At 37.5% G+C, this 72,089-nt stretch overlaps 1 protein-coding gene across 2 annotated transcripts; it reads right to left on the bottom strand.

Annotated features, from left to right (window-relative positions):
* Positions 1-48,862: 48,862 nt before the first annotated feature.
* On the bottom strand, positions 48,863-51,274 carry LOC110939897 (growth-regulating factor 6). Of its 2 annotated transcripts, none has more exons than XM_022181476.2 (4): positions 50,765-51,274; positions 50,203-50,403; positions 49,797-50,109; positions 48,863-49,620 (listed from the first exon to the last, which is right to left on the bottom strand). In XM_022181476.2, the coding sequence occupies exons 1-4, from the start codon at positions 51,096-51,098 to the stop codon at positions 48,999-49,001; spliced, it is 1,470 nt and encodes a 489-aa protein (XP_022037168.1). In that variant the 5' UTR covers positions 51,099-51,274; the 3' UTR covers positions 48,863-48,998. The 2 variants fall into 2 exon arrangements, with proteins under 2 accessions (XP_022037168.1, XP_022037167.1); XM_022181475.2 differs by having other exon boundaries at positions 48,863-49,623; positions 50,765-51,271.
* Between the last annotated feature and the right edge of the window lie 20,815 nt (positions 51,275-72,089).

Below are 72,089 nucleotides of genomic sequence, written 5' to 3'. Positions count from 1 at the left end.
ACTAAGAATCGAGAATCATGTTTCAAAATGTGAATTATGATTACAAGTTTGCACATGAATATGATTAAAATAATTGTGTTTTCATTATGATCAATCGTCTCGGATTACAAGTTGGAACGAAAATATAATACAACAAGGGTACAAGTGTCTAAAACGGAAAGTACAACAGTTCTTGCTAAATTGGGAAGGTACAGATATGCGAAGCGTTACAGTCTCCCCTACTTTAGGAGATTTTTTCCTCAAAATCTAAGAGGAAGGCTGAACGAAGAGTTGTGGATGCATGGTCTTCATCTTGCTATCGAGTTCCCATGTGAATTTGGCACCACGATTTCCTTCCCAACGAAACTTGACTATGGGAATTCGGCTGCGCTTAAGTTGTTTGGTTCCCCGATCCTTGATTTTGACCGCTTTTTCCATAAAATGAAGAGTCTCGTTGATTTGCAAGTCATCAATAGGAACTTGAAATCCTTCTTCAGCTAAGCACTTCTTAAGGTTTGAGACGTGAAACGTCAGATGAATGTTGCTAAGTTCTTGAGGTAAAGCGAGTCGATATGCCACTTTACCGATCCTCTCGGGTATCTTGAAATGACCAATAAAGTGTGGAGCAAGTTTTCCCTTCTTACTAAAACGGATTACTCCTTTCCAAGGAGATACATTGAGTAACATGTGATCATCAACATTAAACTCTAACGGTTTGCGTCTCTTATCGGCATAGCTCTTTTGTCTGCTTCTAGCCTTGAGCAGGTTGTCGCGGATTTGAAGAATCTTATCCGTTGTTTCTTGTATGAGCTCAGGGCCAGTAAGTTGAGCATTACTAATTTCGTGCCAACAAATAGGAGATCGGCACTTGCGACCATATAATGCCTCGAAAGGAGCCATTTGAATGCTGGAGTGATAGCTGTTGTTGTACGAGAACTCAATCAAAGGTAAATGTACATCCCAATGACCACCAAAGTCGATAACACAAGAGCGAAGCATGTCCTCTAGGGTTTGGATAGTACGCTTAGTCTGTCCATCCGTTTGAGGATGAAAAGTTGTACTTAGATTCAAGTGAGTACCCATAGCGGTTTGAAATGTTTGCCAAAGATGTGAAGTGAAACGACCATCACGGTCAGAGATGATGTCAATGGGTATACCATGACGACATATGATTTCATCCGTGTAGACTCAAGCTAGTTTCTCAACTTTGAAATCCTCATGAATGGGGAGGAAGTGAGCGGATTTGGTCAAACGGTCAAGGATCACCCAAATGTTATCGTGACCAGAAGGTGTGCGAGGAAGTTTGGTTATGAAGTCCATAGCAATGCTATCCCACTTCCAAACTAGAATTTCTGGTTGCTTAAGTAAACCAGAAGGACGATGATGCTTAGCCTTAACTTTCAAGCAAGTGAGACATTTGGAAACGAAGGTGGCAATGTCTTTCTTCATAGCAGGCCACCAATAGGACGTACGAAGGCCAGGGTACATCTTATCAGCAACAGGATGAATAGAGTAGCAGGACTTGTGTTCCTCCTTCATTATGAGTTCACGAAGATTGTCGCGATTTGGCACCTAAACGCGATCAAGATAGTATTGGAGTCCATCTAATTTTGTCACAAGTTGATCTTCAGCGGCACCTCGTATCTCTACGAACAAACTTCCCTCATTGGCTGACGAATATTGAGCTTCACGAATGCAATTATGAATATCATAACGATTTGAGAACAACGAATGCTATTGACATGAGATTTACGACTAAGTACGTCGGCCACGACATTCGCCTTGCTAGGATGGTAGCGAATTTCACAGTCGTAGTCGTTAAGTAATTCCACCCAATGACGTTGACGCATGTTTAGCTCTTTTTGGTTGAAGATATGTTGTAGGCTCTTATGGTCAGTGAAGACCACACACTTGGTACCATACAGGCAGTGTTGGCAAATATTTAACGCAAAAACAACTGCTCCAAGCACGAGGTCGTGGGTAGTGTAGTTCTTCTCATGTATCTTCAGCTGTCTCGAAGCATACGCGATAACCTTGTCGCGTTGCATGAGAACACAACCAAGACCACAGTTCGATGCATCGCAATATACCACGAAATTATCGTTTCCATCAAGAAGAGAAAGAACATGAGCGTTGCAAAGCAAGTCCTTAGGCGTTTGAAATGATTCCTCTTGTTCAGGACCCCAAACAAAAGGTTTCTCTTTCTGAGTTAGCAACGTGAGTGGAACAATGATATTCGAAAAGTTCAAGATGAATCGACGGTAATAACCCATCAATCCTAGGAAGGAACGAATTTCAGATGGGGATTTAGGCGCGATCCAATTCTTCACTGCTTCGATCTTGGAAGGGTCAACATGAATTCCCTTTACACTCATGACATGTCCAAGGAATTGAACTTCTTTGATCCAGAATTCACACGTAGAAAATTTCATGTATAAGCGTTCACCACGTAAGAGTTTGAGTACGAGGCGTAAATGACGTTCATGGTCAGCTTGGGTTTTCAAATAGATGAGAATATCTTCGATAAGACGATTACAAAACGATCCAGGTAGGGTTTACATACACGATTCATCAAGTCCATGAAGACTGCTGGTGTGTTGGTCAAGCCAAAGGGCATAACCACGAACTCGTAGTGGCCATAGCGAGTGCGAAATGCGGTTTTGGGGATGTCCTCTTCAAGAACACGAAGTTGATGATAACACAATGAAGATCGATCTTAAAAAGGCATGTTGCGCCTTGGAGTTGATCAAAGAGGTCATCGATGCGAGGAAGAGGATAATGGTTTTGGACAGTGAGTTTGTTAAGCTCAAGATAATCAATGCACATGCAGAACGAACCATCCTTCTTTTTTACGAAAAGCACAGGAGCGCCCCAAGTGAAGTACTTGGGCGTATGAAACATTTATCGAGGAGCTCTTGAAGTTGACTTGACGATTCTTGCATCTCAGAGGGTGCAAGACGATAAGGAGCTTTAGTAACAAGAGTCGAACCAAGGATGAGATCAATACGAAAATCAATAGATCGAGATGGAGGAGGACCAGGTAAATCTTCAGGAAAGACCTCAGGGAAATCACACACAACTAGAACATCACTTAAGCTCTTTCCCTTGCCCTTTTCTTCCATAACGTGGGCTACAAAGGCAAAGTATTGTTTACGTAAGTACTTGTTTGCTTGTGTGCATCACATTAGCTTCAGTCCTCTTGAAGGCATGTCTCCATAGACGTGAAAAGTATCACCAAAAGGGAGACGTAAACGAACGTATTTCTCGTGACAAGCAATTTCAACATGGTTCTTACGAAGCTAATCCATGCCTACTATGATATCGAAGCTACCCAATTGCATGGGTATAAGGTCAATAGGGAAAACATGATCATTAAGAGTGACAAAACAGTCGCGAAGAACAGAATCGACAATGATAGATTTGCCATTGGCAACTTCGACTGTGAACAACTTAGGTAGTTTAGAGCGTGTACAATTTAACACAGATTCATATTCAACGGACACAAAGCTTTTGTCCGCGCCAGTATCAAATAGTATAGAAGCATAAAGGTTGTTAACAAGGAATGTACCATTAACGACTTCATTGTCGTTTTGTGCTTGATTGGCGTTAAATGTTGAAGGCTCGTCCTCGTGGATCTTGTTGCTGTTGTTGCTCTTGATTCAGTTGAGGACATTGGGGACGAAGATGAGTGGTATCACCACACTTGTAGCATGCTCTAGCGTTGTTGGCTGGCTTAGTGTTTTGGGGAGCTTGCTGAACTTGGTTAGCTTGTGGTGTACGGTTATTGCGACAATAAGGGGTTGTGTGACCAAAATGGCTGCACGTAGTGCAATGGCGACATGTAGAGTTGGCAGGGTGGTGATAATGGCAAATGTTACACTTAGGATGAACCCTAGTGTATAGCTTCTTGGTGTTTTCTGGTGTAACGGGGTTTGGGTTTGCAACAGGAACAATCGCGTGGCAGCTTGGATTTTGAAACTTGCGTTACTTACCCTTGCTACCACTTGATTGTGCGGTGATTTGGTTTGTTGGTTTGGTGGAGGTAGGTGTGGCGACTTGTTTATCACGAATACGATTGTTGTTCAGGCTGGCTGCGAGGCGATGTACTGCCTCGATGTTGTCAAGCTTTGTAGCTTCGATGGTGTCACACATGGCAGAGGGTAAGCATGGATATATTTTGTGATCATGCGATCAGTAGTGGACACTAGGTGTGGTACGATAAAGTTGAGTTGTTTGAAACCGGTGGTGTAGGCTAGGTTGTCATCACCAATTTGCTTAAGTGCCCAAAACTCTTCTTCAAGTTTCTACTGCTCTTGAGCAGGACAAAACTCGTCCATCATTAGTTGCTTGACTTTGGCCCAAGGTAGTGCATAAGCTTCTTCATTAGAGCGGATGTTCCTTTCATTGGTCCACTATTCCAAGGCTCTGGCTTGGAAGACCCCGGTAGCGCTACGAGTTTTGAGATTCTCGGGACATTCACTGTTGATGAAAGTGACCTCAATGTTATCGAACCATTCAAGCATTGTTGTCACCCCATCATCAGGGTTGCATGCTGAAAAGTGCTTGAAGTTGAAAGAGACTGGTTTGGGTTGGTCAACCTTCGAGTCAACAGAGGAATTCGGGGTAGAAGTGGTGTTGATCTTGCTGACGATCTTGGGAATAACACGTGCCATCTATTTAGCCATAAATGCCATCATCTTCTTTTGTGAGCTGGTCTTAGGCCTCTTGATTGAGTTTGATTGATGGCTTGAAGACATCTAAAGATTCAAAACAAGGAATGGATGAGACTTGATGATAATGTTTTGTTTAAAGAAATTTGTTTTCATGAATGCATCACATAGCATATAATGTTCATATAATTTCACATAGTATAACATGAGGTTTCACATAATGACAGCATCATAAATTTAATTTGTTCACGAGAGATTATTAGTTTTAGATTGCGAAGATAGTGTGATTCGTGTCTCCAAAGTTGAAATGATATAACGTACAAATGTAAAACACATTAAAATTTGAGGTAACATAAAATAGATTTAACGAAAAATTGGATTGTCACGGAATGTAACTAAGACTATTCCAAAGTAAATCGAAGTCCTTTAGAGTTAGGGAAATGATCATAACACTAATTGTGACAATATAATTAAATCAAAATTTCATAAATGACTAAAGTAAATACATTGTTATGACTTTGATACCAATCTGTCACACCCCAACCGATAGCGGAAACATTGGAGTGAGACGAAAACAAATCGCTAAAAGCATCATAACACTAATTGTGACAATATAATTAAATCAAAATTTCATAAATGACTAAAGTAAATACATTGTTCCAAACAAAGACAAATTGTAGCAAACCATGATAAATGTTTATTATTAAAGCGAGTTTCTAAGTTCATCCTAACTTGATTTCTTCACCACTTCATCTAACCACCCTCCAACATGTATTAAAATAATGATTAACAAAATGTTGGCGAGTATACAAGTTTGAATACATAGCATAATAATAAAATGTTTAAACGTGCTCATATACAACATGAATAACACATACAAGTTACTAATATGCTGAACTAGTGTAACTATATGTCAAACCCAAGTTTCCAACGCAATCTTGATTACCCAACATCGTCGAAACGAAGAGGGTGTAACATGTTTTACTTAACAATACCCCAAGAATCAAGGGACGTGCATTAATCCTATAGCGCTATAATTGTTAACGTATGCTAGCAAAGTTAATGAGCATATAGACACAATGTATACATAACATATGAGATTAACAAGTATCACATGTTTTCATGTTTAAAATGTGGATAGAGTGTAATTTTGAATAAACAAGTCTCAAGTGTTGCGTGTTTTTGTATAATGTACATGTTGCACCCAAAGTGTTTAAAATGAAAAAGGGATCGAGTATACTCACAGTTTGCAAGTGGTTTTCACAAACGTGAGATGATCGTCTTGAAAGGTTGAAGCACCAAATTATCCTAACAAGGATGAACAAGGTGTGTAAGTACAAGGATTTAGAAGTTGGAATGTAAATGGGATTTGAATAAGAAATGAATGATGATGATGATGATGATAATAGTAGTAGTAGTAATAATAATAATAATATAATAATAATAATAATATATGAAAATACATAAAAACATTATCTTGACTAAACACTCACTTTGGACACTATTAATTTATGTGTATGAAATAAGTAAAGAGATAATTGATTATTAGTTTAGAGATGTAAATGAGAAATAAAGAATAATTTATTAAGTAAAATGTATATGTATAGAGATAATGATATTTATATAAACTTGTTATATAACTATATGTAATATCACCTATAATGCATAAGTAAGTCTAGTTATATAAAAAAAGTCCATAATCTTATAATTAGGTAATTAGTAGGTTGTTTATGGTAAATAGATAGAAAAAGGAATGATGGATCAAGATCATTTCAGAACCAAAAAAAATTTACAGAACCTGCAGAATTCTTTACAGCCACTCATTTTATTTCATGTTATTTTTTTCATTATTTTTTTATGAGGGGCATTAAAGTAATTTTACACCTATAAATTATCACATTTTTAATTTAACCTTCCACTATTTTCTCACATTCAAATCTAAAGAAAATTAAATACGTATATTCAATCACACTAGTTTGAATTAGTTCCTTTTTTTCTCACATGACTCCGTATGGATTAAATTTGAATTACACCTAACCGATTACAATATGCAAATTTAAAAGATAAAGAACCATGTTAAAAAAGAATCTTGAAGTGATCATGCTATATGGCTTGAAAAAGTAGCGATGTTCTTTTTCATAGTTTTGTTTTTATTTTAGGGATAGTTTTTAGGCAACTTCAACTTTTACATTACGTAAGATTTTTATATATATGCTTGAAGACTACTGGTATGATTATATATATTGAGATACAACATGCATTTCTTGATGTATAACTCATTTGATGTACTTGTGTCGTTACTTTTTATCCATATATGTACTACTTACATATATGTATTTGAGTAGTTTACATATAAGTAAACTATTGATGTTTTACACATATGTAAATTATAATATATTTATGTAATTCTTTTTTCAACATGTACAATTAAACAAGTTACATATGTACAAGATTCTTATCTAATTTATATATATAACATTTACACATGTAATTATTTTATTTACATACATTTAGTTCTCTTATTTACATATAATTTGTAATTTACATATATGTAATTTCATAAATGTTAAACTGACATACATTACATTACTTGTTTTAATGTGTACATATAAATAATAAATCATTGGCTATAGAAAGTTTGTGGATATAGGAGATTCAGGAGAGTGATAAGAAGTTTAAGGGTGAAGGGGGTGCTCACCTAATAGGTGAGTCCCCTCTCTTACGCCAAACCAATCCCCGTGTGCCACGTCAACTCCCCTCTTAAACTCCCCTAACACCCCAATTTGATGGCGCCACTCCCCTCTTAGGTGAATTGGTTTTTTTTTTTTTTTAAAAAAAAAAAAAAAAAAGGAAAGTTGTGATTGGACAAGGCCTCTCTCTCTCCTCCCTCTCTCCTCTCCTCTCTTCGGTGAGCCGCCACCCATTTCACTCCCCTCACCCACTCACCTAAGGGATGGCGGCGGTGTTCCCCTTAGGTGAATGGGGTCACCGATTTGAGTCCCCGCTTACACCCCGTATACCCTAAGGAGGAAAATCGGGATGTATTGGTTTTTACCGAATTCAAGTGATGTTTTTTTACTATTATGTCCTTGCACCGTCTAAAACAATCTCTTTAATTTCCTTTTAATTACATTTATAACCTCATTTAATTTCAACCATTAATTAATAGATTAAGGGCTCTAAAGAGTTCTTAAAGTTCTGTATAAAATGTGAGTTCTTCATTGAACCTAACCAAAGGAATGATTAGACTAATTAAATTTAGAAAATTAAATTAGTAGAATTACTAAATATATATATATATATATATATATATATATATATATATATATATATATATATATAGGGAGGTTCATTTGAGAAGAAAATTTAATTGAGAATAAAAAGAATAAAGGGTGCAATTGTAAAATATCAAGTAGTTATTCTTTAATCTCATTTATTACAATCTTTAAGTAATTAATTACTTATAAAGACTATTATTCTCTACACTAATTTTCATTGCCTACACACATAAAAAGTTATCCTACACATTTCGAAAATTATCCTATACATACGTAAATTTATCCTACACAACTCGTAATTTATCCTACATATATAGTAGTTTGTCCTACACTCTAAACTAATTTTTTTATTTTTTTTAAAAATATATATTTTGAAAATAAGTTACAAATCTAATGTAGTTAGCTATTAAAAAGGAAGACTAGAAATTAATGATCTATGTAAGTTTACAAATATACCATTACATTAAAATTAAATGCAAATATTAAATGATGTAAAATGAAACCTTCTTATTGGTTGAAACTTATTCTTTTTTTCTTCTTACACAAAATTTCTTCTCATTTGAACCTTCCACTATATATATATATATATATATAGGGTAAGGTTCATGCGAGAACCACCTTTATTGCGAGAACCGCGAGAACCAATGTGAATACAACCTAAAATAGCTAAAAAAACCCTAAAAAAAACCTAACCCCCATCCCCCACCCCCCAAAAACCTAAACCCCCACACCCCCCCAAAAAAAAAAAAAAAACCTAACCCCCCCAAGCTAAATGCTAAAAACTAAAACCCTCAAAAAACCTAAAAAAAACCTAACCCCCCCCCACCCCCCCCCCAAAAAAAAAACCTAAACCCCCCTCCCCCACCCCCAAAAACCTAAACCCCCCCCCACCCCCCCCCCCCCAAGCTAAAATGCTAAAAACTAAACCCCCAAAAAACCTAAAAAATCTAAAAAAATAAAAAAAAAATAAAAAAAAATCTAAATTTTTTTTTTATTTTTTTACTATTTTTTATGTTCAAATCGCTAGTTTTAGTAGCCAAAAAAAATTTTTTTTTTTAAAAAAAAAAATTTAAAAATTTTTTTTTTGATACTAAAAGTAGCGATTTTTATATAAAAAATAGTAAAAAAAATAAAAAAAAAAATTTTGGGTGTTTTTTAGATTTTTTTAGGTATTACTGTTTGCGTTCACACTGGTTCTCGCGGTTCTCGCAATAAAGGGTGGTTCCTAACGGATCTTTGTCCTATATATATATATATATATATATATATATATATATATATATATATATATATAGGGTAGGGTTCCAGCATGAACAACCTCCCAAGAGTGAATTGCGTGAACATATCTGGACCCTTGATTTCCTTTTTAGTTGTTAAGGGTAGGATTGTAATTATATAAAAAATTAGATTTAAATCATTATTTTAATAATTGAATTAAGTTACATTTTTCCTGATTTAAATTCATTATCCACATTATGTTTTATTTATTAATACACATGTGTACATCGCATTAAAAACATAGCAAAATCAGAATGCAAATGTGTACATAGCATTAAAAACAGAGCAAAATCAAATAGAGAAAGATACGTGTTTACCTTTTCCTTTGTCTGTCAATCGCATTAAAAACAGAGCACCAGCCTTGATACCTATTTGGATTAATCTATTTACTTTTTCCTTTTGCCTGTCAATGCATCACAATATAAAAAAGAGATTGGTGTGACTAATAAATAAATAGTTAGAACAAAAATTAACAGAAAAGGTTATAGGATCATTTGATTGTCAAAAAGTATTAATGTACTCACCATTTTATTGATCACAGGGCCGACGTCTGTATCAGGGTCGGTTCCAACATTTACTTTAAGTGCTTTGGCACGCTCCACTAGTTTTTCTTCCCTGCAGAAGATCAAAACAGTAATTAATTTAAAAATAAATAAGAAGGAGTATAATACTACAAATATGAGTGAAACAAATCAAACAGAGAAAAGAATACCATGATTTAAAACCTCCAACATACACAACCGTATTCAGCGTTGTACACCTTTGTCCGACACCACCAAATCCGGCAGCAGCAAGAGCGTCCAATGTGGCCTCCATATCCTCTGCCGTCGCCGATGAAGAATGGAGAAAAAGGGGGGGGTTTGATTTGATAAAGGTGATATCAAAACAAATAATAAACAAATGAATAGATTAATCTAGAATTTCATCTATTATTATGGAAATAATATTGTTTCCTGATTTTAAATAAGTAATTAATATAATTACACTTTTACCCTTTTGATTTTAATAAAACAATAAAAGTTAACCTATTAATTACAATCATGTCAACCCATCAACAAATCAAGATCATATTAATCGACGGTCAGGATATGTTCACGCAGTTCACTCTTGGGATTTTGTTCACGTTTGAACCTAATCCTATATATATATATATATAGGGAGGGGCTCATGCGAGAACCACCCTTATTGTGAGAACCTTGAGAACCAATGTGAACACAACCTAAAATAGCTAAAAAGAACCTAAAAAAAACCTAACCCCCCCCCCCAAAAAAAAAAAAAACTAACCCCCCCAAGCTAACCCCCCCCCAAAGCTAAATGCTAAAAACTAAAACCTAAAAAAAACCTAACCCCCCCCCCTCAAAAAAAAAAACCTAAACCCCCCTCCCCCACCCCCCAAAAACCTAACCCTCTCCCCCAAGCTAAAATGCTAAAAACTAAACCCCCAAAAAACCTAAAAAAAATCTATAATTTTTTTTTAATATTTTTTATGCTCAAATCGCTACTTTTAGTGGCCAAAAAAAAAATTAAAAAAAAAAATTTTTTTTTTGGCTTCAAAAAGTAGTGATTTTTATACAAAAAATATTTAAAAAAAATTGTGTGATTTTTAGCTATTTTTAGACATTTTTGGTTGTGTTCACATTGGTTCTCGCGGTTCTCTCAGTAAGAGGTGGTTCTCGCATGATCTTCTCCATATATATATATATATATAGGGTGGGGTTCGGCTACAAAGTCCATTTTTCCTACAAAGTGTACAAAGTCATAAAACACCACAATTTCAACAATAAAACACACTCAAAACCCACAAATAACAGAGTAGAGATCACTAAAACACAATATCCAAACTTTAACAATCAATAAAAACTTCAAACACACCATCATAGAACTATGAATATAAAACACAACATGATAATCAACATAAAACACACTAATATTAGTCATTCGATAATCAAAGCCCTATCATCCAAAACACAACACAAAACCCATAAATATGGCGTTTTAGTAATCTATAATTTGTTATTTGTGGGTTTTGAGTGTGTTTTATGAGTGAAATTGTGGTGTTTTATGACTTTTTACACTTTGTAGGAAAAATGGACTTTGTAGCCAACTCTCACCGTATATATATATATATATGCATTATTTATTCTATGTCTAATTATATTTACTATAATATTACATGTTCTAAGGTGAAAAGTGGAATTTTGGTTTGGTTTTTGAAAATTATGTAAAATAGATGCAAAATGTTCACGCAAGTAGGTAAATAGTTGAATTTGCATCCTAACCATTACAAGTGCTTACCTTAACACAAGATCACTCAAACATTTGGTTAGTTTGGTGTCTTGGTTTGGTTTTGGCGAATTAGCCCAAACGGGTCAAACAAATGCATGACATGAACTAGAAGTAAAAGACATGAATGTAAAATCATAATGTAAATGTTAGAAGTTAGGTACAACGTGAATGTAAATTGTTAGACGTTAGACAAGACATGAATGTAAAAGTATAATGTAAATGTTAGAAGTTAGGTACGACATGAATGTAAATTGTTCGCGTTAATGTATTAGTTTAGTCATATAATAAAGAGTTAGACGATATTAAGTTAGGCATTTTAATAATTTATCATGGTTAGTAATGTAAGATGGACATGACACAATTAAATATAAAAAAAACATGTAAAAGAAAAAACCGAAGATTGGTCCTTATTTTGGTGATGCATACCATGGTAAACATTTGGTGCCATTCCATAAGTATTTATCCAATATGGGAAAGTATGAAAACATAACAAAAACAAGAAGAAGAGAAGAAGGTGAAAGGAGATGGAACTCACTTTCAAAAGGAATGAAGAATTCTTTGAGAAATGGCAAAGAAAAGTGGTGGAATGAGTGTGCTATTTATAAGTGAGAGATTAGGGTTTAAGGTGGTAAAAGAAATATGGAAAGTTGAAAATTGGCCCATTTGTATAATTTTTTTTGGGCGTTATGTTATTTGTTTTATACATTTCTTTTTAGTTTCTAACATAATTTATAGATTGCTTGAGTCTCGAATATCGTATTTACACAATATAAGTCGGTTTTCGAATGCTTTAAACGTGTTTTAATTGGTTTTTCAAGTATCAAGCATCAATGTGTAACTAAGAATCGAGAATCGTGTTTCAAAATGTGAATTATGATTACAATTTTGCACATGAATATGATTAAAATAATTGTGTTTTCATTATGATCAATCGTCTAGGATTACAAGTTGGAACGAAAATAGAATACAACAAGGGTACAAGTGTCTAAAATGGAAAGTACAACAATTCTTGCTAAATTGGGAAGGTACAAATATGTGAAACGTTACACTTGTGTTATTTATCCACTCGATCTCAATACTTCCTCTTGCCATTATCTCTCTTAAGCTGCTTTCAGATAATAATGGAGAGATTTAATGAATCTTCATAGAAAAGTTAATCGATAGAATTTTAGAGAGAGTGAGAGAGATTTCTAAAAATAGTTGGAAAACAAAGATTTTCCTCCAAAAAAAGTGAACAAACGTGTGTGGTGATAAACAAGGTGAACCGGCGGACGACAAGATCTGAGGTGAACCGCGGTAGTTGTAGTCGCGACAAAGAAAGTGAACCATGATTTTTAGACCTGGTTGTTTTTGGGGAGAATTGTCCTTTCCAGGTTTGGTTCTAGGAGAAATCGAATTTTAGACTTGCGAAGAGGAGGTGGTGATGGCGGTGGTCGACAGGTGGCGATGGTCCAGGGGAGGAGCTTAGTGGGAACCGGGGGGTGCACCCGCCCACCCCAGTGTTTCGGTTAGAAGTGTAAAATTTATGATTTTTCGTCCAAAAAATTTGATCCCATGACTTTCCGTCCCCAGAAATTTGTGGTCAAGCTCCGCCAGTGTGGTGGTCAATAGGTGGCGGTGGTTGACAGGTGACAATGGTCGACAACTGGTGGTAGCAGTGGTGGCTGGTTGTAGAGAAGGTAGAGAGAGAAGGTGGGGTGAATGCGATGGAGATAAGTTTTTTTTTTTAATTTTAAATGTCAATAAAAGCAAAAAATGGATTTTAGAAATTAATAGTGATTAACAAAAATACCATTACTTTTATCCTTAAAATTACGAAAATACCCTTCTAGTTAACATACAATATAGAAGGAGTTAGAGCCGTGGAGGAAACTGGCTACAAAATCGAAACATCAAGGAGGAAAATAGCATTTTTAAACTATTGGGACAAAACTTTTAAAATGACCAAACCACAGGGAGCAAAATGGAAGTTAACTCTAACTTCAAATTAGAGAGCACACTGAGATTTCACCGGAAATTTAATAACTTCCAATGTTTATGCAATTTGGCAGCGGGTGAAATGGGTGTTCACAGTTCGGTTTGTGTAGGTCCCCTTGATGTCTGGATCTTTCACAGAATTGTCAATCCAATCAAGAGTGCGGAATCCTCTTGATCAGAATATAGCAGAAAACGTGTAGGAACAACAATTCACAATCAACCGGGTTTCTATTGATTATCAAACCGAAGTATTACAATCAATCAAACCCTAATTCGTCTAAGCTATAGCTCTCACGAAAATCCTTCTCTCTCAACAATTGTTTTGGCTGATTAACCTAAACCCTAAAGCCTAACCTTGTTTATATAACACAAGGTTTACAAGTTGGACTAGGGTTTCCTACATGGGCAAAGCCCAATTCGCCCCCCTAGACCCAATGTGGGTTTTGTTTAGCCCAAACTCTATTATTTCACTAATACAAAGCTAAACCCGTTAACCGTTTATCGTTTAACTAATTACAAGATATCCAAAGACCAAATCTAAGCCGTTGTCACAAATATGCACCAACAGTTTGGTCGGTTCAGCCAAGATTTTGGGTGGACCGACGGTATGGCGGTATTGTCTAAAAGTAAACGAACCCGACAAAAAGTTTAGCAGCCTAAGTGGTTGGTTTTAACGGTTTCTGACAAAGATACCAAACAATGTATTCCAAGGACATTCTTAAACGTTGGCTAGACTGATTTAGAAAGATAACTACTCAAGACAAAGATTTGACTCCAAAACATAAATCAGGAACTGAATTCTGAATTCATAATGTTTTTACTATTCAAAATCAAGTTACATACTAATAAAGAGGATTGGCAAGAAAGTAGAAAACTCCTTAATCTTGAAGCTGTAACAAAACACTTAATAGGCATCTGAATCTACTTGATGATTTATAATGAAAAGAGGGTTTAATTTATAGGCATTACAAAAGTTTAAATAAGGAAAAGAATTACTATGGTGAGCTCCTCAAGAGACGGATAATTGATCCCTAATTTTTTAACATATAATCACAATGAAAACATTATTAGTGAGTAATGACTAACGGTTATAGCTTCAACATTTCTATCATCATCATTCATCATCATACCCAAATATACGACAACCACGTTTCATTAGCTAAATGTCACGATCCGCCTAAATACACAACTTTCTTCGTGAGTTCTGGAAGGTTCCGGAACACTAAAGATGCGTCTAGGGCTGCCCGGAAGTTTCCAGAACAGCCTCCAAGTTGCTGGAACATCTTGGCACCATCGGAAGACTCTAGGTCAGCCAAGAACACTCTAGAATGACCATGAAAACACTTAGAAGTCATGGATATTTTGAAGGAACTCTCTAGAATTCAGCTCATAAATATCCAAGATATTTTTATGGAATTCTCTAGTTAAGAATTCTCTAGAACTAGTATAAATAGGTGATGAAGGTCTCATTTTGAGATCACCCCACATAACCCCTCACAACTCATTCATAACCCAACTTCTTGTAAACACTTTGTACTTGTAACTTTGTTCATGTAATACATAACCATCTTTGTTGTAGTATTGCACTACAAAATCATACTTGTGATCCTCACAAACAAAGACTTCCGCTGCTATACATAACCAAACCCATCCAAAAGGCTGAACTTAGAAGTATTCTAAGTGCCACACGAGAGTTCAAGAATAACTCAGTGATAAGTGGTATCAGAGCCGCGTCGGTTCACTGGGATGGCAAACAAGAAAAGCAAGAAAGGAGCTATGAGTAAGAAAATCATCTCTAGCAAAGAAGAGACACATAATCATAACCATAATCAGCAAGCAGTTGAAGGCATGCCTATGGATTTGGCCGGATCCTTAGACAAAATGAAGACTAATGTCGAAGCTTTGGTCACACGACTTGGAAATCTTGTCAATCGTTCCTTGGAAAAGCTAGATGCTTTGGGAACATTGCGAGATGAGTCAAGAGGACTCAAAGAGGACTTCAAAACTGTTATCGACATCATACGCCTTGAGATGCAAGCCATGATCCAGGAGGAAATCACAAGGCTGCGGAGTGAGGTAGAAAAATTGAACGACACCAACAAGGCACAACCAGAAGCATGTCCGGGGTCCATGCAACTAAGGCATCTCAATACTTTAAACACACAAGAAACTCCCAAAACACAAGAAAAACATAACATAAAAAAGCTCCCGAACAAGGGAAAGAAAAGATCCACAACCGCAAAACCAGAAAAGAAGTCGGACGACGGACTTCAACTCGTCAACTTGGTGGTAAACGGGAGATCCGTTAAGGCACTAGTTGACACAGGAGCAAGCCGTAACTTCGTCTCAATAGATGAAGCAATAAGACTCGGTGTTCGAGTAACAAAACAAAACGCAACAAAGAAGACCACTAACGGACCCATCCAACCAACACTAGGGATGGCCTACGGGGTCAAAACCATGATAGGCAAATGGAAAGATAAGATTGACCTTTCCGTGGTGCCAATGAAAGAACACAACTTCGTGCTTGGCCAGGATTTCTACGAAAAGGAATAGGCCATTCTCATTCCGTTTGCAAAAAAAATTTGCACCATAGACGGAAACCAAGTTCACAAAATGAAGACAGAGATAGACACTGGTCGTCAAGGTATGTCAATAACATCAATACAACTAGAGGTTGCTTCTAAGACAAGATCAACCAGTCATTCATCACAACGAAGCATAACCCAAAATTGCAACGAGGACGTTGCGAATTTAGGTGGGGGAGAATGTCACGATCCGCCTAAACACACAAATTTCTTCGCGATTTCTGGAAGGTTCTGGAACACTACAATCCTAAAGAGATCTACAGCATAACCACCAAAATCCAAAAGAGATCATACTTCTTCTTCTAGCACCAAACTGAGGCCCCTTGCCCCTGCCCCTTTTGCATCTTGGATTATAAAAAACTTGGCCTTTTGCATTCTTACCAGCAGGCTTTGTGACCTTTCTTTTGGGCCTCAGCGGAACGCTCTTAGCAGATTCCCCGAGCCGGGCCGGCACCTCTTTGGCTTCAAGATTGAAATACCTTTCGACTCCTCTCTCATTTCTTTCGCTTTCATTCGATGATGATTCATTGGGCATGGAGGGGCCCGTGCGTGACTCAGGGTCCACGAGCCGGGCGGGCACCTCTTCGGCTTCAAGCTCGAAATACCTTTCGACTCCTCCCTCATTTCCTTCACTTTCATCCGATGATGATTCATCGGGCGTGGAGGGGCCCGCGCGTGGCTCAAGGTCCAAAAACCCTTCAACAACTTTTTTTGCACTCTTTTTATCCATAACACTCAAATTTTTGAAAACTTTTTATTGATTTTTTTATCTATGCTTCAATCCACCCTGCATTTCATAATTATTACAGATGAAAGATAATCAAAGAATACCCAAAAATCAAAAAGAAAATATATATAGAATACCCACATGAACTAAATCCCAGATGCAAAATAATTACAAGAACAATAAATTTACAATCTTTATCTCTAAATAATCAAGATATTTAACAGATCCTGAAAATACAATTTCTTAATAAACATTACAAACAAACAGAGAATACCCACTTGATAATCTATGCAACAAACAATGTGTATTCAATAAACTTAACTGGAGATAAAGATGAGGCTAGGATTATAGGTGCAAATATAGCAGAAAAATGGCAAAGATGATGAGGTTTAAATTAGTGGTAGTTTTTGTTTAGTAACTATTTTAGTTTTATACAAAAATGGTGCAACAAACAGTCTGATAAAAACAACAATATAAATCAAAGATATATAACAGTAGATAAAGATGATGAAGTTTTTACCTAATGAGCAATCGCGGACGACTGAAAGAAACTGAGATCTCAGATGAAATCCTGAATTTAGAAAGAAACGTTGATCTCCAATTTATTCAGATGAAATCTTGATGCTTAGTAGTACTATCAATCAATATGAACTTGATTTAAAAGGTTTTCAAATGTGAAACAATGGTGAAAATCGGTTGCAAGTTTGTTGATTGAAGTGATGCTGTTGTATCTAAAAAACGGTTAGTATGCGAGGCGGGAATGAAATTATACATGTGGAGTATACACGTTGTCAAAAATCGCTAATTAATTATTCCACCATTTGAGATTCTTCTATTTCTTCTTTAATAATGTGTTGTTTACAACCATATAAAGGGGTTAGCATTTTTTTAAACTAGGCGGTAACATGGTCGGTGTGTTACGGTATTGGTATTTGTACCGACACTCAGTTTAAAGTCATGATATGTTCAAAAGAAGTTCTTTTTATTGAAAACCAATAAAGAATAAGATGTGTACCCGGTCCAATAATATGATACCAATAGCAGTGTCGGTATCGGTTTTCACAGTACTATTTGAATAAAACTTTTTTTTTCAACAAAGTTTATACAAGAACGTCGAGAAATAAAAAACACTAACATAGTCGCGTACTCAACTTTCTTTTAAACAAATACATATACTCTGTTTTGATACAAAAAGATAATGGGCAGGAGTATTGAAGAAAGTCAATTTAAATAAAAACTACAGTGAATTGCAAGTTGTCATTTATGTTTATACCCAATTTCAGGCTGTGTCCGTTGTGTTTAAATTTGATAAATTTTATACAAGAACGTCGAGAAATAAAAAAAACACTAACATAGTCGCGTACTCAACTTTTTTTATTAAATATACATACTCTGTTTTGATACAAAAAGATAATGGACACGAGTTATTGAAGAAAATGAATTTAAATAAAAACTAGGTTAAAAACGTATATAATTTTAAATATAAGGGTGAAATCAGAATATAGGACTTTTTAATACAATGTCATAAAGAATTTGGTGTTGGAAAAATCGTGATCAATCGGCGACTAGTCGGTGATTAATTGTTAGTCGGCCGGCCACGGATTAATTTTTAGGTAATCGCTGAATTTATCGTTAGTCAGCCGTAAATTGGCCCTAGTCAGCCGGGTATCGGCTCTAATCGACAGGAAATTTTGTCCAAAACCTGTAAATTATGACGATTAATCTTGTATACTTAAAAGAATGGATAGAGGAAGGGTTCTACTTAAATAATTACATATAAAAATGTGTATATGTATATGTATATGTATAAAACTAAAAATCACATATTAAAAACGCAATCCGATTAATCTTGATTAATCACGACTAATCCCGATTAATCACTAGTGGATACTGCACTGGCTGACTAGCGTATAATGATTCTTACAAACATGAAAAAAGTTATCTTCTAAGCTGATACATATTCCCATAATATAATAAATTGATCATTGTTATAACTATGTACTTTTCAAGATAATAAACATTCATATATAGGTTACTCTTTCTAGATAATAAACATTCATATATAGGATACTATAATGGATGGTGAGTTTGAAATGGGGTAATGGGTATGAGGCATAACCACTTAATACTTTATTACTATAAGGGTAGAGGGGCACCCGTTTTGTGTACTCAACACCCACTAATCTTGAAGTGCCATCTTATTTTTACTTTTTACACACAACTACACTAAACCCAAAAAAATATTGGCAACACTCCTTTCATCTACCCCAAAACCAAAGAGTCCATCATTTTACTCTACCCACCAATCACACATGCACACCCCTAAGAGTGGACCCCACCTCTTTCACCTTCTGTAACACCTCAGAAAATTGTGTCGAATTATTTGATAACACGTGTCTGATTAACTCTCAATTATGCCACGTTTTTTTGGCGAGAGGGACTAAATGTGTAAAATATACGGAAGAATCTTGTAGAGGGACCATTTATATCAACATGCTGAATTATTGTCCTCTGAGTGGCGCTTATGGATCGTAAGCCATTAGTGCTTACGGACCGTAAGGAAGGAATTTTATTGTATCTGTGAAGCAGTTACGGACCGCAAGGCCATGGTCCTTACGGTCTGTAAGGAAACAAAAACAGTGGGTGCTTTGAAGGCTTACGGACCATAAGCCATCACCACTTACGATCCGTAAGGACTGCCACTGGCAGTTTTTGTTTGGAGGCCAAGGCTTTTTGCCCTTGTGCCACCTATCTCGCGAACCTGAGCTCTTTTGCAGCTCTTGACACCTCAACAAACACCTGGAGACATCTTAGATCATGTCCTAACACCTGGAATGATCTTTTAACACTCCCACTAGTATAAATAGTAAGCTCCACTTCCTCATTTCTTGCTATTTTCATTTCTTCTCTTCTATCACTCTCATCTGGAGTTGCTTCTTCCAAGAGGCCTCCCAACTGAGTTATCTTTTCTCCTTAGATCACTAGTAAGTGTTCCATCCCTGCTCATTTCATTTTATAGGCTAGTATTTAGCCGAAAGTCAAGCAAATTGACTTTTGCTTTGACTTTTGGTTAAGACCATTATGGTCCAGCCATTGTTCGAATCGAACATGGCTACTTGATCGTAATAAGATAGGTGATTATCCCTCAAAAGGGTACCTCCTGGAAATCACGTTAAGTTGATCGAATGACGGGTCAAAGTTAAGATAAATAAAAAGTCAAAAAACAGTTTTCGGAAAACTTATAAACTGAACTTATAAATGTTTAAACACATGTTTTTTTACACCATATCAGTTGGTAAATAATATTAGAACATGTCTAAGCATGTTAAGCCCGTCATTTCCATTTTATACCCCGGTTCACAACCGAAAGTCAAGCAGTTTGACTTCTGCTTTGACTTTCGATTCTGACCCGAATTAGCCATGTTAGATGCTGATTTGAAGTTGCATTACGATCATATTATGTGTAGGATAACCCTCTGTGGTTATACTACTTGATCATAATCAGTTGTCGGGTTTTTATACAAGTTCATACATTATGCATATTATTGACCAAAGTGCCCTTTTTGAGCATAAAATGATTTTTAATCATAATGAACTTTTGAAATGGATAACCTACTGATGTTGTAACATAGTTATAATGTTTCGGCATATTGAACTGGTTTATGACTCTTCACATTTATTTTATATTCCAGAATGTAATTATGTTTACCCATATTATACAAGTCTTAGTACTTGTGAGGGTTTAACTACATTCTATCCGGTCATCGCTTAATCTAGCGTATCATACCGTTTTTCATTATTTATAAGTTAACCGGTCCAAGTCTATGACTTGAATAGGACCCGTTAACATTCTAATTGGTTATTATACCATTCATTTCAGACTAGGGCATCCAAAAGATTGCAACCTTGCTAAGTTGTTTGTTATATCGGTTGTGCTTATTATTATACCTTGGATTGTAATATATTAAGCCAGGTAAATACTCTTAACATATTTTCCCGATACGAGCTTGGAATACGGTAAATTATTACCGCTTGGTCGGGTATGGGATCAATGTCGGATTGTGCCTAAAAATCTGCAGAACCCGTTTTAGTCTGTTTTGCTTGATAACTTAAACATTGAGGGTTAATGTGACCGTGTCCTGGATATCCTCGGCTCATTTTATTGCAAATGGCCATGACTTAAGCACGAGGTGTAGGCATACACCCAACAGATGCTAATGCTATCATAAAATATTTTCTTACCCATATTGGGATACTCTTTATGGGTTAAAGTGGCGTGTCGGTTAATCATGTTATCATTGTTTAGTACCGAGCCCCATATGTATTGACAAGCATGTAAAATTATATAGAAGATATAATTATATTTTCCCAAGTTATTTATGAAAATACATGTGCCTAGTGCACTTAAAACAATTTTGAAATATTTTAAAAATGTGTCGGTTATTTGTATTTACCATTGAAAACTGACGTATCTTCAAAAGACCAAGTGCAGGTTGCAAGGATACGTAAATAGGCTGGGGAAGTTGCCCGGTAAATGCTTAAGTTGAATTTGCAACTCCATGCATTGAAGCCTAGTAGTCTGCTTACATAGTCATTTTGTTATTTTCGATCCGCCTGTGGATCTTTTGATACAGTTCTGTCTGTATATTATTTTGAACATTCGGACATTATAATTTGTGATAGTATTTTAATCCCCAAGACTTGTGTTATGTCATTTGCGTATCTTGATATCAACTCGTCATGTACCCCAAGTCCGGGCCCACCGAGAAATACAGGGTGTGATTGGTTGGTATCAGAGCCAGCGTTTGAGTGAATTAAACACTAGCCTTTTGTGTTTAATCTCAAACATCATAATAAAATAATCCTTAGACTTTCTGAGTTTAGGCATTGACCTAGGATTTACTCATATCTTTATTAAGTTATATTTTTGTTTTTGATATTTAACAGGTTCTATTATGCCGCCAAAAAGAATCAGAGGACGCGAAAAAGGTCCAATGAGAGGAGGACCATCTGGACACATATCCTCTCGATCTCATAGCTCGGACCATCCACAGTACTCAAGCGAGTCACATTCGTCCCAGTCTGCAAGACACTCTTTTTCAAACCATTCATCTCATTCTCACCATTCTCACCACTCACATCAATCTCACCATTCCAACTTACATTCTTTTCACGGGTCATTCGACCCTAACCAGTTAATTAACAGCCCACTTGCTAGCCAGAACCAACTAAGGCAGCATAATCAACCGGATGACGATTCTGATCCGGAGATGCCACCGTCTGGGTCTCATATGCACCCATTTGAACTATCCAGTGATACTGCATCTTATTCAAGTTCACCATACTAGGGTCCTGATGAATGGGACCAATACTTTAACCAGTTTATATTTGTTTATACACCTCCTTATCAACCTCCAACGCCACAGCCGCCTCCACCAAAGGACGAGCCGCTGGAGCCTGCAGAGCCACCACAACCGCCACCACAACCGAGGAAGCCTCGTGTTGCGCGTGATGGAGACGGTGAAACCCGAGCTTTAAAGTGCTTATATCATGAGTTTTATATGTGTTACATGCATTGAATAGGTTAACTACGAGTGTTTGTTGATTTGCAGGTTAAGCACGTAATTCGGTGAAGTTACAATGGTTAAAGGCAAAGTGGAATGTTTAGGGATGGTACTTGCAGCTCACGGTGGTGATTTGGGACTTGTTCGGTTGAGAAAGTAACTTGTAGTTATTAGAAACAAAAAAATAAAATACAAGAACAAAGTCTAAGGGGCATTTGGTACTTAATTGAAAGATGGTTGTGGCTGGAATGTTGAAGGAACGAAGAGTTATGAAGTATAGGGGGTGAAATCGACAATTGATGAAAGTTCTAGGATGGTTGTACGTGGAGTTGAGAAACACGCCGTAGACTACGGTAGTTAGACCATAGGTTACGGTTTACAGATGTTGAAATCAAAACAAACAGAACCTTTATACCGTAACTGGCGCTCAAAACCGTAAGCTGGTTTCCCATACGATCCGTAAATGTGTGGCGAGGGCTGAAATTATCGATGCAGCTGAATTAATTGACAGATTTAAGAGGTTTTTAACCCTAATCTCGAACACACATCAGACACGGACGATTTTGGCAGTAAGGGAACTATTCTTTGGGCTCTCAATTCAAACCACATCATCATCATTCGCATCAAAATCAAGCTCAAGATCATGAATTCATCTGTTCATCAAGCTTTTGAAGATCACGTGACCGAGATGAGTGGCTAATTCTCTATGGTTTCCTCCGGGTGGAGGATTCTTGTAATTGAACTAGGTTATGTGTTTGAAACTTTGTTAAATCCGGTAATCTAAGCATTTGATGCTTGTTACCCTTTTTAGAACATTCTTTTATGACACTTTTTTTATTCATGCATGTAACAATCTTTCAAGAATTATGTCAATCAAGAATCATTCAACAAAAATCAAAACACAACTATATACGTACCCACACACACCCTACATACATACATACATACATACATACGTACATACGTACGTACATACATACATACATACATACATACATACATACATACATACATACATACATACATACATACATACATACATACATACATACATACATACATACATACATACATACATACATACATACATACATACATACATACATACATACATACATACATACATACATACATACATACATACATACATACATACATACATACATACATACATACATACATACGTACGTACGTACGTACGTACGTACGTACGTACGTACGTACGTACGTACGTACGTACGTACGTACGTACGTACGTACGTACGTACGTACGTACGTACGTACGTACGTACGTACGTACGTACGTACGTACGTACGTACGTACGTACGTACATACATACATACATACATACATACATACATACATACATACATACATACATACATACATACATACATACATACATACGTACATACATACATACATACATACATACGTACATACATACATACATACGTACATACATACATACATACGTACATACATACATACATACATACATACATACATACATACATACATACATACATACATACATACATACATACATACATACATACATACATACATACATACATACATACATACATACATACATACATACATACATACGTACATACATACATACATACATACATACATACATACATACATACATACATACATACATACATACATACATACATACATACATACATACATACATACATACATACATACATACGTACGTACGTACGTACGTACATACGTACATACATACATACATACATACATACATACATACATACATACATACATACATACATACATACATACATACATACATACATACATACATACATACATACATACATACATACATACATACATACATACATACATACATACATACATACATACATACATACATACATACATACATACATACATACATACATACATACATACATACATACATACATACATACATACATACATACATACATACATACATACATACATACATACATACATACATACATACATACATACATACATACATACATACATACATACATACATACATAAATACATACATGCATGCATGCATGCATGCATACATACATACATGCATGCATGCATGCATGCATGCATACATACATACATACATACATACATACATACATACATACATACATACATACATACATACATACATACATACATACATACATACATACATACATACATACATACATACATACATACATACATACATACATACATACATACATACATACATACATACATACATACATACATACATACATACATACATACATACATACATACATACATACATACATACATACATACATACATACATACATACATACATACATACATACATACATACATACATACATACATACATACATACATACATACATACATACATACATACATACATACATACATACATACATACATACATACATACATACATACATACATACATACATACATACATACATACATACATACATACATACATACATACATACATACATACATACATACATACATAGATATACACACCCATTTTTACTTTGTTTAGAATCTCATTCATTATCAGTTTCAAGTTTGTGATTAATTCCAAGTTCAAGAGAAACCTTCCAACATCACTATCATCACTAAAAATCAAGAATATGATTTTGAAAATAAGTTTATACCTTTCAAGATTTTAGTGGGTTTTGACAAGATTTTTGATGTTTGGAGCTTGTTTCACCTTGAAAACACCTTTGGATCTTCAAATCACCTTGAAACCTTCTTGGAATGGACTTGAATTCTCAAAGAAACTTCAAAAATTTTGAATTGGATGTGTGTGTGTGTTCAGCCGTGAGGTAGAGAGAGAGTGTGTGAGTTTGTGTGTTTGATTTCCTTTTCTTGGTTTATGCAAGATATTGGTAAGATTTGAAAAGCTTAATCATCACCTTGAGTTTCCAAGGCCAACAAGTGTAGGAGAGAGAGTGTGTCTTGCCTCCCCTAGCCGCCACCTCTCACACATCACACACATATATCATATTTTCGTATATATATGCATATATATAATTTAGGCCAAATACTGGTATTTTACTGGATACTGGGTATTTTATCTAGAGTTTTAATCCCGTTTTAGTACGTTTTAAATTATTTTTATCATTCTATAAAATTAATCTCACTAAAACATTACTGAAATAATTACCAGTTGCCTTGATTGGTTGCATTGATAGTATTTTGTCAGATACACGTAGTACCGCACGGTATGTGCTCAAACTCGAAAAATAGAGTTTCTTAGCGTTTTAATTTATTTTTCCTTCCGAACATGATTAAAATTACCATTCTAATCATAACAGACTATTTTTAGGATTTTAACATTGATCGGGTGGTCACCGACGTTCGTTTCGCATTTTGTTCATTACGCGATAAGCGTTTATCTTATTGTTGCCAACATAACTTTTATCAACGTTTGGATTTACCAACACATCAAATATCACATATAAACATCATGTAAAACCCCGTGTTACGGAAGTCAAAGTCAAAGTCAAGATTGAAGTCAAAGGAAGAAAAGATTGCTAATTGCGATCTGTCACTCCTTGCTCAACTACTGTTTTGACTTCTTTGACTTGTAACCGAATCTTTTATTTTATTTGCTTTAGTTGTATTATGTGGAGTATCTATTAATAATCGAGGTTTAATCGACGTTTATCGCATGTTTTATCGCTTTATCGCTAATCGCATCGTAATCGCAGCACAGAACCTATCAGTCTGTATGTTGTTCTGTATATTGTTTTACGTGTGTGTGTTACCTGTGCATGTTTACTTTATGTTTGTGGTGATTAATCTAAACGCAATCGCAACTCTATTGCAACGCAACCTAATCGCAAACGCTAAACGCAAGTCACTTATAGTGATTATATGTTAGATACAGTAGTTAGGTTATTTGTGTAACTAATGGGTAATTCTATTGCATCGCTCGCTCGAAACGCATCTCAACGCTCAACACGCGAATCGAAACGACAAAACTCAACACGTCGGACACTTGGATCGAATGGCCAACCGATCGAGTGGCCATCCGATCGAGGCGCCATCCGATTAGTGGCCAATCCGACCCTTGTGCACTTTCCTCTTTTGGAAACCCTATAAATACCCTCCTGTCACATCATTTGTGATGTGACAGCTCCTCCACTCGACCAGCCGCACTCAAGCCTTCTTTCTCTCGATTTCTCGCGATTCTTGTAAGTTTTCAACCTAAATCATGTACTTCTATGATCTACACACACTTCTTCATCATTTTCTCTTTTGAATCTCAACTTTTAAGCGTGAAATCAGTGGTTTTGAGGTGTTCTAGGATGATGTCATCATGGAGTTCTTATGAACTTCAAGTCTTGACCTCATTCCACCAAGAACAACTCAGATCTGAAGAATTTCCATAAGATTAAACAATGTTTTCACATAGATCTACACATTTTCATGGTTAAAAGGATTGAAAGATGGTTTTCTAGCTTTCTTTCAACTCTTTTACACTTAATGCACTCAAAACCGACAGAATCGGAGCTCGTTCTGATCTTCTACTCCTTCTTAGTGATGTGTTGGTTCAAGATTTGGTTTCTATCAAAGAGGCTACCGATTTCAGGTTAAACACGAACAACCGTCTTGAACAGTTAACTAATCGGACTAGGGTGATTCCTGTTCGATCGGATCACTTGGGTCATGATGGGGTTTCTAGTTGTTTAGCACGTTATCATACCGTCTCGATCAAAACTGCAAAACTTTTCAAAATAATCAAGTACCGAGACGATCAGGTCGTTGGGACGGATTGCCGTCCGATCGGATTGCCATTCGATCGAACAGATATCCGATCAGGATGTACTTGAGGTTCAACACTTAAACTTTTATTCAACTTTTCAAAGGTCTGAACGTCAAACGGATTGCCGTCCGATCGGATAACCATCCGGTCGAACGACCATCCAACCATGTGACATTTAGAACTTCGACACTTAATCATTTCTCATAAATTTTCATCATCAGTAGCTAACGGATTGCCAATCGATCGGATAGCTATCCGATCGAGTGACCATCCTGCTGTGAACTTGTTCTCACTAAGTGTGCTGCCAATCGGATCGCTATCCGATCGAACGATCGTTCGATCGATCGACCTCAAAGGTAGAGATACTTTTCTATTTTCAAAGTGCTACAACAAAAACTTCAAAGCCATCATGCACAAACACATCCTCACCAAACAAATGTCAGTCATATCGAATGGTCATCCGATCGGATGACCATCCAAACAGATGGACATCTATCGAATGGTCAACCGATCGGATAGCCATCCGACCGGGTTGCCACTCGACACTTAGTCATTTTTCACCGTTTAACACGCCGCTCATCATTATGCTATCGTTAACTGTTCAGGCTAATCTCTCAATGGTCCCTTCAATCCAAGACAATGTTTACTTGTTAAACGCTATCTTTGAGTATACTCGAACCCTTTTTGCTTTACGCACTTTTGGGTGTTACATACGTTACCTATTCTAAATCACAATCGACACACAATGCAAATACTATTTATACGCTGATCGTTATTGCATGCTACGTGTTATTCGATGAATGCTTGTATGTTATGTTAACACAGTGATTGTTGCCTGACACCTTAGCAACGATAGTACTCTAGTTTGGACTCAGCACCTGTCGTGGACAGGGGTTGTAAAGGGCTTTACTTCATGTGTCCCAGTGGGGATATGTGTTGTGCATTCTACAACTCGCAGTCACGTCTGTGCATATTTCTCTATCGATAACCTACTTGTCTTCACTTTATACATGTTACATGCTGGTTATGCGTAAACGATTTCGAACTCTATTACTATTATCAAACTTGTATGTTCACCTTTACACTATGTGTGTTGACCTCTATTTTAACGTATGTGACAGGTGCCTAGGATGTTGTGCTTGCTTGCTTTTCATGGAATCAAGTAGGATTGAGAGTCTAGAAACAAAGACAATTTATTTTATTTAAATCTGAGTTGTCGGAACATGTTATTCGTCTTTGAGATATCGTTGTCTGTAATAAATTACTTGCTTAATAGGTTTTGGTATGTAACATATTATTAACTATTCGGTAAAGTAGTTGTTATGGAATTTCTCTTGGACAATCTGTTTCGCTCAGTGCCATGCCCCGATGTTTCCGTCATCGGTTGGGGTGTGACAGATTGGTATCAGAGCCATAACTATAGGGAATTAGGCAAGACTCGACCTAGTCCGGGTCGATGTCTTAGGAACGACCTAGTCTATAGTCTAAGTACCAACAGACCGCCTTGTACGAACCCGTTAGGGGTTACGTACGAGCTTATTGCCATTTCTCGATCGACTCGTACTCACACTATACTATCACACTACCTTTCCTAAGGTAGTCGCACTGCACTATTTTCGAAAATGAACAAGTGATTAGATCGAGATTAGGTGTGAAAACCGCAAACTCTTGATTAAATCGCTTTTTCGACCCACATTTTACTATAAACACGAGAATTTGCGTTGAATCAGGAGTGAAATCCGTACTTCGACGCAGATTTCTCCTTCAATCTCGTGATTTCATCACACAAACAGGAATGTAGTCGCTAAGTTAGGGGTGAAACCCGAACCTTGGTGACTTATTCCGCTCTCTATTTTGGTTTTACAACACTCTCACCAAGGTCTCGATGGATTCCAACGACTCGAGTTGCGTAAATAACCGAAAGGATGCGTGCCATTCACCGTATTCCGGTGATGGAGCACAGTCTATTAGGCCAAAGCGTATACTTGAAGTCATTGAGAATAGTCGAATCACTTTGGGTAGTCGATGTCTATCAAGCCTTAGACAATCTATTTTCGATTTCAATCTCGCAATCGGTGATTTTATGTGTTTCGATTCTGAGCCCGCAACAGCTGACTCTGATATCAGTTGCTTTTACGTGGAATTTCATGATATGTTTTGATTTTGGTGATTTATGCTCTTTTCGCTTTGATCGACACACACAATTCACACTGAAATCGTTGCTACTTGTGGATAATCGTGTACTATGTTACTCGCCTATGCCATACTACTTGCGGTGTACTCGCTAATCGCAATTGCTATTCTCGAACGCGCGAACTTTGAATGATAGGTGAATACGTGCAAAATATGGTATGGTTTCCGTGTTCTGACTACCTCATGTGCTTCTGTGCCTTACGTGCTTACGTGCTTCTATATGCCTTATGTGCTTCCGTGTTTCTGTGATTATGTGCCTATGTGTTTATGTAATTATTCGTGTTCCTGATAGTACGTGTGAGGTATATTCGATATTATAGTGTTTTGAGTCCTATGGCGCTGTCTGTTACAGACAATGCCGTCATTTGGATCGTTTCACTCGCGCTTAGCTCGCCGCAATCACGATGAAAAACGCATCGCCTCTTTGGTCGCTAAGCAGATTGCGAAAGTTATTCCCCAGATTGTTAGTGTGCTGAATGAAAACGCTAGCAAATCTTCTGAAGAGTCCCGGACTGATTCACCTAAGTCTGCTTTTAGCTTCAAGCAGTTCAAAGCTTGCGGTCCAAAGGAATTTACCGGAGAAGATGGTCCTACAGCTATCTTTTAATGGTTCGATTCGATTGAAGTCACCCTGCATCAGAGCACCTGTCCTGATAACCTCTGAACTGTTAACGCCACCGGCGTCTTCCAATCCCGCGCTTTAGATGGTGGACGGCCGAGAGGAGCAAACGAGGGAATGATGCAACTTACGGGCTGACGTGGGACGAGTTGAAGGACTTGATGATGAAAGAGTTCTGCCCTCCCCACGAGCTCCAAAAGTTGGAGGACAAGTTCTGGCATCTCAAGCAGAAGGATGGCGACAACGCTGGTTTGACAGCCTGCTTCAAGCAGCTAAGCATAATCTGTCCAGGTCAAGTCTCTACGCCCAAAATCACCATCAAGAAGTATATCCATGCTCTTCCGGATTGCGTGACTGATTTCGTTCAAGCTGCAAAGACGTCAACCATCGAGGAAACTTTTCTACTCGCTGCTGAGATCAACGACAAGCGAGTCAAGGATGGATACTGGGATAAAGCCTCCAAGAATCTGCATCAAGTCACCACTGTTGCAACCGCTGAAACCGCCACTGCACCGCAGTCTTCAAAATCCTCTCGTCGCAAGAGGAAGAACAACAACAACAGTAGAAAAAATTGCGCTGTCACCGCTGCCGTGCCACTCCAAGCCGTTGCTGCTCAACAGCAGCCTTAACACCGCCAAGTAGTGGCACCGGTTACCCATGCACCGCTGGCCAAGCATGCATACACTGGTCCTCACCCGGCTTTCCCTACTTGTACCTATCACCATCTAGTGGGAATCTCTTGCAGATATTGTGTGCATTGGAACATGTACGACCATTTCACCGCCAACTGGCATACAGGTCCACGTCAAGCTCCAGCTCTAGCTCCAGCTCAAGGTCAAGCTCCTGCTCATCAAGCTCTACTTCCCGCTCCTCAAGGCCAACAAGCGGCTCCTGCACCCGCGATCCACGCTAGAGCTTGCTTTGCTTGTGGTGAACCCAACCACTTCACAAACATGTGCCCGAATTGAGTGGTGAAGCAAGAGCCACAACAGCAGCAGCCCCAGCAACAACAACAGCAGCAGCAGCAGGCGGACGTAGTTTCAATATTAACGTCCGTCAAGCTCAAGCCGACAACAATGTGGTTAATGGTACGTTCCTTGTGAATGGTATATATGCTTCGTGTTTATTTGATACTGGAGCCGATAATTGTTTTGTGTCGTTACAATTCGAAAAGCTCCTTAATCATAAGCGCGCTCATCTCCCCTCGTCATTCGATGTTGAAGTTGCCACCGGAAGAACCGTCGCAGTCAATTCTGTTCTTCGTGATTGTACTCTGGAACTCAACAATCACATCTTTCCTATCGACCATATTCCGATGCAGCTCGGTAGTTTTGATGTCATAGTAGGCATGGATTTTCTTCGTGAGAATTGTGCTGAAGTTGTTTGTTTCGATAAGATGATTCGCTTCTCGCTCGCTAATGGTGATCTATTGTGTGTCTACGGTGAAGTCGCGTCGAAGAAACTCCAACTCATGTCGCGTTTCCAAGCTAGCAAGTATCTCCGCAAGGAATACCAAGCTTTCTTGGCTCACGTGGTAGTAGCGAAGAAAAAGGAAGTTAAGGCAATCGATAAGGTGCCTGAAGTTCGTGATTTTCCTCTTGTCTTTCCTGATGACTTACCTGGTTTACCCCCGAGTCGTGATATTGATTTTTGTATCGACCTCATTTGGAGCCAACCCTGTTGCTAAATCTCTTTATCGCCTCGCTCCGTCCGAAATGTGCGAACTCTCTAGTCAACTCCAGGAATTACTTGACAAAGGCTTTATTCGCCCTAGCCCCTCTCCTTGGGGCGCACCAGTCCTTTTCGTCAAAAAGAAGGATGGGTCATTCCGGATGTGCATCGACTATAGGGATTCGAATAAGCTGACAATCAAGAACCGCTATCCCCTGCCCCGAATCGATGATTTGTTTGATCAACTGCAAGGTGCTACATGTTTCTCGAAGATTGATTTACGCTCAAGTTATCACCAGTTACGCATTCAGGAGGAAGATATTCCAAAAACCGCTTTCCGAACCCGCTATGGTCATTATGAGTTCGTCGTAATGTCCTTTGGTTTAACCAATGCGCCTGCGGTTTTCATGGATTTGATGAACAGTGTGTGCAAACCATTTCTTGACCGCTTCGTCATCGTGTTCATCGATGATATCCTTATCTATTTGAAGTCGAAAACCAGACATGCGCAACATCTATGTTTGGTTCTCGAGTTACTCCAGGGGAATCGACTCTATGCCAAGTTCTCCAAGTGTGAATTTTGGCTAGAGGAGGTTCAATTCCTCGGTCACATCGTTAATAGTCAAGGTATTCATGCCGACCCCGCGAAGATCGAAGCTGTTAAGAGTTGGGTTACTCCAAAATCACCATCCGATGTACGTTCGTTCCTCAGATTGGCGGGCTATTACCGTCGATTCATTGTTGACTTCTCGAAAATCGCTGTCTCGCTCATGTCCTTGACGCATAAAGACAAGCCTTTTGTTTGGGGAACTGAACAAGAGACTGCCTTTCAAACTCTCAAGTATATGCTCTGCAATGCTCCCTTCCTTGCTTTACCTGACGGAAACGATGACTTCATTATCTATTGTGATGCCTCGAACCTTGGTCTTGGTTGTGTTCTCATGCAACGAGACAAGGTTATCGCTTACGCATCTCGTCAGCCCAAGGTCCACGAGAAGAACAATACAACCCATGACCTCGAGCTAGGCGCAATTGTTTTTGCATTGAAGATCTGGTGACACTACCTTTATGGTACCAAGTGTACGGTCTTCACCGACCATAGGAGCCTACAACACATCTTGAGCCAAAAAGAATTGAATATGCGTCAACGCCGATGGGTAGAACTTCTCAACGATTACGACTGTGAGATTCGTTATCATCCTGGCAAAGCAAAGGTCGTTGCCGATGCCCTCAGTAGACGAAGCTATTTGCATAGTGTTCGTAATGTTCACGCCCAACATCATCTTGAAACCCTCATCTGTGACGCTCAGCATGCTTATTTTACCGAACGTACCTTGAAGAAGGAAATGATTTATCATAATGGCGAGCAGTTAATGAATAAATCGAATGGGATATTCCATTATTTGGACCGAATTTGGATTCCCAAACGTACTAACTTGCGACAAATCATGTTGGATGAAGCCCACAAGTCTCGATATTGTATTCATCCGGGTGCCGACAAGATGTATCATGACCTTCGTCAACGATACCGGTGGCCTGGAATGAAGAAGGATATCGCGATCTATGTTTCGAAGTGCCTGACTTGCTCGAAAGTCAAGGCCGAACAACAAAGACCCTCTGACTTGCTTGAACAACCCGAGATCCCGATGTGGATATGGGAAAGTATAGCCATGGTCTTTATTACAAAACTTCCGCGTACAACCTCAGGTCACGATAGCATCTGGGTTATCGTTGACCGTTTGACTAAATCTGCTCATTTCCTGCCGATATGAAAAGACTTCAAGGTAGAAAAATTAGCCCGAATCTACACCGATGAAGTTATCTATCGACACGGTACACCTCGTGACTTCATCTCTGACCGCGGTGGTCGGTTTACCTCGCGTCTTTGGGAAACGTTTCAATCTGCTCTCGGTACTGCGCTTAATCTAAGTACCGCTTTCCATCCCCATACCGACGGCCAGATTGAAAGAACGATTCGTACTCTTGAAGACATTCTTCGCTCGTGTGTTATATATTTCGGTGGTAATTGGGACGCTCACTTACCATTAGTGGAATTCTTGTACAATAATAGTTATCACTCTAGCATACAAATGGCACCATTTGAGGCATTGTACGGAAGAAAATGTCGATCGCCGATTGTGTGGCATGAGATCGGAGATGCGCAGCTAACCGGTCCTGTGCTACTGCAAGAAACGACTGACAAGATTCTCCAAATTCGAGACAATCTGCTGAAAGCTCAGAGTAGTCAGAAAAATTACGCCGATAGACGACGCAAGCCCCTTGAATTTGACGTTGGCGATCACGTACTCCTAAAGGTATCATCTTGGAAGGGTGTGATCAGATTCGGCAAGAAAGGAAAGCTCGTGCCTCAATATGTTGGACCCTTTAAGATTCTGGAAAGGATAAAAAAAGGTGGCCTACAGACTCGAACTACCGGAGGAACTTAGCAACGTTCACCCGACTTTCCATGTATCGGACCTCAGAAAGTGCCTAGCCGAGCAGGATTTACAAGTTCCACTAGAGGATCTCCAAGTGGACGAAACATTACACTTCGTGGAGAAGCCTGTCGAAATCATGGATCGAGAAACCAAGAAACTCAGGCAATCACGCATTCCCATTGTGAAGGTTCGCTGGGAAGGCAAACGAGGCGCGGAGTTCACCTGGGAACTCGAAAGTGACATGAAGGCGAAGTACCCGCAATTGTTCGTTACGGCTTCAGCCTAATTTCGGGACGAAATTACCTTAAGAAGGGGAGGCTGTAACACCCCGGGTTACGGAAGTTAAAGTCAAAGTCAAGATTGAAGTCAAAGGAAGAAAAGATTGCTAATTGCGATCTGTCACTCCTTGCTCAACTATCGTTTTGACTTCTTTGACTTGTAACCGAATCTTTTTTTTTATTTTCTTTAGTTGTATTATGTGGAGTATCTATTAATAATCGAGGCTTAATCGATGTTTATCGCATGCTTTATCGCTTTATCACTAATCGCATCGCAATCGCAGGACAGAACCTATCAGTCTGTATGTTGTTCTGTATATTGTTTTACGTGTGTGTGTTACGTATGTGTTACTTGTGCATGTTTACTTTATGTTTGTGGTGATTAATCGAAACGCAATCGCAACTCTATCGCAACGCAACCTAATCGCTAACGCTAAATGCAAGTTACTTATAGTGATTGTATGTTAGATATAGTAGTTAGGTTATTTGTGTAACTAATGGGTAATTCTATTGCATCGCTCACTCGAAACGCATCGCAACACTTAACACGCGAATCGAAACGACAAAACTCAACAAGCCGGACACTTGGATCGAATGACCAACCGATCGAGTGGCCATCTGATCGGATTGCCATCCGATCAGTGGCTAATCCGACCCTTATGCACTTTCCTCTTTTGGAAACCCTATAAATACCCTCCTGTCACATCATTTGTGATGTGACAGCTCCTCCACTCGACCAGCCGCACTCAAGCCTTCTTTCTCTCGATTTCTCGCGATTCTTGTAAGTTTTCAACCTAAGTCATGTACTTCTATGATCTACACACACTTCTTCATCATTTTCTCTTTTGAATCTCAACTTTTAAGCGTGAAATCAGTGGTTTTGAGGTGTTCTAGGATGATGTCATCATGGAGTTCTTATGAACTTCAAGTCTTGACCTCATTCCACCAAGAACAACTCAGATTTGAAGAATTTCCATAAGATTAAACAATGTTTTCGCATAGATCTACACATTTTCATGGTTAAAAGGATTGAAAGATGGTTTTCTAGCTTTCTTTCAACTCTTTTACACTTAATGCACTCAAAACCGTTAGAATCGGAGCTCGTTCTGATCTTCTACTCCTTCTTAGTGATGTGTTGGTTCAAGATCTGGTTTCTATCAAAGAGGCTACCGATTTCAGGTTAAACACGAACAACCGTCTTGAACAGTTAACTAATCGGACTAGGGTGATTCCTGTTCGATCGGATCACTTGGGTCATGATAGGGTTTCTAGTTGTTTAGCACGTTATCATACCGTCTCGATCAAAACTGCAAAACTTTTCAAAATAATCAAGTACCGAGACGATCAGGTCGTTGGGACGAATTGCCGTCTGATCGGATTGCCATCCGATCGGGTTGCCATCCGATCGAACAGCTATCCAATCAGAATGTACTTGAGGTTCAACACTTATACTTTTATTCAACTTTTCAAAGGTCTGAACGTCGAACGGATTGCCGTCCGATCGGATAGCCATCTGGTCGAACGGCCATCCGACCAAGTGACATTTAGAACTTCGACACTTAATCATTTCTCATAAATTTTCATCAGCAGTAGCTAAAGGATTGCCAGTCGATCGGATAGCTATCCGATCGAGTGACCATCCTGCTGTGAACTTGTTCTCACTAAGTGTGCTGCCAATCGGATCGCTATCCGATCGAACAACCGTTCGATCGATCGACCTGAAAGGTAGAGATACTTCTCTGTTTTCAAAATGCTACAACAAAAACTTCAAAGCCATCATACACAAACACGTCCCCACCAAACAAATGGTCAACCAATCGGATAGCCATCCGACCGGGTTGCCACTCGACACTTAGTCACTTTTCACCGTTTTACGCGCCGCTCATCATTATGCTATCGTTAACTGTTCAGGCTAATCTCTCAGCGCTCCCTTCAATCCAAGACAGTGTTTACTTATTAAACGCTATCTGTGAGTTTACTCGAACCCTTTTTGCTTTACGCACTTTTGGGTGTTACATACGTTACATATTCTAAATCACAATCGACACACAATGCAAATACTATTTATACGCTGACCATTATTGCATGCTACGTGTTATTCGATGAATGCTTGTATGTTATGTTAACACAATGATTGTTGCCTGACACCTTAGCAACGATAGTACTATAGTTTGGACTCAGCACCTGTCGTGGACAGGGGTTGTTAAGGGCTTTACTTCATGTGTCCCAGTGGGGATATGTGTTGCGCATTCTATAACTCGCAGTCACGTCTGTGCATATTTTTCTGTCGATAACCTACTTGCCTTCACTTTGTACATGTTACATGCTGGTTATGCGTAAACGATTTCGAACTCTATTACTATTATCAAACTTGTAGCTCACCTTTACACTATGTGTATTGACCTCTATTTTAACGTATGTGACAGGTGCCTAGGATGTTGTGCTTGCTTGCTTTTCATGGAATCAAGTAGGATTGAGAGTCTAGAAACAAAGACAGTTTATTTTATTTAAATCTGAGTTGTCGGAACATGTTATTCGTCTTTAAGATATCGCTGCCTGTAATAAATTACTTGCTTAATAGGTTATGGTATGGGACATAATATTAACTATTCGGTAAAGTAGTTGTTATGGAATTTCTCTTGGACAATCTGTTTCACTTAGTGCCATGCCCCGATGTTTCCGTCATCGGTTGGGGTGTGACACATCAATATCAGTCAAATACAGCCTTTTTATTTATTCATGACACGTGTTACATTTATACGGTACAGCCTAAATAGCCGGGTGTCACATGTGTGTCTCGAGGACATCTTTATGTGATTTAGAGGAAAGTCTAATCAGTTTGACTTGTTGGGTTCAAGTTCTAAGGTTGTGTAGTAACTTTAGCTCTCTGTCACAAGTTGTTGGTGTATTAGCTTCTCGTCGGGAGCCTTTAGCTTCCGACTTCTAGCTACTTACTTTCAGTTTATGTTTGTCATTCTTTGTTGTTTTCTTGCGATTGTTTTTGACCTTGGTTTTCCTGACTGGGAACTCCGAGTACCCACATCATCAGCCCCCAGTCATGAGTATCGATGTTGTAAATATCGGTGCTTATGACTCTAAGTCTAGGGGTCTTTATTTTTTGGTCTTGCCTTTCGAAAGTCTTTAGCTTCCTTGCCATGAAGGTCCTTTAGCAATGCATTTTGATTAAACACCTTTAACATGTGAGTTAGGTGCTATACTTTGAAGCTTTGGCGAGGTGCAATTATGTTGTAGCAAGTTGCTTTGGTGATTGAGCAAGCTTCTTTGGTTTACCTTGGCCTCGTAGGTTTAGCTTATACTAGATTCTTTGTAGAAGGTCTAGCATGTGATGCTCTTTAGCTAGCTTAATAGCTTCCTCTAGCAGTAGGAAGCAACATTAATGTTGGAGGGAAGCATATGCATTATCCTTCTTAATGATTCTATTTGAGGCTTCTTTGGTTCCCCAAGAGGCGAACTCTATTTGCTTCCTTATTCTTGCTTACTCCTTGGGTGTAACCGCATCCGCAACAATATGCTTGTGACTGTGTTAGCAATATCCTTGACATGTGTAGTTGCTCACCTTCTCATCTTTTTAGCTTCTAGGTTTCTTAGAAAAAGGGAGTTTAGGTACCTATATCAGCCCCCAGTCATAAGTAGTCATGACGTAGTTATGGGTGCTTGTGACTTAGTACCTTTACCTTCAATTTTGAACCTCTTGTTTATGAGTTTCTTCTTGGAACTTATATGCTTATAAATTTGTTAGTTTTCAAGCTTCCATACTCCATTTTTTATTTATGAAGTTGTGACACGTCCTTTGAAGCTTCTAAGCTTATGATGTTCTTTTGGTTATTTAAGAAGTTGTTAATAAGGTGCTCAGGGAATTCTATGCTCGTTTCGAGTAAACTATTGAATTGGAAGCGTGTGAAACCTATCAATGTTGCCTTGAACGTGTGACCATATTTAGCATTGGTCATTTTGTGAGTATGCTCAAGCGTTAGTTTCTTTGTGTGCCTCATTGTTCGGAGGTGTCCTCGTTTTTCGTATGCAATTTAGAGTTTAGCCATCATGTGGTATGTATATGGTAGCTTCTAAGTTATTATAGCTGAAATAGTTTGTTTGGCTTTTGATGGCTTTCCATTATTGATTCTCACTATGGGGTATGACCATCATTGGTGATTAGCTTACTTGCTTATGCTTAATATTGCCATGTGAGTGCTCCTTGCTTGAGATTGCTATTTAGAGACTCTGTGAGAGCAGCAAGAAGCTTCTATGCTTCTTGGATGAGTTAGTTGTGGCGGCTGCCTAATGGTGTGCGGCTAAGCTTCTAGGGTCATATTAGGTGAAAGCTTTGTGAAGCTGACTATCTTTTGAGCTCCCAAGATCACCATAGGTGAGGACCTACTACGTTGATTATTGTTTGGGCTTCCAAGATTACATGAGGTGATGAACTTGAAAGCTAACTTTTGAGTTTCTAAACGTTGCATTAGGTGAGGAGCTATGAGGCTAATTGCTTCTAAGCTTCTGGGTTGCATCAGGTGGGAGCTTGAGAAGCTTGTTTACTTCTTAGCTTATAAAGTCACATTATGTGAGGACCTGAGAAGCTGATTTTCTTTCTAATAACTGGATGAACTTTGTCTTATCAAGAAAGGAGAGCGACTTGTCTTGGAAGTTCCTTAGAGATAAGTTTGCACGAAATGGTAAGGATGTAGGAGGTCGTTTTATACTCTTCTCAATGAGCAAGCCTAAATTTTATTCTTTCAATAGCTCGTTAGTTGGATAAGGGATATTCTCTCGTTCCAAAGTTATCCATCTTTTTAAGGGGAAATTAAGTATCTTCCCTAGGCGACATGCTTGTTCCCTTAAGTATTATGGTGTATGGAAAATAGGTTAGTCTTGTAGGGATGATTCAACAAAAATTCCATTCATCCTTAGGAAATGTTCGTTTGGCTCGTCTAGCTGAGATGTTGAGCTGCCAACCACCTTACCTTCTTTGCTTTCAGCTTGGAAGCTTCCTCATGTGAGCTGTTTTAGTAGCTTTGGTAGCTTCTGGCCTGTCCTGTATTGACGAGCTACTTTAGTAGCTTCTGACTGTGAGCTGCTTTTGTCTTTTTTATTAATAGATGCTTAAAAATAAATGTGTCTTTATTTATAAGGAAACGTGTTTAAGGTGCCTAAGGCACCCTTTATGTGGTTTCTCTTTGCCTAAGGATGGTTGGTACACTCTTATCTTCTTTAGGCTAGTAGCTTCCGGGCTTATAGGGTTTTTGGCTTCAAGCTTCATGGCTTGTAGCTTCCGAGCTTGAGCTTATAGCTTTTGAGCCTATAGCTTTAAGCTTATGGCTTGAAGCTTATAGCTTCCGACTTCTGGATTATGAGCTTATAGCTTCCCAGCCTATAATTTAAGGTTGTAACTTGAAGCTTATAGCTTCCGACTTCTGGCTACTAAGCTTATGGATTCTTAGCCTATAGCTTTAAGCTTGTGGCTTGAAGCTTATAGCTTCCGACTTCTGGTTTCTAAGCTTATGGATTCTTAGCCTATAACTTTAAGCTTGTGGCTTGAATCTTATAGCTTCTGGCTTCTGAGCTTATAGCTTCCGAGCCTGATCATACAACTTATTATTTATTGTCTTCTTAGCTTCTTGATTATATGAATATGCAAGAAGCTGTTATGTTGTATTCTTCATGTGTTTTAGCTTGGTCCGCGTACCTACTATCACTATTAGTCCTCAATTAGAGGTGTTTATGGTGAGGATGTAAGTGCTTCTGGTCTTAAGCTGTTGTGTTTTAGCTTCTCCACCTATTGCAGCTTCTGGGGGAAGCTGTCTGGCAAATCTTGACAGTTGTAAAAGCTGCTCCAATGTGTAGTTGTCATGTCATAGTTGATGTGAATAGTAGATCTATCCACCTTTTAGACTACTAGCTATAAAGTTGATAAGATTTCTCTTAAATAGTGACAAGATGTCACTTTTTTTGGAAAGCAAATGCACATGTCTCTATGCAAAAACTTTTGACTTCTTATTCTTATTTATTTATTTATTTATTTAAAAAGTTGTGCGCCATATGTGTGTACTTTATGCATTAGAGTTTATACCATTATTTTTTAAAAACATGATATGTTAATCCATTCATGATGTATGTATTTACAATTTATAATTTGTAAATCTTTTCTTGTCCAGTAGATCATATGCATGTTTTTTTTTTTTTAAGAATACATGCTTACTAGTTACCCAAAAAACTTGTAAATTTACTATTTCGAGCCACATAGATAACATGATAAGTCTGATATGGCTAGGCGTTTTGAGTAGACGAGTTGTCGGTAATACGTGTTGACGATGGTCACATAGCATGTTTTGTATGTGTGCTAGTCGTGTATACGACGAAGAGAGCTATTTAGCTATTTTCTTTAGCGATGTTTTGATCATAACCGATTAAAGCAATGTCCGACGCATGACAAAAGCCATATTTTGCACCTTGTATCCATACCGAACAGTGATGGTGCGCTATGACAATCAATGTGTGTATTTTGTTTGTAACTGAGGGTGGCTTTACTGTTTCTTCAGTTTGTTTTAGTGACACCATGAAGGCAGATTTTGACTAGGGTTTTCAACATGTAGACCCAATATATATGCTTTGCATTGTGTGGATGTGTCACTCTGTCATGAGTTATTTGTTTTCCCTCAAATGTCGATGTAGAAAAGTATGTTATAATGTAGCTTTTTCCTTGGTTCCTTGAAGTGTCATGAAAAAGGCTTGGGATGTGACTACACCTGATATGTTATTTTCCATATCCAAAATCATGCACAAATATTTTTGTCTTTCCTCTCTGAATATTTAGGTAAGTTTGAGGAAGTGGTGTACTTGTATTTTCTCAAATATTTTCGTGTGAGTGGATCTCGTTTCGCATGTCAGATGTTCTTTTGGTGCATGTGGTTACGTTAGTTAGTTCGAGTACTTTAAGTGTTTTAGCGAGGTAATAAGTTTTGTGTTGCGTTGCATTTTAGCGCGATAAATCGAGTTGCGCGAGTGAGCGATTGAGCGTTTAAGCGAGTATCAGACACATATAACATATTTAACATTTAAACACACAAACAATATAAATAAATCTGTGTTTTAAGTTCTCGTTGATTTTGCGTTGCGATGAGCGTTTAAGTAATAAGCGTTTAAATGTGATAAATAGGCGATATAAAATGCGTTTTAAATGTAGTTAACCCTGTCACACCCTGACTTTTGCGGAAGCGTATGATGTGTGACTTGTTTAATACCATTGCATTCAATCATAATAAACAACTATATGATCAAAACGATGTTCATCCATTCATTAAGCTTAAAGTATTACAAACACCATTTATTTAAGTTTCAAAAAGCACAACCTTCAACTAAGTTAGAGATCAACAAAAGTGGATGACATCTAAACTTGGAATTTACTTCTAGAAACAACACCCGCGCCCAAGATCCAACTTGTTATCTGAAATACATGTAATTTTGGAAAACATCAACAAAAGTTGAGCGAGTTCATGTGTTTTGTATAAATACTGATAAACTTGTAAACGTTTGAGAGACTCATTCGAAAACAGGTATGAAAAGCATCTATGAGCAGATCAAAGTAATGTTTTGCAAGGACATTAACGTATGTGAAGGCCTAGGGAGCACTCGAAATGAGTAGGCTTATACCCTCGTTGATTCCCTCGACTGTGTCGAATTCCCCTTCGACTATGTCAATTTACCTTACTTATGTCAATTTTACCCTTGACCATTGTCGATTTACCTCGACTAGGACACCGAAGCACTCAAGTGGTCACATAAGGACCATGAGTGGGGCTCGGCCGTACCCGTTAGATCTAACCTTCGTCCCTAATTAAGAGTTAATGGCATTTCAAATTTAATCTATGCTCACATGATCTAATGATTCATTTAATAGTCAATTCATACCGTTTAAACATTCGTAATATGTATTCCACCCCCGAGAGTTATAAAACCAAAAACAGTTTAGAGAAAAGGGGGACATGAACTCACGATTTTGCGTTCTTCAATCCGACATAACTCAGGCTGCTACTAGTGTGCACAACTACCTACAACGTACTACAGTCTATTAAACGAGCGGGTCGTGCCTTGACCTAGTATTAATTAGTGTCTTTGAGTTACGTTTCTTTGTGTCCTTAATATTATTCCAAGTTATATAATTATTTGTTAAAACAATAAATATCTTAACTTAAATTATATTTATTAAATTTTGGAATAATTATTAAGACAATATAATTTAACTTGATACCTTTCAAGTATTTATACATGTATTTCCTTCCCAAGGATGAGTGTATTTGTATTTGTATTCTTATACTTGTATATTTTTGCCATGTATTGGTGTCATATTCCGGAGTGTATTTATACGTAAGAGAATACGTATTTTCTTATAATTGTTAAGTATTCTTATACTTAATTCTGTATTAATTTTTCCGGAATAATATTTCTAATAAAAATACATCAATATATATTTCCAAAATATATATTTTTAAAAATATTACATAGAAAAATTATTTAGAATGTTTCCTTGGCAAAAATATTTATACTTTTCATATAAGTCTCAAGAATAATATATTTTCAAGTCTAACTTAGAAAATATATATATAAATCTATTTTTTTCACCCAAAAATAATATGTCCAAATTTTATTTAAGAAAATATATATTTTTCCCAAAAATAATATATCTTCTATTAATTCCAAGAAAATTTATATATATTTTTTTCTTACCAAAAATGATATATTCTCTCCTTGTCAAAAATATGATTTATTTTGTAATACTCACGAAAATCATATTTTTGTTCTCTTGGTTTTCAAAATACCGTTACCAAAATATACTTATGACTTTAATTCCGGAATATTTATGTAAGTTATATTCCTTGTTCGGTTTCACCATTATTGTGGGTATAAATTATGTATTTATTTCTTGGAATTTTGGTAGTATTTTGGATTGTAATTTCTTGGTATTTTGGTGAGTTATATTATTTCAAGCCCTAAAATAATTTAACTAATACACATAATATACAAATAATTACACACATGGTGACATCTAAATATATATTTCCTAAATACATATCTAGTTACTTTTATTTACAAAAACCAATCTCCAATATTTATAATCTTGTGACAAAAATTATGGCAAACTTTATATAAAATATCATGGTTTAAAATATACTTGTAATTATTTGTTTAAAAATAATTTTTCTAAGTGTTATAATTTTAGAAAATTTTTGCCATAGTTTCCCCTTAAAATGGAGGTTTCCATGCTTTCAAAGCATATCATTTTCTTTTATAAATCATCATCAATCATCAACAAATCATTCAAGACTTACTATATGCTTTAAATATGCAATTTACACTTTTTCATGAACTTGAAATTTTGTAAAAAGTTGTAGTAACTTAGTATGTTATTTAGTAGGTTAAGTTACCCTCTAAAACATGGTTATTTGTTTAATAATCACATTCTTGCAAAATTTAGTCCTTTACAACTTACAAGATGATTTTTCCAAAACAATTCTTTTGTATTTCTCTTGTTAATAACATGTTTCCATACTTGATTTATCACTAAAAATATGATTAGTTTCTTTAAAAATCATGATCTTGTAAATCTTGTGAATAACTTTGTTCTCTTGAAAATATTATCTTTGAAATCCTTTATTTTCAAGACTTATAACATGTATCACAAATCATCATACACTAAAACGAGTTTATTTTCAAGTTCATTTTAACATAAAGGATGATCATTATGATTTTCTCAAGAATCATCCTCATACTTGCTAGATCATGTGTTTAATCACAATCTAGCAAGCTTCTTATGATGATCAACATCATAAACACGAGAAATCAACAAACAAGTATATTACATACACTTAAACATCTTTGATTTTCATGATTTAGAGCTTTATGTTCATGTTTATGCTTATGTTTCTTCATGATCTTTATGTTTAACAACTTATATCATCTTTTAACCAACATAATATGAAGCAAAATGAGATTAGGAAGGTCTTACTACTAGCACAAGGCTCGGGATGATGTCCAAGAAGATGAAGATGACAAATGAGGTGGATAAAAGCACTAAAGAGAGGTCCTTCAAGTTCCATTGCTTGCAACCTTCTTAGATAGGCTTAAGACACCTTAGAATATGCTTAGAACACTTGGGAATAGATTGAAAAATGGATGATGATGTAGGGGTGTTTGGGCCGTGAACTTTGAAGGAGGTGGAGGAGGTTTTGTGAGTTTTGGAATGTGATAAACATAAGTGTTTAATGTCTCTTGGTTATTATAATCTTCCTTCCAACATTTAAGTGGTATATGACATATATGTTGGTATATTCCTCAACAAGATATAATAAAATATAGCAAACAAATATTATGTGGGACCCATGTCCCCTAACCGGCCATCAAAGGGGAGGGGGGTAAAGTGTAACATTTAATGGTAAGTTAAGTGTTATAGTTAGATTTCAAGTATACTAGTTAGGGTTATATGTGTTATATGTTTATAGGATGTGTTATGATGTTCGGTGACCATAACTAGCTTTGTAACACTAAAACAATGCTTCTAGTAGGAATTTGATGTTTCGGGTAGTGTCCGGTTGTTCGTTTTGTTAAAGTGCTAAATTGCGTAGTTTAGTGTGCTTTATGTTGTGTTTTGTGACAGTTTTGATTCCCGACACTTAGGAAGGTATTCAGGACCATTAAATCATAATTATGCATTATATTTAGTTGTTAAAAGCTGAATTTTTTGTTAAATTTATTTATTTTCTGCATAATTTTGCAGTTTTAGGGTGTTTCTGGCACTTGCCGGTACCTATGTCATCACTAGGAAGGCAGTTTTGAAATCCCTACTTTCCTACACACTATACTAGTGTAACACCTGGTCCTGGGGCTTATTTTGTGTCTTAATATCATGCATGTCTAAGTACTGAACTCCCGTCAGTACTTCTAGTTTGTCTGATAACTGTGCTAACTCTACTCTGTGCATTAGTAGAACTATACTGTGTTGCATGTAGTAATGATAAAAGTCTTGTAACATGAAATGCCATTGTATGTATATAACAAAAATCAGAAATTCATTCGTCTTGTAAACTAGATCATGCACAGTCACTAAAGCACAGATTACTGTTTAATTATTGTACGGAATGCATGGAAAAGTGCCAGTTGTCACAAACCCTTGGTAATCATCGAATCTCGGAGTACAAGCGTTTACGAATGAATCAACGATAAAAAAGGAACAACCGAAAGTCGGGTTGTTACAGTGAGTACTCTTGCTTCGATCCTGTATGGGCATTGCCAAACTTTTCTTTGGCTTGAGGACATGCCTACCTGTACACATAGACGATGCAACGTTGTTCTTTGACAAAGGTTTGCGTGAGGCGATTGAGGAATTGGTGGTTTGTGGAGGTCCTTTCTTTGGAGACTTCCAGTGGCGACTTGCTTCCTTACCTATTAGGTTTGGGGGTTTGGGGTTGTATTCGGCTGTAGAGGCTTCATCCTATGCTTTTGTGGCATCGAGGGCCCAATCGTGGGTGCTACAGGACCACATCTTAAGAGACAGTGGCATTTGTGGTATGGATTCTTATTATGTTTGTGCATTGGCTTGTCTTTGTGATACGATTCCAAGCTTTGACTTCAGCGGTTTCACTAATAAAGACACTGCCCCCCACTCTAGGCCAACATGCATTGGCGAGTGCTCTTTGTGGTAAAATTGTCCACGACATCGAAGTCAGTTTGACTTGACCGTTAGACAAAAAGCCATTTTTGAGTGTCTACGAGCACCACATGCATAAGATTTCTTCTTGCTATACCTATAGATGGGTTAGGCCAGCATATGTCACCGGTGGAGTACCGTACTATCCTTAAGTATCGCCTCATGATTCCTTTACTCTCAGTTGATGAGGTATGCGCTGTTTGTCATAAGGCGTGTTTGGATTCTTTTGGGGAGCATGCAGTTCATTGTAGAGAGCTCCTATGTTCAAATACCGACATGATTTGGTTAGGGATGTCCTTTTTGACATATTCAGGCGCGCTGGTATTTCTGCTAAGAAAGAGGTACCCGTTAATTTCTTAACTGACCCGTTGGAAGGGAGATCTACGTTCGACCAGCCGACATTCTGGTCTTTGGATGGGTAGGAGGAAAACATGCATGTGTGGATCTAACAGGGGGTTTCCCCGCTTGTGAGCTTAGGGAGTAGTGCTTTCACGATGGGTCAGGCTGCTTTAAAGGTTGCTTCGGGTAAAGTGACCACACACGAGAAAGCGTGCCATAACAACCAGCACGTGTTTATCCAATTTGCTTTTCATACTTTTGGTTTTCTGATGCCTGAGGCTGTGGACCTACTTAGTCGAGTTTAAAGGGTCATGCATAGTAATGTTATGACCCCGAGATCTATGGACGTAGTTTTTAAAAAACTTAGTTTTGCTATTCAAAAAGGGGTAACGGCTCATCTTGTTGTCCGTTTACCAACTATCTTGATGTAAATTTATATCATATAATTATAATTATTAGGTCTAATAACAATTCAAAATCCATATATAGTAAACCTTGAAGGGGCCTTTTAGGGAAGACGATTTCGTATGCTTTTTAATATCTTTATGCTGGACAAATGTAAATAGATGTCAAATCAACTATTATCATTTGAGCTAAAGTCCCTCGATATTGTTATCTTTGTTCACAAATATTGTGCTTTGATTTGTCAAGTTTTCATACTTCTTAGACAAGTGTGAATTTACCATGAAAACAAACGAATTATAAGATGTTAAGTTGCTACAATGAATTTACCTTGGAACACTTTATGATGATCCAAAAGCCCAATAAGACGACCCATTCTTAAGTGTTAGGCCCAAAGTCTAATATATATTAAAGACCCATTTACTTGTTAACATCAGGGATTTAGGGTGTATAAGATGGCGGTTAACGTTTCGGCCTGGCTTGTAACTTGGAACAAGTCATGTGAACCGCACATACCGTTTAATCTTTATTACCTATATATTTTCTTTCAATTTTGGAACATCTAGTTATATACAAAGATTAGAACCGAACCGAACCGGGAAATAATAAAATAAATCATGGTCACCATTTTAAGATTAAAAGTAACACGTCCGAGCCTCTCATTGTACCACTATATATGTCAAACGACTTTAACTTAGGGGGACGGGACACTCCACGGGTTCAAAGTTCAAACTAGTGCTAGTTAGTATTCTAACTCCCTCAATTATAAACTTTTTTAAGGAGCATATCCGTGGGTGACCGGTTTTGTTGGTTTCGATATTTATTTAATCAAACAAAAACGGAACTGATGATTTGGTTAACTACTTTTTAAAAACTGAAATTTGTGGGTTGGTTTTGATTATGGTGTTTAATAACCGAAATGAACCGAAAGTCATCTATTTAATATACTACACATGCTTAATTTTACACTTAATTTCTCTAGTCAAACATAAATTTGTTTTTACAAATTAGCCTTCTGCTGATGTGAGCCATTTTTATGCGCGTCTTGCTCCTTAAGCGTGCCTTTAAAACTAAGACCCGGGAGTTGAGTCGAGCGTAGGACGAAACCAGTCAACCTTGATGGCACTAGGTGGAATGGCAGCCAAACACCACAAATCGCTGAAGACATTCTTTTTGTACAAATCATGCTTGAAACAGTGACTGCCTTCCAAGAAAACTACTGCCTGTATATATAAGCAGCACGACGGCTTACCTCAGAAAAAAATTTGTAATTAATGGTAAACCAAATGCTAATGACCAGGACTTGTACACCATAATGAATGAATGACACTGTTTTTAATACGATGAATGCTTGCAACCGTACCTAAATACAGCTAACCTGTCACGTCGTGCGTTGCATAGACCTAGTATGCATTAAATTGCAAGATATAAGGAACATATAGTTTTAATGCTGTTCAAATAATAATTGTGCTAAGGTTACATTCATACCCAAACTAGAGAGATTTTCTACAAGGTTTAAAATTAACATTAGTGCTACATTAGGATAATCAACTCATTCTTCATCCACGTACCACCTTCGACAAACTTGCACAAGGGGTACCCCCGTTGCCCCTTGACGCTCTGACAGTAGTGTAAATTTTGGAAAAAAAATTGACGTTTTTCCACCAATACTTTACATTTGAACATCCGACTCCACAACTCAACACTTTACATTTGAACATGATAAACATGATCAAAATCAAGAAAACACAAACCTCTTGGATTCTTTGGCGCTCGTATCGATGTAGGCTTTACCATCAAAATGGTCATCAAGAATGAAGGATGATGACACCCTGGTTACATGATTTGAGTATAATGCAGATGAAAGGAGGGGACATAGGGTCTCACAAATAATAGTCAGAGAACCCCACATAGTTATAACCACCCAACAACAAACATGCTTCCCACCAACCAAATATTGCATTCATAATTCCAACTCCATTTTCATTCTCACACCCCACATGATGATACAACCAAAACCACATAAATTTGGTGCCAACAACATTTAGATTTCATTAAATTTGGTCACAAGTGTTGCCCCAAACATAAAAAAACACAAACAAATTAACTTAACATACACATAATTAATTGAATTTTCAAACACAAATCATGATAGTTAAAAGTTTACAACAAAGGCAAGGAAGATGTGATGAGTGTGGATCCAACAAGACTGTTGTCTGTTCTTGGGCTGCTTCCGGCACTACTATTTGAAAAACAACCAAAACCCGTCTTTTGCAGCACTCCAGTCGGAGACAATGTCATCTGTTGACTACTGTCCCAACCATCTGTCATCAGATTTAGTGCCGACGGTCCGTTGTTTGTATTGTGATTCAAGACTTCACCTAAGGGCCCGCCCGATGAGGTTTCCCAAGACACGGGGATCCAGTTCACTGCTTGAGACCTTTCATCGAAAACGTTGGGGGCCGTGGTGTTACCCACTCCCAGTCCCATTCTTAGAGGCGACAAGTTGAGTCTTTCGCTGTTTGGGGATGAGTTTGATGATATGAAGTTCGATTTGGCCGGATGTGGCCAGTCGTCCATGAATTGGTGAAGAGAATTTTGCGGTTTATGATCTGCATTGTCGTTTTTCTGTAACGGGTTGAGCAAGGAGTCGGAGGTAACTAGTCCGAACTCCGAAGGAACTGAAATCGCTGTCGGTTTCAGCCCAATTGATGATGCAGATAACATGGAATGGCTTGATGAATCTTGAATTTTGTTAGACCCCAAATCTCCAGTTTTTAAGAAACTTCTGCACAAGATTCACAAATCACACTTCTGATTAAGTTTTCTTTATTACAAATATAAAAATTATTTATATTACTAATAATAGTACCGGCAAGAATTAGTAGCTACAGTTATACGAGTACAACTGCAGCTACTAATTGTTGTCGATACAAAAAGACTAAAATTGTGAAAATCTACCTGCCAAATTGGTGTTGATTTTGTTGGCTCAAGTGGCTGATACCGGTGGCGGCGGTGGTGGCAGTCGGAGTGGAGATGACGGCAGCATTAGCGGTGGCGGTAGCGGTAGGTCCGTTGGAGACGGAATGGCCCGGTTGGCCTTCCACAGGCTTTCTTGAACGATGACGACCTCTGTTCATATGCCGTTCGCAATACTTCTGATCCGCCACTGCGTCCCTCGAGCACCGCCACTTCTTTCCGTCGGTCCTCCGGCACCGCCCTGGCTCCGGATCGGAGTTATTCGAAAACCCCATATGGAAACCACCCCATCCATCTGGTTAAAACAAACACAGTTAATTAATTAATTAATTCACATTTCCCTTTATTTGTCTCAATCTTGAAACAAAATCTTGAAAATATAACTTACAGGCGGTGTGCCGGAGATTGGCTCCAGGATAACAAAACGCTGCCGTTTCAAGAGCTTTTCTGATCGGAATAAGGAGATTAGACGGAATCGGTGCGTTAACCGTTATGTATTTGTAGATCAATGCTTGGTGTTCTAACTCCATCCACTGTGACGCCGTGAAAGGCCCTCTAACTCCGGCGAGCACCCCTCGGACACCATACCCTGTAATCAAATCCCCAAAAATGTCAAATTAGCAAACAAAAAACCGTAAAATTACTTCAATTTGAAACCCCACATCACCAATTGCAAAACCCATCTCCAAAATCAGAGATTTATTATTCTTATGCTCAAAAATTGAAAAACAGAGCAAAGAAAAACAGAACAGGGTTTTTTTTTATTATTATTCAACTTTTTCTTAAACTTTTCTTCAAATTCCCAAACATAAGCCACTAATTGTGTTCAACTTGAGACCCCACGTGACCATTCACAAAACCCATCTCCAAAATCAGAGATTTAAACTCCCAAAAAAAAAAAAAAAAAAAAAAAAACAGAGCAAAACAGAACAGGGGAGTTTCTTCAATACCAACATTCTTTCTTGCATAATAAGGCAATGCATTGGTCAAATGACTATTGGGTTCAGAAAAGCTAAGCATATTCTGTGCACCATCAAAAACAGAGCAACTAGATCTCTGCTGCTGCTGCTGCAACAACATTCCCTTAGAAATATCTTCCTCTTGACTAATCCTAGGAACCTTCATCTCCCTCCATTCATCATGATTCAGTACAGTTGCAGAACCAGAACCAGAAAGAGACTGTTCATGTTTGAATTTGTGTTTCTGATCCAAATCTAATGCAGAAATCAGAGAGTTATTAGTGGTGTCTGAACAGAGGAGACTTGCTAAACCCCCAAAATCCATAGACACCCCACCACGAAATTGAAGTCTTTTTTTAAGATTTTTTCGGAAAAAGATGGAGGAGCATTGGAGTTATTTGAGCAAGATATGAGAAGATGAATGTGAACAGAGCAGGAACATTTTAATGGGGCTTGTGCGTGCGTGTTTGTTTTGCTTAAAGATTTTTTTTGGGGGGCATATGGAAGGATGGCATTTATGGAAGGAGGTGAGAGAAAAAAACCAAGCTACTATGAAATCTATATATTAATAAAAGTTTATTATATAGAACTAATACAATCTAAATTGAGTTTGTTAATGTGAAATATGTTTGATAAAAGCAAGTTGAGATATGGAAACATGGTTTAAGCATTCACATTCTATGTTTATATAAGAGTAAATTACAAGTTTTGTTCTTTATGTTTACATCAAATTTCAGATGTTGTTTTTTTGGTTAAAAGTTGACAGACGCTGTCCTTTACCTTTCAAAATCTTGCACGTTTTGTCCTTTATGCGAAACCCAGTTAGAATTTTTGGTTAAATCTGATCATGTGCCTTGCACATGAGGGCATTGTTGTCATTTCATCTATTCAATGACTATTATGTAAATCAACTTATGTTTAAGGACTAGTTTGTAATAAATTGAAAAATAAAACAAATATAATATGTGCCACCATCATACTATCACCTGCTACCACCCACATTACCACCACCACCAGCCCAACACAGCCACCCAAAATCTCATAGTTAACTCACAACACAATTTCTTGATAGGAAGTTGACTAACAAAAGAATTTGATAATCACATGTTATCGTAACCCAAACAATTGCTTGATATCCTATAATTACTAATATTTGGTTTGTTCACCATCGTGAACCCCCACCTGCCACCAATTTCCACCATTACCAACAACTATCCTTTCTAAATCCAAAAACCCACCGTCAACCTTCAAAATCTGAAAACCCCTCTCTCTAAAACTGAAAACCACCGTCTCTCTCTCTCTCTCTTTAAACTCCATTTGATTATGAAAAACAAAACAGAAACATCGATGGTGAAAACCATTTGAAAATTTGTGATGAAAAAATGATGGAGAAGAATGGGTTTTGAGTTGTTTCATTTGATTTTCTTTACTTCACCTAAAAAATCACAAAAAGGAGTTTGAACCTTTGTTTTGGAAGCTGCCGATTGTAACAGATCTGGAATCGGAGCCCTATTTCTTCGCTTATCATTTAAGATAATAAGATAACTTTTTGTTTGGCAAGAAATTTGTTGAGATACTGACCGACCACTCGATACCATCGGAAGCTCAGTTATCGTTATCCCCATGGATGAATCGAACCTGGTCGATCTTCAGGTACTCGTCTCTCTGTTTTGAGTTGATTGTTCATAGCATGATTTCGAAGCCTCCGCTATATGATCGGAGTTGTGGTGGGGGTGAGGGCGGTGGGGGTGGTGGTAGCTGGGAGGGCGGTGGTGGCTGTGAGGTTGATGTTGGCTGAAATCTAGATAGAGAAAGGAGTGAAACAGGGGTAGAGAGAGAAAGAGAAAGAGAGGGGAGATAGATAAGAGTGTGTGTATTTATAAAATATATAATATTAGTTTTCTAAATTAGTTTATGTTTTTTTATTAAAATAATTTTAAATATATATGTAAAAAGACCAAATTGCCCTTGGATAACCAGATTTAACTAAAAATTCTAACTGAGTTTGGCATAAAGGACAAAACGTGCAAGATTTTGAAAGGTAAAGGACAACGCCTGTCAACTTTTGGCCAAACTGACAACGCCTGAAATTTGATGTAAACATAAAGGACAAAACTTGTAATTTACTCTTTATATAAAAACATACTTTTCTTAAAATTTTGTTAATTTCTTTAAATCATCTTAGCCCCATCTCCGTCTTGGTTCGGCGCCGGCTACACCCCATCCCCCCCCCCCCCCCGTCCCCGTCTTCAACGTCGAGGAATGGACGTTCAGGACGCTCCAATATGGTGGGCCCCCTTTGTTTGTGTTTGTGTTAATGAAGCTTTAGTGATTTGTACATTAGGCATTACTACTTGTATATAGTTTTGTGGGGTAAGATCATCTAGGACCATCCTCCCATACCCTCTAGTTTTGTGGGATGGACCATCCTTGGGAGGACTATGACGTGGCGCCTACGTGGCGGATCATCCTCCCTTGGAGGACTATCACCATACCCTCTAGCCTTACTGCCGACTCTTTATCTCTATATGTTTGTTACTTATAAACATTTATTTTATTATTTTTTTCTCTTTTTTACATACTCACAATAAAAATATAGAGGATGAAATATGAACATCTAAATATAGAGTTTTGCTTTACTTTCTATATTTGTATTATAGAGGTTCTAATATGGTAGTGTTTTTGTTGCTTTCTCTATTTTTTTCTCTATATTGGACTATGTGGTGTGGAGGACTTGGGTTTTGGGGCATTGCTTGACATGTGGCAGATGTGGACTCTACCGGTCCACACTCAAAAAAGTGGGGTGTGGAAGCGGCGTGAGGTGCCATGTGTTTTTTTAAGTTGACAATTATATAAAAACACAATTTATATTAATTTAAAAAAATTTACATAAAACACAATACTAAAAAATAAAAATAAAAACCTACTTATTAAATTCTAAAAAATAAAAAAAAAACCTACTTATTAAATTCTAAAAAATAAAAAAAAACTACCTATTAAATCCTAAAAAATTTAAAAAAAAACCTACAGAGTACTATAAATATTAAAGTGGGGAACCCACTTAAAATCCGTATTCTCATCGTGTATGTACCCAGTCTTCGCGATTTCGACTCAATCGTCGTGGGTTAAGTCGCTCGCAGGGACACGGTCGAAGCAAACTTTAAAGTGATCCAACTTCAGTTTGAACTCACGCCATTTGTATTGACACGCGTTTAAGTTGTGACGCGTGTTGATGACGTGTTGTTGGTATTATTGAAACGCCCGACCCCAATACGCGGTTTGACTTCATTGTAGAGTACGTTGTGCATCGACAATCGATGTCACAATTGTGATGTCTTCCTCTTCGGTACAATGAACCATGTTCGGTTTTTTTTCTTTCTTTTTTTTTGGTGTGGGTGTAGGTGAAGAAGAATGGGAAAAATATGGTTTGAGGTTGGGTATTTATAGGTTAAAAATGTAAATTTTTAAAAAAAATGGTTTTGCATACCCGCTACCCCCAACGGCTACATTGATCCAGTCAACTATGGGCCGCCATGTCACCCCCCCCCCGGGCGCCCCATGCCAGGCATAATCTCCACGCCAAAGGCGCGACGCCATGCCCAACGCTTAGCCGGTGTGGTGTAGCCAGCATTAAACCCAATCCACCGTCCCAAACCACGCTCCATGCCCCATAGTCTTATATAGAATAGAGGCTTCAATATGAATGCTTCAGGAAGTGTTTTGATAACTAGATCAATTATTGAGTTCTTTGTTTTGCGTTTAACGATCGAGTTGATTTCAAACATTGGATATAGATTTTGATATGTTATATAACTGGTTTGAAATAAAAATTGGTATTTTTTTATCTGTTGATGTTGAACGTTAACTATATTTAAGACCTGGAATAAAAAATATATTTTGATTTAATTGGTGGACTTATAACGATCAACTTAAATGAAGACGGTTCAGATATACTCAAGTGAACCAGTTGTGTTTATTTTAGGGTTGTTGGATCTTATCACCCCCCAACTATTCGCTTTTGGTTGATGCCACTCTCAACTTTGACTTTGGCTCTCACCACTCCCAACTTAACACCAAGTGTGTCCTGTCACCCCGTCGTTAAATAAACACTAACTGCGTTTGTTTTATAATCCTATGTGTCATACTAATCCAATGTAGCATGGTGATGTGTTAAAGGAAACTGTTTCACCTTGGCATGCTTATAAAAACACCCCAAATATCATACACTTAACAAACCCTAGAAATCCCTCAGCACTATTAAACGCACCTTGGAGCCCTAATCATAACATACGATCGACTCGATTTCACTGAAGAACAAGCCCTAAGTTTGAATCTACGTCTGCATCCAGTGTATTAAAAAACCCAAAAATATTTAAGGTTGATTTAGAGGGGAATGTATACTGCCATCACGACATTGTTGCAGTGATTCGAGTTGTTAGACAAAAAGTCTTCGGCAAGGTAAAGAATTTTATGGTTGCTCTTAATGGCTGGTAAGTTCTACCTTAATCAACACTTTTTTGCCTTGAATTGAATTTATTGTTTAAGTGAAATGTTGTTGTCTTTTGTAGAGATCCGACTGTAAGTTTTTCTTTTGGAAAGAAGATGTGGACAATATGTTTAAACAACATTCATCCGACTGCAGGTTCAGTCATGAAGACCTGAAGTTTCAAAACGCGGATTTACACAATAAGCTGTTAGTAGAAGAAAACAAGTTGTTGAAAGCAAAGATATCTGGAATAAAGTCGAAGTGGAACAAGCCATATGTGTTAACCTTGTTTATTGCCATTACAATATTGTTGTATATCTTTAAGTAGTATGCAGTCATTTGTTGTTGTAATTCTACACTTTTGATGATTATTAATGCAAATTCCTAGTAGTTGATGGTTATATCTATACATGTAATGAGATGACCAAATTAGTCAACATATCCAATAACCAAAACTATAAATAAGTATTTTGTACAAACTATTAAAATTCCAATGCCCAAAATGAAAACAAGTAATTTGACCAATCAATAGTCAAAAGCAGCCATTGACCATAAACATGTAATAACTCTAATAAGATGATGGTTATATATGCACATGTAATGAGATGATCAAATTAGTCAACATATCCAATGACCAAAACTGTAAACAAGTATTTTGTCCAAACTGTACAAAATAACCAATGCCCAAAATGTAAACAAGTAATTTGACAAATCAATTGTCAAAAGCAGCCAATGACCAAAAGTGTAAACAAAATATCCAAGGACCAAAACTAAAAACAAGTCATTTGACTAACACAGTCCAACATATTCAAAGACCAAAACTGTGTATAGTTATTTGTCCAAAACAACCAATGACCAAAACTGTGTATAGTCATTTGACCAAAATAGTAAACATATCCAATGACCAAAACTGTAAACAAGTCAGTAAACATATCCAACGACCAAAACAGAACCTAAACTGTGTATAGTCATTTGACCAAAATAGTCAACATATCCAATGACCAAAACAGAACCTAAACTGCATAAAACTGTAAACTGCATAATATTTCAATAACTTAAGTTTTCCTAAAGAGTTATAACATTACATAACCAAAAGTTGTCCAAATAGCATAACATAACATAAAGTCATCCAAAGGATCATACCAAAAAGGATATACACCACACTAATTATAAGATAACATAAACTTGTCCAGTTATCACAAAAAGTCAAACAATGACTATTTAACTGCAGCCTTCCTTGTTCCCCTTCCCTTTGCTCTTTCCTCTGACAGTTGACATTTTAGTTGACTTTTGGCTTGACCTTTTGCTTCCCTCCTGAGTAGAATGCTGAGTTGTTCCTTGTGAAGCTTCTTGATTTGATTGTTTGGGTTTTTGGATCTTCTTCTGTCTCTTAGGAGTAGATTCACCTGCAATCATTGGTAAAACACAAAGTGTTAGACCCTACAATATACAAACCCACACAACTGGACTAAGAAATATTCACATGCAGTCATTTTTTCCTTTTCACTACACTTTCTTTTGTTGTGACCTCTAGCCCCACAATTACCACAAGTTATTATTACCCCATGCTTTGTAAGTTTTCCTGGTCTTTTTGAATCTTCATGAGGATCCCTCTTTCTATTCTTCTTAGGCCTCCAGGAGCAGATTTTATTGGTGGTGGATCCATAGGATGATGAATCTTGGGCCAATACCTTTCACTAGGTAATGGAGGGATTGAGAACTCATAAGCCTTCGTGTATGTTTCTTTGTGGTAACACATATCAACATAGTCTTCTACATTCTTATGTAAAAAACCAGCAACAACACACACATGTTTATATGGATACCCCCTTAAATCCCATTCCCTACATGTGCAGGTTCTATTATCCAAATCCACAAAAACATCACCAAAATCCCTCACTTGAAACACATGATATGATGAGGGATATACCTCACATCTATAAGAAGCCTCTTTTGAAAATTCAAGCTTTTCCTTGATTTTAAGGCATATGATAACATCTCTGATACTCATTTCTGTTTTTTTAGTAACTAGCCTACTCAACTTGAATCCTTATATGCTCTAACATGTGTATAATGTGTTTTGACCTTGCATTGATGATAAAACCATTAAAAGTTTATGCCATGTTGTTTACTATAACAACACACTTGGTGTGAGTGTTCAAATAGCACCTGTTAAACCATTTGGATGCTGCTTCAGTTAGGCCTCTATTGCATCAGGGTTGATGGTTCTCATGTCATCAATGGCTTGCATATAATCAGCTTCACAATGGGCCTTAGCTGCTTTCCAAAATAACTCCTTCAGCTCTTCATCTTTGAATATTTTGTGCCAGTTTGCATAGATGTGCCTTGCACAGTTTCTATGCTTTGCTTTTAGCCATACCATTGCAACAACATTTAACAACCCTGCCACAATCAAACAACAGTGTGAAACATAAGTAATGAATACCTAAATTATTATTTTGGGAGACGTACCTTTTGCTGGTCAGATATAAATGTCCATGATTCCCCATCATCAGTTACTCTCAAACATTGCCTAAGCTCATCCATGAACCATTCCCAACTCTCATTATTTTCCCCTTCAACCACTGCCCATGCAAGGGAAACATTTGGTCATTCCATCCCTTCCAACAGTAGTTAACAACATCCCCCCAAGGAATGTCTTTAGAAAACACCCATATAAGCACAACACCTTCCTGCATCCTGCTAAGAACCCTTTTTTACTCCATCAAAACATACAAATAATCTGAAGAATACTTCACATGTGGCCTGTGGATCTAGATTAATGAAACCTTGTGGAGCAGTTTCTAACTTAAAAGTTGATGATCGATTTGCTTTCCTTAAAACATCTAGGTATGAACCAATTTTATTATAATGATCTGTAAATTAATCCATGAAGCTTTTTGTGTGCACATGATCTAGCCTTATAAGCCAACCACTTAGTTATAATCACCTTACAATTCTGTTTAACTACTGATTGGATCTCCTTAGTAGACCAATTTGGCTTGGCCTTAAACAAAGGTAGGAACTCATCACCTAAAAACTTGGGAGTTAGATGTCTATTCTTTACCATGTTTCTCTGGCAATTGTGTTTGTTTTTCACACTTTTTATCATGTAACACTCTTTCCCTATGTGTAGTGAATAAAATAGATAGAAGGGACACCCTCCTACACACTTCACTACTAAACGACCTTCTTGCTTCTTATCACTCTTTGCAATGAAGAGATTCATGCCATTAGTCACAACATATCTTCTCACTGCCTCTTTAAAAGCATCCCTTGAAGCAAACCTTGTTCCAACTTTCCAAGTAAACTTCTTCCGGTTAGTGTGTTCACTTACACTTGGAGCAGTTTCTTTGTACTTCTTACCTCTGACACCATTATCCTCACTATCACTGGGTGTGGCAATGTCACCATTAGATTCCTCATAACTACTATATCCATCTACATGTACATACCCTGCATCATTAGATTCATGTAACTTACCTTCTTTTTCATTAGGTTTAATACACTCTTCAACTAACTTCTTTGTAGCTGCAACTTCATCCTTAGTAGCTTGTTTAATGGCATCTTGTGATTGTCTCCATTCAACATCTTCTCTGTCTGACTTTGAGCCAATTACTTCATCCTGAAACTCATCATCATTACCCTCCTCAAAAAACCCTCCTCATCATCAGAACTTGACTCTTATGTCCCAATTAAGTCAACATCATAGTCACTGTCTTCACTATCATCTCTATTTGCAACATCCAAGTCAGGTTCTATACCTGTAGTTTCCTTATCCAAACCAAACACTTCTTCCTCTGCACCCTCTTTAACACTAGGCTCCTTATCTTGACCAACTGGTTCTTTCACTACACTCTCTTGAACACTAGGCGCCTTATCTTGACCAACTGTTTCTTCCACTACACCCTTTTGAACACTAGTCTCCTTATCCAAGTCAAATGCCCATGCAGCGTGTTGTACAATAATAGGTTCTTCAAGTACAACCTCCTTACCTGAGGCAGTAAATCCAAATCTAGGGACTACAGGAGTGGAAACACTTTTGCCAGATGCCCTAGTCACTCTCCTGACATGGACTACTTTTTTTGGACTGGGCTATTGGTTTTTTGGGCTGGCCTTTTAGTTTAATGGGCCGTGAAATGGATTGGGCTTGTGGTTTAATGGGCTGGGAAGTAGATTGGGCTTGTGGTTTAATGGGCTGGGAAGTGTAATTGACTTCCTGTTAAGAAGTAATTAGACATTCTTGAATAAATACTTTCATTAATGGTTCAGCCCAGGTTCTAGCCTTAAATGCCATGTCCAAAACATCTTTATCATTCAAAAGAACCTTGAATTGACCATCACTAGCATTCAACCCGTACATGTAAAAATCCCTAGTTTTATAGCAGTCCGTTTCCATTGCATACTCTACTAGCTCAAAGTATGCAAGATGATCAAAATCTAAGCGTAACAACTTAGAATCACCTCCAATATACTGAGGTTGATCAAAACTAAAATCTAATGATCCATCATACCAAAGCATCACTTCGATAACTTCCATCAGTTCAATCGACGTATGATATCAAAATGCAATAAACCCTAACATAAAACGTACCTCTATAGTGTGTGATTTTTGCCTTGAATCGTCGATTAACAAAGATTAGGGCTCGATCGCTAAGAAGAGAGATGAGCGTCTGAGTTGTGCTAAGTGTATGATATTTGGGGTTTTTTATAAGCCTACCAAGGTGAAACAATTTCCTTTAGCACGTCACCATGCCACGTTGGATTAGTATGATACGTAGGATTATAAAACAAACGTAGTTAGTGTTTATTTAACGACGGGGTGACATGACACACTTGGTGTTAAGTTGGGAGTGGTGATAGCCATGGTTGTAAAACAAGGTTTCCAAGGCCGAGTACTCCCCGAGTAGTCGCTACAAGGTAGGCTGCCGAGGCGACTTTCTTTGACTCCGCCTAATTACTCGGAATCGGTCAAACAAAGTCAACCTCGGCCAAAATTGTATCTAGTAGGTCAACTCGGGCCTTGTTTGACTTAAAAAATAATAAAACATAATTTCTATGCCTGTTATACCAAAGAATGAATATCATTTTCATGTATTTTGTTATAGATATTAGTAAATTTATGTTATTTGACATATATTTAATTTCCAAAAACTTATTTCTTTATAATTTAACATGTCCGAGTACTCCCCGAGTACTCTCCGCCTAGGCCGAGTACTCTCAACTCCCCGGTCGACCGACTAAGGAGCGCCTAGCGACTTTTGCAACCATGGTGATAGCCAAAGTCAAAGTTGAGAGTGACAGAGATCAAAAACAAATAGTTAGGGTGATAAGATCCAATAACTTTTTATTTTAGCTAACTTTCGTGTCATGCTTGATCTCTAGAAAAAATAAATTTATTTATTTAGCTGAAACATTATTTTTTTTTATATTAAACAACGAAAGTGACGATGTAATTCCTTAGTTTCTGATACATATTCAACTACATGTAATATGGCAATATGCTGCTTATTAAAATAAAATGTAGAATTTAATGTTTTTTATGAACTACCTAAAAAGATGTATCTTGAGAGAGGGTTAGGTTATTCCAATTTCCAACAATGTCTAATGGTTATTTACACACTTAAACCTAAAAAAAAATATTATTTAAGAATATATAATTATTATTATTATTATTTAATATTATTATATATGATATATAAGCAGTTGGAAATACATCGTCACATGTGTTCATCAAAGTTTAGTCTTCATCCGGAACAAGAGGTTTATGCCTTACTTACCTATCTACATCATCATTATCATTATACTCACTAAATCTCATCAATAGTAAATCTAAGGGTGTACGGGGTGTAAGCGGGGAAGGGAATCGGTGAAGGGTTTCCCCGATCGGGAACACCGCCGCCATCACTGCGGGATCCCGAATCGAGGTGTGGTTTGGGTGGGAGTTCACCGCGTGAAGAAGGAGAGATGGTGGGGCCTTTCACATTTTCCAACCAATCACTTGTTTTTCTTTTTCTTTTCTTTCTTTTTTTTGAATAAAAAAATAAGGGGAGTTAAGAGGGGAGTGCCGCCATCAATTTAGGGTGTTAGGGGAGTTTAAGAGGGGAGTTGACGTGGCACACGAGGATTGGTTTGGCGTAAGAGAGGGGACTCACCTATTAGGTGAGCACCCCCTTCACCCTAAGGTATAGTCTGAGAAAGGTAAAATATAGACAGCCTTACCTCTATCCCGTAGGAATAGAGAGACTGCTTCCAGTGAAACCCCCGACTCGATAGTAGTTTTGCATCAAACCTTAGACATAAGACATATAACACTCAACAATTGAGACAACTGCCGATTAATACATGTACCTCATTGTCTTTCGGTTATCAACGCCATCACATAATGGAAGATTAACCATCTCCCTCTTTTAAAGTTATTTTCACATATAACTTGTAAATAAATTTTCAAAAACAATATAAATAATTAAAAAATATTAATCTATTTTATTTGACTGGGGAAAAGGGATTTGGTTGTGAAATGAACTAGAATATACAAATTCGAAGTTAATTTGATATGATAAGTTGATGTAGTTCTTAATATAAAAGTTTCTAAAAAGATACATTTTCTGTTATTATTCCTTTTGGATATCACTTTACAGGTAGAGGATCCTGTAAAAAGTGCTCAAAGTGTGAGAAGTGTAAGAAGTGTATTATAACACTATATATAATACTATATAACACCATATAAACACCGTATAACGATATATAACACCATATAATACCATATAACACTATATAAAACTATATATCATTATATAACAAATATAACACTATAGGTTGTCTGATAGCATGTCTATTATAGATGTATAGTGTTATATTTGTTATATAATGATATATAGCGTTGCATAGTGTTATATGGTATTATATGGTGTTACATATTGTTATACGATGTTTATATGGTGTTATATAGTATTATATATAGTGTTATAATACACTTCTTACACTTCTCACACTTTGAGCACTTTTTACACTATCTTTACCCTCACTTTACATTTATTATTAGTTTCTTTAAAGGTGTTCTATATATTTTGACATTTATGTAGTTTCTATATATGTTCAAAAAAATATATATATTTTGACATTTATGTAAATATAACATTTTTTAAAAGAGTGGGAAATATTTTTGAATTTAACAGTAAAAAGGTATTGATATTTACTACAGAAATATGGTCATAATTTACCTCATCATTTAAAACGCATGCATGTTAGTTAATGGAGATGTGACACATCAGGAGAACCACTTTTGGTAGGGAAACCAAACATTATTGCTCTATAAATTTCCCTTGTATCCCCTTCATCTTCATCATGTCCAACAACTATAATCCCTTTTTCTCCAAATCTCATAATAAAGCCATATTATAATCTTAATAAAATGATTTCATCTTTTGCATAAGGGTGTAGAGAGTGGTTAAACACTTTTAATAGATAAACTCTCAAATCACCCAATCAAACAGTTCCACATCATTTTACCTATTTTGTTTACCTATTGCTCAAAAACGTTGGCGGTGCTTAGACACTTTGGAATAGGTAAACTATTTAAAAAAAAAAAGAAAAATATGTGATTGGTTGAGAAGGCATAGACCCCACCACACACCCCTCTCTTTCTCTCCCCCATTCCTTCACCTTCACCGATTCGGTGAAGGTTCACTGATTTCGCCCCCAAAATTGTTAAACTTGATCGGTAAACAATTGTGGTGGTGGTCACCGATCGGTGCCAAAGACCTTTAACGAGTCGACTCCGTATACCCTAAGGTCATGTGTAGTCATAAAGTCTCTTGTGGGACGTTATGCGACAAGTGGCGGATTGTGTAAGATAGGAGCTTTATATAACTTGAGTGTGTAATGGGGTTATATATGTATGGGCTTTATATATATGTATGTATATGTGTGTGAGTGGGGAATAATTGATCACACCGTGAAATGTATCGCAGGAGGGAAAAAAATTACCCCAAAGGGCGCTATGCCCTATTTTACATTGTGATGGCGCCCCGCTACGGACAGTCTAAGAGTAAACTTCCGTTTTACTCTCTGTAGTTTGGTCGTCTTAACCATTTTGCCCCAATCCTTTAAAATAGCTATTTTACTCCCTGATGTTTCGATTTTATCGCCAGTTTGCTCCACGGGCTTAACTCCATCCATATTGTATGTTAACTGAAAGGGTATTTTGGTAATTACAAATATAAAATAAGGGTAACTGGGTAATTTGTATTTAAATGTAAAGTATACATACAACAAATACATAGTCTCTACTCACGCTGTCTCTCTCTACAGATCCTTCTCTCTCTTCTACACTCACCGCCCGCCACCCACCACCCCGGTGCCACCATCTACCACCATCACCACCACCTGAACATCATTTTTCGCCGACTACCACCAGCCACAATCACTCGCTGTTGAACATTCGGGTTTGAAACCCTATCTCCTTCGAACAAGCCACCCAAATCTCGATAAAAACCGTTATAGCCGTCGTTTTGAATCCAAATCCAACCTTAACTTCAACAAGATCCGAAATCATCCCAAACCCCTTTCAAAACATAACCATAGAATCAAACCCTATCTTTTATCATCAAAATCCCCAAATTTTAAAATAATCAAGAGTTAGATGTGATGTTTATATAGAAAGAGAAAGAGTCGGATGATATTCACACAAAACTGACTCACACGAAAGTCACCTGGTAATGGCAGTTCACGGTGATTCCCAGTGACAGAATATGACGATGATGATGTAGGAAATGAAGGACGGTGATTGATTCAGATCTGCTATTAAAATATCATCATTGATTGGTTGCAGAGTTTCTAGTTTCGATGGAGACGCAAGATCTTGCCAAACCCTTTAATCATGTGGGCTAGTTCTTCGGACTTGACAGCTTCTTCGATTCTCTTCTTGAGTTGGAAGCAATTGTTGGTATGGTGGCCTTTCTCTTCGTGAAACTCACAATATTGGGTGGAGTTTTCGTTTCTCTTGCTTTTAGGTAAAGGTCGAGGAGGTCGAAGCTGTGTTTTACTTCTTCCATGGCCAAGATTTCTTGTTGGGTCTTTGTTAAGGCTGTGAAGCTTACAGATTTTTCTCGGCTTAGAGGGTTCCTGCCTTGAGGCCTTCTTGGGTCCGAACTTCTAGCGCGTTTGTCATAGGAGCCAAAGTTTCCTCTTTTCCTATTGGAACTCTTACTTCGCTAACTAGGAGCTCTTTTCCTTTGCTCTTTGATGTCAACAGCTTCCTCCCCTCGAATGTGAGCTTCAGCCCTTTCGAGGGCCTCTTCAAGGGTTTTGGGTAGTCACTTATTGAAGTCCCTTGTAAGGTACTTGGAGGTGATGTCATTCATGAACCCTGCCACCCTCATCTTTTCATCAACACCCACGTAGGTCAACTCTTCCTTCTTGTATCTTTCGATGAACACTCTGAGACTTTCATCATCTCGTTGCTTTATCTGGAAAATCACTGTTGCATCCTTGACATACCTCCGTTGTTGTGAAAAGTTGGCAAGAAAACCTTTGCTTAGATCGTCAAAGGTTCGAATGCTTCTTTCAGGTAGGTCGTTGAACCATATCCTGGCAGACCCTACAAGGGTTTGCATGAACATGAGATAACATTCGACATTGGACCATTTTCAATTCTTGCTGCCCCAATAAAAATTTGGAGGTGATCTTCAGGATCCTCAGTTCCATCATAGGTTCTTATGTGGTATGATATCTTAATCCGGGTTTGAAAATCATAATCAACAATTTGTTGGGAAAAACAAGACAAATTGCTAGGCTTATAGGGTTTGACAAGATCCTATTCTACTCTTAAGGGATAAGGGCTTGGGTTAGGTGGGAGATGACTAGGACCAGCTTCAAATCGGGATGTAGCCGGTTGTGAGCGACTAAAAGAAGTGGCGGTGGTCCTGGTGACAATGAAGGTTTAGACTCATCATAGTCCAGCCTTATTCTTATTCCATTTCTCTTTCCCGGCTCACATATGGGTTGAGAAGAGATCTCAAATATAAAAAGTTTGTTGCTTCTCCTTCGAGTGTTAAATTGATGCATTCCGGTGTACTTGTTGCACCGATTAGAGGATAAGGAACCCCTGAGCGAGAAGGGGTTGGTGTCTGAAAAGAGGAGAACTCCGGGAACATGGTTCCCGTTGGAGTGTCTCCTGGTGTAGAAAACGGTGTAGATGTAGCTGGTGATGTCTGGCCAGCGTTAGGTGTTGAGTTACGAGGTACTTGATTCACTCACCATGAGACTCGCTTTCAGACATGATGAACTCCATGAAGTTGGAGCTACACTACTGGTCTTTTTTGATAAACTTAGCGGCGTAGCCCCACGGTAGGCGCCAACTTGTTGCTACAACAAATATCAGACCAATGATAGTGACTGGGCTGGTTAGGCAAAAGGGTTCAAAGGTTTCGGTTTGCCTAACGCAAGTCGTGGGGTCCCCCCACGTATGCAATACGTAGGGTTGGATCACTTTGTTATTGTTTGTATTGAATTATGGATTGAAGAATATTCAACCCAGAATGTTTGTGTGTAATGTGATTGTGTTAAAGTGAGTGAAGAATAGAACATTTAAGAAGCAATTTCTAGAGGGGAGAAGTGAGATTTCCGGAGTGGCCAGCTGAATGACAAGGTGTTGTCATTTATAGAGAAATCGCTGGCTATAAGAAGAAACCTTTGACTAGTGATCCATGGCTGCAGTGGAGGGCTTGCCTATTTGATAGGTTAAAGGCTTTCGACCTGCGGGTAAAAGGATGTCTTCTCCCACATGCTCCTTTTGCGGCTGAGTGGGAGAGTTCACACGTAAAGTGTGATGTGGCCTGTCACTGTCTTGTGCTTTTTGCTGTTCACGACAGCTAGTCAATTTCAAACCCTTTTACCTTTCAACTCTTTAAACTGTATTGTATTCTAGCCAGTTTATTAAGTTTAAGCTAACTATGTCATCAGTATACAAGTATATTACACAAATTAATACGTGTAGCAGCTTGCTAAGGTTTTTGTTCCTGTTGTGTTTGGTCATAAAGTTCCCTCTTGGCTGGCCAAAATTCTTTTTATTAGTTGATAGAAATAAAGGAAAACCTTTTCTTTTAGGAAAAAGACAAATGATAGGTGTTGGGTTTCTGGAAGCACATACGTACATCGATATGTGTGTACGTACATGACAAGTCGCTCTTCTTGTTTATTAAAGTCACCCGTTCGGTACCGAACCGATGCCAATACCGAAAGTATCGGTACTGAAAAACGGGAAAAGTGGTACTGGTACCGAATACATCGGTTTGGTATAGTACCGGTAATTACTGGAGTTTTACTCGTAAATATCAGTACCGAAAAAACGAAGAAAATGGGAACCGGTACGAATATATCCGGTACGATTCGATACTGGTTCGATACCGGTACCCGGTACCAAATGCTCATCCCTAGTCCACGATAGTTGTGTTCATAGTCTGGTTAGATATGTTTTTGGGTCAAACGTAAACCAATTAGTTAGTTACGGTTTTTAGCAATTGAAAACCTAAACCAAAGTGTTGAAAATTAATACCAAACTGAACCGTTATGAACGGTTTGGTTTCAGTTTGGGTGTTATAAGACTTTTATAAAAAAAAGTCATAAAACATAAAACCATTTTGAACTAATCAATTTGCAAATGAAATAATGTGGGAACAAAAGCTAATATTTTTTTGGCAACTCTTAATTTTAATACTTTTAACTTGTTATATATTTTCTTGGTTATAGGATCAAACGACTCTTCTTCACCACCTACATAATCATAATATAAAGAAAAAAAATAAGCAACTTATAAATGATATAATCATAGTTTAATTTTAGTTAAACCTAATACAAAATATAGATATTTAAATATGTGTAATATAAAATATATAATAAAGCTAAAATATGTAATCAAATCTTACAGTTAGGTCCGACTTTATATAGTCGCTTTTCCGTATAAACCGTAAATCGAACCATTCACTACGGTTTGAAAATTTTCAAACCCACCGACTGAAAGTTAAGAAAAAACTGACCGGAAACCGGTTTAGACGGTTTCATAGTTTGCAACAGAACCGTGAACACCCCTAGTCCACACATAAACTCAACAATTAAACGTGAAAATAACTTTTAGAGAAAATTAGGAAATTAGCCATTGCTCATGTATGTTACACTATGTGGTTATGCTAGAAAAAATTATATATATATATAGAGAGAGAGAGAGTCACGAAATACGTAAAACTAGTACGATTTGTTCATTTTAGCTCACGTATCAAAATTTATCCCGACCAATTCAAGCTAAAAATTATGTCATATGTGAAACAATAGTCGGGCATCCACGTTTCACTTTTGTGTTATCATCGAACATTCAAGCATATGTACCTGCTAAAACTTAATACATACACACGTGGACTCTAATAGTATCTGTTTCATTGTGTACTCGATATGAATATGACAACGCCTTGGGTTTGATATCTCATGCATAAGATTATACAACAAGTATCACTAACTCACAACTCATTTATATCTTTGTGTGTACAAAGGGAGATCATAAGTGGTTATTTAGTTATGATGGTGACTGAAACATATTATCGGGTTTTTTTTTTTTCGAAACATAAGATTAGTTGTTGTTCATGATTGGTTCATAATGTGTGGACCAACTACTCATCAAAGTTGTGTGGATAACAATGGTTTAATGGTAATTATGAGATATAGGTAGCCCTTGTTTTAATAATGACTGAAAAATTCATAACTTGTGTTAGGGGGAAATGGACACTCCTCAAATCCATCATTTGAATCCACTCCACCAACCAATCAAGATAAACCATCTCATCTATTTGAAAATTGAATGGGTTGGAGTGGTGTTCTAGGCTTCGAGCTCATCACTTGAACCCGTACCGATTCCCAAGAAATTCCTCTACAATTACTTCTCCATTTCTTTTACATCTAGCCGTAAGCCTATGTGTTGTGGGTTAACGAAACCCATTGCCACATCACGACCACCTCATTGCCACATAAGAAGTTGATCATTAACTAAATACCCGTTAACTATGTGTTGTGGGTTAATTAAACACCTAATATCAATAACTAAGAACAAAAGTGGCATGTGATTGGTTCCCACATCCATGGGCCCCACCATCATTCCCACTAACATAGTTAATGGGTTAACGATGAAGCCATTCAATCCCCATTCACGGCTGCTGTTGACTAGCCGGCGTGGGCTAACCGTCGCCAACAACCTATGTAGCATTGTTAATGAGTAGCTAGTGAACCCACAACACCCAGTCTAATAGTGAACCCGCAAATCCATCACTCGACCGTGATTAAACAACATGGGGCGGTGTTTCACAGGATCACTTGCACTCAACACATGAGTGTCCCATCCCCCTTATCAAGTTGTTGATTATGGACAATCATATATCACATACATTTCCCGGTACACTTAATGAAACTCTAAATATAAAGATTATGGTTCACATACAACACCATTGATGGAGATCAAGTATACAAAGTTCAATTAGTGAAAATCAAAAACAACACGCAAAGATCAAAGGCTTAATCGAAAATCGAACATGTTACAAAAACTTTCATGCTGCTTTATTTTTTGAGAGAATATAATAATAAAGAACATTTTAAATGAACAATTGATTTTGGATAAATATATTTGTTATATATTTATTCTGCCATAATGATTGCTTTTGAAATCAATAAGTTAGGCCATGGGGTATGGGGCGTGGGTTGGCTAAAAACGCTCAAGCCACCACCTCGGGGGCTTGGGTTGGGCGTGGGTTTTGAGCGTGGCCCCCATTGGCGTGGGTTTGAAGCCGGGCGTGGGGCGGGCTAGTAAGTGACATGACAGGCTCTCAATGGCCAAACCAAACTCATGCCTCCAACCCAAGCCCAACCATACCCCATAGGCGTGGGTTTGAGTGGTGGGGGGCTCCCATTCCATGTGTCAACCAATGCCTCAACCCAAGCCTCACCATACCCCTGGTCTTAATAACTGTTTTGACATTTGTATGTTGGTAGCATAATCATATGACACTATGTTCTTTGGTAGGTATTATTGTTATTTTTTTTTTATTGGTAAATTTGATTGCACATAATTGGAAATATGGTCCTGAAGTGTTTTCTACTTTGTTTTCGGTTTGTGGCACAAACAATCTTTGTTTTCTTGATTTACCAAGATATATGTCGCCCCTAGTAAGGGTTCTTTTTTTTTTTCTTTCTTTTTCCAATAACTGGTTTTATTAAAAAAAAACTTGACGAAAATAAATGGTAATCATATGTATAATGATTTTAAATTCTAAAGTCCTACTAACTAGCTAGGTCTATTATCAAACTAACCCATTTTTGTTTCTTTTTATAGATTGTTACTGGTAACTTGTCACAAACTTGTATGTGAGAGAGTTGATCTACGAGAGTATCTAGCATCTAGAGTACGTAACGAATGTTGGTACTATTGTCGTAGTAACTGTTAGTAAACATTCTTGTATGAAATGTTGATCATTGCTAAAGGTAGTGAGATGTCTAAGAGGTTCACCATTTTGACTATGAAAAGTGTAAAGATGTTCGCTATCTTGATTAGCGAGAAGTGAAGATGCAATAACTAATCAAACATGCTCTTAGTTCATGTTTACCTAGACAATATGAGATTTTTTAGCCAAGATTGTAATCAAGATGAAAGAACAACGTTAAAGAGACTTAAACATGGTGAAAATAAAGAACTACAAGCATAGAGGTTGATGATCTTCAATCTTTAGTTCCAGTTACGTTTGCTAAAATGAATGGCTTACTTCTCTCTTTAATTGATCCTTAAGGTGTTTATAATGCTCCTCGTGGTGTTTCCCGTATGATGTCCTCAATGACTTGCCCCTTATCTCTTTATATATGCGCGAAAAGTGCTTTCGGCCACCTACGTATGCTCCATAGGCAGAGTCGTGGTTGTATGCTATTCTCATATGCTGGTGACTTGGTAGCGCACTCCTTGTACGTCAGGCTGTACTGTTGGGCATGATGGTGTACAATTTTAATTTTAAATAAAATTATATTTTATTTAATCAATTAATATCAAATATTAATTAGCAAGCGGAAGCGTGTATATATTTTAAACCGATAAAATCGCGTTAAGTGATCAAATTACAATTCGTTAAAACAATTAAACAACCACATGGTGTTCGTGAAAACATACATTTTGACGAAAAACTAAGCCTCACATGATGAATTGACGAACCATCATGCTAGTTGACACTTGTTCACGAAATCCCATATCCCAAATCAACTCCTTGACACGAATTCCAAGAACCCGAAACCCAAACATGTGACCCAATAACTCCTTCAAGGTCAAACAGTCAAACTAGGTCAAATGAGTCAAAACCGATCAAATCCTGGTTTTCTGGTAGAAGCCGGAGGCGGTCGGGTGGCGGAAGTCGGTCGGGGTGGCAGACCCGGTGCGGTGATGGTGGAGGCCCATAGGTGTAGTAGTGTTGGTTGTGTGGGTTGTTTTGTCTCTGTTGGGTTATGTAAGATCTACTGACGATGAAAGCCAAAACCCACGGGAAACCATCTCCCTGCCTAATGAAATAAGTTGGATTACAAGCCAAATGTACAGAAGTTTCCCCCATTGAAAGTTATTATCCAAACAACCTACCAAACTACTGGTCTCAAGAACTATTGCCTAAAGATACAAGACAACAAGTACAAAGAGCTTGAATGCAAAGTGTTGGTCAACTAGTTAACAGTCAAACTCAACACAATGAAGACCGAACTCCAGAAGACCAAGTAAACAAGTCAAATGAAAAGCCGATGTATTGGATTCCTAAACTACTAGTTTGCACCAACAGTTTAGGAATCCCTGTTGTTTTCTTGTATTATCCAACAGTTTAGATTCTTTATAGTTTATTTCAACTGGCCAGAAGTTGTGCGCAACTGCTGGCTGTTACACATTTAATAGGGTTGTTTAGGGTCGCAGACATGGTGACGTCACCAACAATTCTCACCTCTATATATAGTTCATGTTGCATTTCAGTGAACTAACTCTAGGAGCTGAAAAAGCGTAAGAATCTAAGAGGGAGATAATTCGCCTGGTGAGGGGGAGTACAATTCTTGTACAATTGATTGTAATTGACACATTGATTAAAATATGAATCATTGACAATCATTCCTAAATCCAATAGTGTTTAGGACGATGTGTTTATTAATTCAGATTGTTTGATTACTTGTTAATTTAGATACTGTTTTATCAAATACACAACTCAAGGCTAGTAGAAAAGTGCAAAACATCTCTATGAATAGTGCCTTTTCGCTCAAAGATGCAGATCTACAAGACTTAATAAGTCTTCCACTCGAAAGGGATCTAGAAAATATTTTTTCCATGAACTTTGAATTACCGTTCAAGGGCTAATTCAGGGAGAAGCTGATGAAAAGTTGATGAAATAAGGCTAAGTTTTGGCATCATCTATTCTAGGGGGAGATTGTTGGGCCTAAAAAGAACAGATGATTTCTGAAAGCCAAAACATGCCAATTAAATTAAGATACAAACAGTAGATTTAACTTATTCCCCCCCCCCCCAAAGATAGTGAACCGTGAATACTAATCGGAACATCTGTTGAAGACATTCAAAGATCTATTCAGAGCCTTAGAACAACTGTTAAAGAAGAATAAACCACTCATCAATGGCCAAAGCCCTGTTGAAGCAAAGCACTGATCATGAAGACCAACATCTGTTTTGGCAAACAGATGTTTGAAACAAAGCAACGGAGGTTTGAAAAACAGAGATTTATTCATTGTAACAGTATTTAGCCTAGAATAGAGCTTGTATGTAATAGA

The sequence above is a fragment of the Helianthus annuus genome, chromosome 5 (assembly GCF_002127325.2).
Source record: "Helianthus annuus cultivar XRQ/B chromosome 5, HanXRQr2.0-SUNRISE, whole genome shotgun sequence".
NCBI classification, from domain to species: domain Eukaryota; kingdom Viridiplantae; phylum Streptophyta; class Magnoliopsida; order Asterales; family Asteraceae; genus Helianthus; species Helianthus annuus.
Note: the sequence above shows the minus strand (reverse complement) of the source record. Positions and strands in the feature narration are given on the sequence as shown.

Bases quoted from the DNA above. Each gene is read 5' to 3' on its own strand.
- LOC110939897 (XM_022181475.2), bottom strand. From the start codon at position 51,098: ATGGATTTTGGGGGTTTAGCAAGTCTCCTCTGTTCAGACACCACTAAT. The intron at 50,404-50,764 runs GTATTGAAGAAA...ATTTGATTACAG, and splicing joins TTATGCAAGAAAGAATGTTG to GGTATGGTGTCCGAGGGGTG. The intron at 50,110-50,202 runs GTAAGTTATATT...TGTTTTAACCAG, and splicing joins CAATCTCCGGCACACCGCCT to ATGGATGGGGTGGTTTCCAT.